At 54.1% G+C, this 68,162-nt stretch overlaps 2 protein-coding genes across 2 annotated transcripts; both read left to right on the top strand.

Annotated features, from left to right (window-relative positions):
• The first annotated feature begins 7,662 nt into the window (after nucleotides 1–7,662).
• On the top strand, nucleotides 7,663–26,300 carry LOC144728549 (A disintegrin and metalloproteinase with thrombospondin motifs 4-like). The gene is made up of 8 exons (XM_078608055.1): nucleotides 7,663–9,759; nucleotides 11,993–12,125; nucleotides 14,547–14,714; nucleotides 17,275–17,558; nucleotides 18,928–19,117; nucleotides 21,799–21,977; nucleotides 22,590–22,765; nucleotides 23,757–26,300. Exons 1-8 carry the CDS (start codon nucleotides 8,881–8,883, stop codon nucleotides 24,652–24,654), a joined length of 2,907 nt encoding a protein of 968 aa, XP_078464181.1. The 5' UTR covers nucleotides 7,663–8,880; the 3' UTR covers nucleotides 24,655–26,300.
• Nucleotides 26,301–34,627: 8,327 nt separating this feature from the next.
• Nucleotides 34,628–53,463, top strand: LOC144728548 (A disintegrin and metalloproteinase with thrombospondin motifs 15-like). Its single transcript, XM_078608054.1, has 8 exons — nucleotides 34,628–37,099; nucleotides 40,588–40,720; nucleotides 41,784–41,951; nucleotides 44,018–44,301; nucleotides 45,125–45,311; nucleotides 45,963–46,141; nucleotides 46,957–47,132; nucleotides 48,038–53,463. The coding sequence occupies exons 1-8, from the start codon at nucleotides 35,894–35,896 to the stop codon at nucleotides 48,966–48,968; spliced, it is 3,264 nt and encodes a 1,087-aa protein (XP_078464180.1). The 5' UTR covers nucleotides 34,628–35,893; the 3' UTR covers nucleotides 48,969–53,463.
• Nucleotides 53,464–68,162: the final 14,699 nt, after the last annotated feature.

Here is a 68,162-nt window from a genome sequence, read left to right as displayed (position 1 = left end):
CACCTCGTGTCGGCTGGCATCTCATCTGGTCTCTCCTCATCTCACCTCGTCTCATCTGTTCTCTCCTCATCTCACCTCGTGTCGGCTGGCATCTCATCTGGTCTCTCCTCATCTCACCTCGTCTCATCTGTTCTCTCCTCATCTCACCTCGTGTCGGCTGGCATCTCATCTGGTCTCTCCTCATCTCACCTCGTCTCATCTGTTCTCTCCTCATCTCACCTCGTGTCGGCTGGCATCTCATCTGGTCTCTCCTCATCTCACCTCGTCTCATCTGTTCTCTCCTCATCTCACCTCGTGTCGGCTGGCATCTCATCTGGTCTCTCCTCATCTCACCTCGTCTCATCTGTTCTCTCCTCATCTCACCTCGTGTCGGCTGGCATCTCATCTGTTCTCTCCTCATCTCACCTCGTGTCGGCTGGCATCTCATCTGGTCTCTCCTCATCTCACTTCGTCTCATCTGTTCTCTCCTCATCTCACCTCGTGTCGGCTGGCATCTCATCTGGTCTCTCCTCATCTCACTTCGTCTCATCTGTTCTCTCCTCATCTCACCTCGTGTCGGCTGGCATCTCATCTGGTCTCTCCTCATCTCACCTCGTCTCATCTGTTCTCTCCTCATCTCACCTCGTGTCGGCTGGCATCTCATCTGTTCTCTCATCATCTCACCTCGTGTCGGCTGGCATCTCATCTGGTCTCTCCTCATCTCACTTCGTCTCATCTTCTCAGGTTTTTTCGGTAAAGTCACGTAGGTAAAAACATTAAAATTAATGAAAGTAAAATAAAACAAAGCAAAATAACATTCACGACGTTTCGGAGGCATCACAAGTCTCCGTCATCAGGTGGGACCGTCACAGCCGAATTAGCTGCATCAAGTGAAGCAATGATTCAAGATGTAATCCCTTATAAGCAAGTTGAAGGGAGGTGGAGAGGGGGGAGAGCTTATCAGGCTGTGGTAGCCAATGAATGGAAACGTATCGGGAGGGAGGAGGAGCGGCGATCAAAGACTGCACGCACGATCATTGCTACAACTCGGCGGGCTCTCATGAAATTGTCTTTTCCGAGACCAAGGTTCTCTGCAAACCTCCGGCTACCATCAAAGGTTTGTACACGAAGCCATACAAATATACAAACACAGACATAATTTCAACCGTGATGATGGGTACAAACTCAGTAATCACTGGAAAGATGTTATTAACCACGCAAAAAAGACTTAATTACACTTTTTGTACCATCTTATCTGACAGGCACTATTTTAATTTACTTCACCGAGTGTTAACATCCACAGTGTTTAACAGTAATCTCTTCATTGTTCTTTGATCACCGCTCGCCACGTTTCCATTCATTGTGTTGAGCACTACGTGATGTCTTTGATCACCGCTCGCCCTCCGTCCCGGCGCGTCTCCATTCATTGTGTTGAGCACTGCGTGCAGTCTTTGATCGCCGCTCGCCCTCCGTCCCGACACGTCTCCATTCATTGTGTTGAACACTGCGTGCAGTCTTTGATCACCGCTCCTCCTCCCTCCCGATACGTTTCCATTCATTGGCTACCACAGCCTGATAAGCTCTCCCCCCTCTCCACCTCCCTTCAACTTGCTTATAAGGGATTACATCTTGAATCATTGCTTCACTTGATGCAGCTAATTCGGCTGTGACGGTCCCACCTGATGACGGAGACTTGTGTTGCCTCCGAAACGTCGTGAATTTTATTTTGTTTTATTTTACTTTCATTAATTTTAATGTTTTTACCTACGTGACTTTACCGAAAAAACCTGAGAATATGAATCATTGCAGTCACGAAAGCTTCAAATCTAGAATTAATTCGTCTCATCTGTTCTCTCCTCATCTCACCTCGTGTCGGCTGGCATCTCATCTGGTCTCTCCTCATCTCACTTCGTCTCATCTGTTCTCTCCTCATCTCACCTCGTGTCGGCTGGCATCTCATCTGGTCTCTCCTCATCTCACCTCGTCTCATCTGTTCTCTCCTCATCTCACCTCGTGTCGGCTGGCATCTCATCTGGTCTCTCCTCATCTCACCTCGTCTCATCTGTTCTCTCCTCATCTCACCTCGTGTCGGCTGGCATCTCATCTGGTCTCTCCTCATCGCGAGTCAACCATCACCGCCATCGTCGTAATTTAATTGACCAATCTCTCATCCCTAATCTCATTTCAACATTGCAGCTGTCACCTCTTCTCACCTCGTTCCTATCGATGTATCTTAATCACCTCACCCCATCTCCACTCTTCTCCATCGCACGTCATGTCCCCTCAAGTATCCCCTCACCTCTTCACCCTTTCCACCTCACTGCCTCTTCTCTTAGTTCGTGTCTACCCTCACCTCCCCTCGTTATACGTGACCTCACCCCATCCGCCCTCACCTCACGTCACCTCACCTACACTTCACCAACCGCCAATTCCCATCCTCTCACATAACGTCCCCTCGGCTGACGTCAACTCACCCTCACCTCATCTCCCCTCTTTCTCATCTCACCGTATCTCCGCCTCGCCTCGCATCTCCTCACCGCACATCATCTCCCTCCCCCCCCACCCCCCATTTATTCTTCCTTCCCACAACCTCATCCCATCTTCCCCTCACCTCACCTCCCCTCACCTCCCCTCCCCTCACCTCCCATCCCCTCACCTCTCCTCGCGTCGTCTTCCCAGCCCTCAACACCTCTCCCCCTGCCCGTGCCGCGTCTCCCGCCTCCTCTGCACGCACGCGCGCGCGCGCCTCACGCACGCGCGAGGCTCACGCACGCGCGCCGCTCGTGACGTCCGCGAGGGACGACACCGCGACCCCGGCGGGAAAGATTTATGAGCCTCACCCCCCTGCGTCTCTCCCTCCCCTTCTCCCCGACTCTACCACGATTCCTGCCTGAGTCTCCCTCTCACTGTGCCTCTCCGTTCCTCTCCCCGTGTCTCTCTCTCTCTCCTCTTCTCTCGTGTAGGTCTCCCCGTGTTTCTCTCCCCTCTCCCTACGTCTCTCTGCTTGTGTCTCTCTCTCAATGTCTCTGTCTCTCTCCCTGTGTGTGTCTCTCTCTCCCTCGTGTGTCTCTAAAATCCGTCTCGCCGTGTCTCCTCTCCTCCCCCTTCCTGCGCCTCTCTCCTTTGCCTCTAGCTTCCTCTCTACGTGTGTGTCTCTCCCCTCCTCTCCGTGTCTCTCTCCTTACATTTCCATCGTGTCTCTCTCACCCCACCCCCCTTCCGCCTCTTTTTCTCTCTCCCTCCGAACATCCCCGACATGCCAATAAACCACCAGCTTTGTTTGTTCTCTGCCATGCAAAGTGACGCATTTTATTCCAAACGCATGCGTCCCGAACTCCCAGGAAAAACAAACACATCGCCCCGTTTGTTTTGCTCGTTTCGCGTGTCGCGGGCTACAAGGTAATCACGGCCACTGGCGCTGATTCTCCACCACCACCATCACCACCACCACCACGCACCGACGGACTAGAGTTCGCCATCGCCGCCTTGCTGCTGCCAACATTCCGCCGCCAGGCGCTGCTCAGCAGCCCAAGATCGTTTCTTCCAAGGATGCTCTGCATCGCACTTCACCATCAGCCACGATCAATCCACTGCTGGATGAACCCCCTGCTTCCCCCCCCCCACTCCTCCACTAGCCCCCCTCCCCACCTCCCCACCACGCCGTCACCATCTTCCAAGATCCCGCGATGGAACAAACCACCGAGCATCTGCCCACGAGCTGATTTCATTGCTCCATCTCCTGGGAGAACGTACTCTTCTTTGGCTTCCATTCCGTCATTATTCTTAACCGATACGCAATCGGTTATGCAACTACTGCCACGCTATGCTGTTTCTATGACCGAATAGAAACGGATGGAAAGGTGGGGCAGTGGTTAGCGCACTCCACCGTGGAACCGCTGCGTTGGAATCCGATTCCGGGGCCTGACTAACATCAGTGGAGAATGAAATCTGAAACACTCATGCCACCTCCTTACATCCTCACCGATCTACATAAACACCTCGTATTGACCAGCGTGGTGAAGTATGGTCAAGCCCCCCTCGTGACCCACTCAGCGCGTGGTCGTGGGGGCATCGTCATAGAAAACAAGTTGAGATTCAAGAGGAGCAGCCAAATCTGTCTCCAATCGCGTCTGGTTACACTCAGTCGCTTTGACATTACATCTCGAGGGAGCTTGCCGCTTTACACAACTTTCTTCTTGTTATGTATATCACTTGTTACAAAGAGATGTGTCATCGTTTAGATTCTGATTCGTTCCTTCCTCGGCCACTGGTGCTCATTCCAAACACCGCGAACTCCACATTCGTAGGAAACAGACTCAAAATATTCGTGAAAGACATCGGCGTTTTGGGAAATGGCCCTTCTTCATAGCACGTAAAACTTGTCGTGGACGGATGGGTGCGTAGATGTGTTGTTGTTGTTGTTGTGGTGATGGTGGTGTGTGCGTGTGCACCACTGCTAACGCAGCAGCAGCAGCATCGCCGAACGAGTAGTTACAGGTGAACACAATCGTCGCACATTGTTGCGGTTTCTTGGTAGTTCTACATCGCCCCACGTCGTTCGTGCAAATTACATCTTGCTATCGCCAGACAAGCTGGGAAGGCAGCCAGACAGTGAACTGGTTCCGCCAAGATTTACCCAAGCTCTGCCGCCCTATACATATGTTGAGACGTCATTCTCTACATATATGAGGATGTGGGAGAAAAGCAAAGTCCCACGTGTGCGCGAGGGCCAACGCTCGATCACCATTCAGAAGGGACCCACGATGATTATGAGAATACAAACAATCATTGACATTTGTAAGGCGCACTTAATCCGTCGATCCCAACGCACTTTGCTGCACTGCGGTCACCTGGCGAGCCTGGGGGTATGGCAACTTCCTCGACGGGAGACGGGAGTTTCGCAACGTGCGTGTGATCTACCAATCCCTCGTTGATTTCAGGCCACGTGCGCGGCCACCAGGGCCCCCCCCCGCCCCGCCCGAGAAGCGAAGCAGACGGAGGTGCAGAGGAAAGAAACGGCAGCGGCAGCGGCGGTGGCCTGCAGCAGCAGCAGCAGCAGCAGCTGCAGCAGCTGCAGCAGCAGCAGCTGCAGCAGCAGCAGCAGCAGCTGCAGCAGCTGCAGCAGCAGCAGCAGCAGCTGCAGCAGCTGCAGCAGCTGCAGCAGCAGCAGCAGCAGCTGCAGCTGCAGCAGCTGCAGCAGCAGCAGCAGCAGCTGCAGCTGCAGCAGCTGCAGCAGCAGCAGCAGCGGCAGCGGCGGTGGCCTGCAGCAGCAGCAGCAGCAGCAGCTGCAGCAGCAGCAGCAGTAGCAGCAGCAGCAGCAGCTGCAGCAGCTGCAGCAGCAGCAGCAGCAGCAGCTGCAGCAGCAGCAGCAGCTGCAGCGAGATGAAATCAAATAATTCGGAAGTTTAGGGATGGAATGAATGAGTTTAGGAATTGAAATAATGAGTTTAAGAATGGAAGACATGAGTTTAGAAATGGAAGGAATAAGTTTAGGGATGGAAGGAATGAGTTTAGAAATGGAAGGAATGAGCTTAGTGATGAAAACGAATTGAGTTTAGGGATGGAATGAATGAGTTTAGGAATTGAAAGAATGAGTTTAAGAATGGAAGAAATGAGTTTAAGAATGGAAAAAATGAGTTTAGGGATGGAAGGAATGAGTTTAGGAATGGAAGGAATGAGCTTAGGGATGAAAACGGATTGAGTTTAGGGATGGAATGAATGAGTTTAGGAATGGAAAGAATGAGTTTAAGAATGGAAGAAATTAGTTTAAGAATGGAAGGAATGAGTTTAGGGATGGAAGGAATGAGTTTAGGAATGGAAGGAATGAGCTTAGGGATGAAAACGGATTTAGTTTAGGGATGGAACGAATGAGTTTAGGAATGGAAAGAATGAGTTTAAGAATGGAAGAAATTAGTTTAAGAATGGAAAAAATGAGTTTAGGGATGGAAGAAATGAGTTTAGGAATGGAAGGAACGAGCTTAGGGGTGAAAACGGATTTAGTTTAGGGATGGAATGAATGAGTTTAGGAATGGAAAGAATGAGTTTAAGAATGGAAGAAATGAGTTTAAGAATGGAAGGAATGAGTTTAGGGATGGAAGGAGGAATGCGCTTAGGGATGAAAACGGATTTAGATTAGGGATGGAACGAATGAGTTTAGGAATGGAAAGAATGAGTTTAAGAATGGAAGAAATTAGTTTAAGAATGGAAAAAATGAGTTTAGGGATGGAAGAAATGAGTTTAGGAATGGAAGGAATGAGCTTAGGGGTGAAAACGGATTTAGTTTAGGGATGGAATGAATGAGTTTAGGAATGGAAAGAATGAGTTTAAGAATGGAAGAAATGAGTTTAAGAATGGAAGGAATGAGTTTAGGGATGGAAGGAGGAATGCGCTTAGGGATGAAAACGGATTGAGTTTAGGGATGGAACGAATGAGTTTAGGGATGGAAAGAATGAGTTTAAGAATGGAAGAAACTAGTTCAGGAATGGAAGGCATAAGTTTAGGGATGGAAGGAATTGAGTTTAGGGAGGGAAATAATGCCATTGCCCAGCAGTGGGAAGTTGTCTCTACAAAAAAACAACAACAGCAAAGTAGAAAGGAAAAAAACCCATCGTGAAAACGCAAGCGAAAGTATGTGAGACAAAGTCTTGAGCGAGTTTTCACAGTTGTATGTTCAAGACGAGAGACATTCGGCTGCGGCGGAATAACCTACTTTCTGGGGATGGGGAATGTGTGATTTGAAATGTTTTTGTGTGTTTTATTATTTATATAAATGCGCTCATAACTTGTTATCCAGATGTCCGCTCGTACCGGGAGATGATTTACTGCACAGGAAGGGGGCCAGCTGATGAGATGCCTGTACTCCAATCCGCGGTATTTGGCAGCTCCACTCCCCGCAGGCCCTTATCCAAACTACCAGGGCTGGGATCATTCCGTCGATTAAGCCCAGCGATTCGATTAATCGACGAAACAATAACATCGACTCATTGTTTGCGGTCGATGTATCGAACCCCCTCCAATCCTGCCTGCCACCTGAACGTAGGTGACCTCCCTCCACCCCCCCAAACCTCTACAAGCTACCACACCCATCACATCCCGTACAGCGGCACAATTGGGGTACAGAGGCGAGTTATTTTGTTCCAACCGAATGGATAATTGGCAAAGAAATCGGAGAGCTGAGCTCTAAAGACTACCACAGACATATATATATACAAGCCGTAACCCCCCCTGTACTCACCACTTCCATTACTTTTATTGCCCGTGGCCTTTCTTAGGTAGCACCCTCTTCATCCCAACACCCCATCACCGCCCCCCAAATCCACCTCACCCCCCATCGTCATCACCTCCCAACCCCTCGCTACGACTCCGCCTCCTCGTCACTCATAGCCTCACACAAAGTAAAACATCTCTCAGCGTTCCGGGAAATAATAGGCGTGCGCGCGCGTGAGTGTGTGTGCGTATACGCGGGAGTCGATGTGAGTGTGTTTGTATAATGTGGGTGCATCTACGCGGAGCGGTGGAGCAGTGGTTAGCGCACTCTGCTACGGACCGTACAGATTGTGGTGCTCGCTAAAATACCTTTACCCAACAGTCTGTGCAGGCAATGCGGGGGGGGGGGGTCCTTGTCTTTGTGTGTGACTGTGTGCGTGTGTGACTGTGTGCGTGTGTGACTGTGTGCGTGTGTGACTGTGTGCGTGTGTGACTGTGTGCGTGTGTGGCTGTGTGCGTGGGAGCCGAGTATCCGTTCACAACCAGCAACAGTGGCAATTCTCTGAACCGGTACTGGGCCTCCCCTAGGTCGACTCAGCCTCAAATGAGTACCTGGTGCGGTGTGTAAACATCGCCACTCGGCAGACAAAGGTGGCCGGGCGTGGTGATGGCCACCCACCCCCTCGTGTGTGCCGTAGCGGCCTTCATAGGTGCTGCTCTTTGAACTGCACTTGCACCTACAGTCGACTAAGACCAAACGGATGATCTTCGTCGTTCTATGTCTGAACCCCAAGTTCAAATCCCGCTCACAGCTAACATCGGTCACGGATTTCTGAACAGAAAATTGAGCCTCCCCTAGGTCGGCTCAGCCTGAAATTAGTACCTCGTGCGATGTGTAATCCGTCAGCACTGGGGAGACAAAGGCGACCGGGCGTAGTGCTCGCCGCACCACCCCCTCGTGCGCCGTGCAGTCCTTCATCGGTGCTCGCTAACGGCACTTGCCCCCAACAGTCTGTGAAAGGCTACACGGGGGATCTTTGCCTTTGTGCTCATTATGCGTGTGCGCGTGCGTCTCGAGTGTTTGTATGGGCGTGGGAGTGTGCGTCTCGAGTGTTTGTGTGCATGAGCGAGCGAGTGCGCGCGCGTGCTGAGACGTGCGTATGTGAGTGCGCGCGTGCGCGTCTGTCCGTGAGCCAATAAAAGGACGCAATATCCGACGAACGTCAGAAGTTCGGACGCAGCCCAGACAGATATATATACACGGGCGCGCGGCGTGTAACGCGAGTGCGCCCTCGCTCAGACCAGCTTAGCTGACTCAGCGAGATATCCTCTCCTCCTTCTGCTCCTCTGCTCCTACGGCTCCTTCTCGCTGTGTGCACGAGAGTTTGCGTGGTATTTTTTTTGTTTCCCTTGTTTTTTATATTTATTTCAGAGAACAAGAGAGAGAGAGGGAGAGAATAGAAACCTCACTTATTCCCCCCACTTCGACCACAGTCTCACAAACGCATCGACGCCGCCGCTGCCGCTGCTGCTGCTGCTATTGCTGCTGCCTAAGGGACCAAGAGTCTAGGAAGCCTTTGTAAGCAGAGCAAAGATCGTGCCGCGCTTCTCTGTGTGAAGTCGTTTGAAACGTCGCCGTGCGTCGCTGCCGCCGGGTGCACGTGTTGTTGCAAGGATACGTGCAGGGAGGCGACGATGATGATAACAATGCTCATCGTCTATGCGCTGGGCGCGATCTCACAACGCGCCGCCGCCCATTCCACATTCCCGGACGGCGCCACGGACACCTTCACGCCGGACGTGAAAAACGGCCCCGGCAACCGCGTGCTGGTCTCGTTCCGCGCCTTCGGCAGGGAATTCTCGCTCGATCTGGCGCCCGGCGACATCGGCGATCGCGAGCAGCAGACGAGTCGAGGCGCGGAGGTTCGCCTCTCCCAGCTGCGCTCGTGCGTGCGTCGCGGCGTCGTGGACTCGAGGCCGGACTCCCTCGCCGTGCTCAGCCTCTGCGGCGGAGGCGGCCTGAGGGGTCTCTTCGCCGTGGGGGGAGAACACTTCGAGGTGGCTCCAGTTGAGGGCGGACGAGCAAGCAACGGCAGCGTGCGTCCGCACTCCATCACCAGGACACACGCGTCATTCCAGCTCGCTCCCCACGGCATTCCTCCTCCTGCTGCTGCTGCTACCGTTGCCGCTACCACCGTGAAGACCACAGCCAGAGCCGCGAGGTCCAAGCGCTTCGTGTCGAGGCCACGCTACGTGCAAGTGCTGGCCGTGGCCGACGACACGATGGTGGCCGCGTACGGGGACCGCCTCGAAGAGCACCTCCTCACGGTGCTCAGCGCCGCGGACGGACTGCTGAGGCGCGCCAGCCTCGGCAGCCCCGTGCGTCTCACCTTGGCCAGGGTCGTGGTGGCCTCGGGAGACAAGGCCGGCTCCGGCGACGGACAGACCCGGCTGGAGGTGTCCTCAAACGCGGCGATGGCGCTGCGCGACTTCTGCAAGTGGCAGCTGCAGCTGAACCGCCGCGGGGAGGACCACCCGGAGCGGCACGACACAGCCGTGCTCTTCACGCGCAAGGTGAGGGTGTGAGTCCCGGCCCAGGTGGTGCTCCCCTCTCTCCCTCCCTCCCTCCCTACTCCCCGCCACCTCGGAGTAATGCCCCCATTTAATGATTAGTCTTATCATCATCATCATCATCATCATCGGTAGTCATGGTCAATCCACTGCTGGATGAAGGCCTTCCAAATCAGCCGCTACCTTCTCACGGTTCTGTGATGTCGATGGGTGACATCCCGAAGGCGTCCTGTTTTTTTAATTATCTTTACGTGTTTTGGGGGAAAACCCGCATTGACATTCGTGGGGAAGTATGGTCAACGACTCCGTCCCCCTCCGCCCCCCTGTTGAGTGCGGGTGGCCCCAGTTCGTAAAATAAAACAACGCCCGCTTCGGTGGACGGAGGTGGAGGTGGCTTGTGATGGATGGGACGAGTTCTGCTGGATGGAGGAGGGCAGCTGACCGAGACGGCCGTTGAAGTTGCAGCCAGAGGTCACCGTGGGGGCTTTACCCACCCAGCAGGGACGACACGGCTGAGTCGAGCTTTGACCGGGAATTTTAACTCTTAGCCTTTGTTGCTTGCGAGTCACGGGTCATTCCCTCGACTGCCTCCTTGCGCAGGCTCAGCCTCGAGTTCCACACTGCTGCTGCTGCTGCTCTAAGCCTCGCGCAAAACAAAGACAAAGATACCCCCCCCCCTATAATCTTAACAGGCTCTTTGGGAAAGTGATGTTACTGAGCACCTATGAAGGCGGACATGGCACACGAGGCAGTGGGTGGCCAACACTATGCCCGGCGCCTTTGTCTCCCCGGTGCTAATCGTTACACACGGCACCAGGTGCTCGTTTACAGCCGATTCGAATTTAGGCGACGCCCAGGACCTGCTTCAGATACTCGCCACCGATCGTTGCACCGTGAGCGGGAATCGATCTTCGGGTCGCAGGGTTCAGCGATCACCAATGCGCTACCACTCGCGCACAAAGAGACCCCCCCCCCACGTCGTCAGTGAACCGAGTAATCTGCCTCCGGCGGAGGGTGACGCTCGAGCCCATGGAGAGCAGGTGAAGGGGTGCTGCAAGTGACGACGACGACGACGAGAATAACGCGAGTGATTTACACCCCTCTCGCCCATCCGCTGCTGGAGAAAAGTCGTCGTGGGCCCTCGCTTGACCGCACATCACCAGGCTGCTCAGTGCCTATTTGAGACGGGCTCGGCGGAGGTGGCAGGGTGGGGAGGGGGGGGGGCAGATCCCGTTCAGATATAACTTACCACTGATGTCAGCTGCGGCCGAGAATAGGGGCAGTGCGCTAACCACTGCGCCACCGCTCCACCTCGCCAGTATAATACACCCCATAGTACCTGCAGTGTCAACGTCTAATAATCTCGGGTGCTGTGCGATTACGCCGCGCCAGGCAAACTCCGAGCCTCCAGCGGTCTACGGGTCAAGACACTCCGTAGTGGAATTAATTACTGGTCCAATTAGCGTTGTGCTGTTCTCGGAAGCTAAGCAAGAATTGAACCTGGTTCAGCGCTTGGAGGGGCTTGGAACGGGTTGTGCGAGTCGGCTGCGGGGTGAGTGGGGGCAGCGTTGGAGGCCACAACATCCATCGTTGTACTGCACTTCTCTGTTACAAACGTTTACGATTTCTCCTCCTTATCAACCCGCACTGATTGGCGTACGGATTGGGGAACAAATCACCACACGGACCCGCATGGCGTGAGGTGGGGGAAGGGTTTTGGGCCTCATCATCACCATCATCATCCAGCAGTGGATTGACCAAGGAGCTGAGAGCACGTGTCACGTGCACTCTGACAGGGAGGGCTGATCTGTGGCGATGGTTTGACTGCGGCGTGACTGGTTGGTATATGTTAATGAGCGAACGAATGAATCAATGGGTGCTTTTATGAATGAATGAATAAATAGGAGACAGAACAAAGGTTACTGAATAAATGAAGAAATAAGAGTGTGAAGCGTGCAGTATACACGAACGACTCAACGAACTATAATGAACGAACGAACGATAAAACGAGCAAACGATCTCGTGGGCATATCAATGAATACACCCGAATAATTGAATGAAAGTAATTGAAAATAAAAATTTAAAGTAATGAAAATAATGAATGAAAGTAATGTTAAGGAACGCACCCGCGAGCGATTTGACGGCCGAATTAAACACATTCCCGCACGAATAACACGCGGGGCGAAGGAAATAAAGGAGTGAGTGAAGGAATGACGGAAGGAACGTGCCCTTGCAGGATCTGTGCGGCGCGCAGGGCTGCGAGACGCTGGGCATGGCGGACGTGGGCACCGTGTGCGACCCGGAGCGCAGCTGCGCTGTCGTCGAAGACGACGGCCTTCAGTCGGCCTTCACAGTGACCCACGAACTGGGTTAGACTCCCACCCCTGTCCCCCCTCTCTCTCTCGCTCTTCCTCTCTCTCTCGCTGGCTCGCTCGCTCTCTCGCTACATCTCTTCAACCACCGCCGCAGCTGTGATATCTCCATACCCCCCAGTACGGCTGCTCCATTCTCCACGCACAAAGACCACGATCCCCGTATCATGTTGAACAGACTGTTAGGAGCGAGTGCTGTGAGCGAGCGCCTATGAAGGCCGGCACGTCGCCAGAAGCAGCACATTTGAAGGCCGCTACGGCACACACGAGGGGGTGGGTGGCCAACAGCACGCCCGGTCGCCTTTGTCTCCCCAGTGGCGATGTTTACACACCGCACCAGGTACTCATTTGTGACTGAGTCGACCTCGGGGATGCCCAGTACCGTCTAAGATGATCGTCACCGGTGTTGGCCGTTAGTAGGAATCGAACTCGGTTCGCCGGGTTCGTAGCCCGGCGCGCTAACCGCAACACGACCACTCCCCCACGCACAGACACCAAAGACCAAGGCACACACACACACACACCCCGTAGCTAATCCATCTCCCCCAACCATCCCTCCCTCCCCCCACCCTAACCTCCACACTGACCCTGACTCCCACCGCCCTCTCCCACCGAAAATCACCCGCCCCTCCCCTACTTCAACCCCCACCCCACCACCCCTTCCTTCACCCGGACCCCCCACCCTGACCATGACCCCCAACTCACCCCCGCCCCCCCCCCCCACAATTTAGACGCATTTCCCTTTTGGTGCAAACTTAGATGTTTGATAATCGTCATCAGCCACGACCTGTCCACTGCTGGATGAAGTTCTTCCCAAAGCTGTTGGCAACTCTCACGCTCCTGAGGTGCAACACATCTGTCCGACTCAGGGGTCGGCGACCTGCAGCTCCTGAGCTGCATGCGGCTCTGTGAGGACAGCAGTTTACCATGGGAGTCCAGTTTACCATGAAAGTCCAGTTTACCATGGGAGTCCAGTTTACCATGGGAGTCCAGTTTACCATGGAAGTCTAGTTCACCATGGGATTCCAGTTTACCTTGCGAGTCCAGTTTACCATGAAAGTCCAGTTTACAATGGGAGTCCAGTTCACCATGGGAGTCCAGTTTACCATGGGTTTCCAGTTTACCATGGGAGTCCAGTTTACCATGAAAGTCCAGTTTACCATGGGAGTCCAGTTTACCATGGGAGTCCAGTTTACCATGGAAGTCTAGTTCACCATGGGATTCCAGTTTACCTTGCGAGTCCAGTTTACCATGAAAGTCCAGTTTACAATGGGAGTCCAGTTCACCATGGGAGTCCAGTTTACCATGGGTTTCCAGTTTACCATGGGAGTCCAGTTTTAACCATGAAAGTCCAGTTCACCATGGGCAGGGCTCGGTAACCTGTGTCTTCAGAGCCCCATGTGGCTCATTGAGGACTGTTTGGTGACGTTATTTATTAAGGACCACCTGTCTCGCGCATCGCGGCTCGTGAAATATTGAGGTTTTAATATTTGTTTTTACCAAATTCGAAAAAAATATTGGTGACCCCCCCCCCGCCCTCCTGCTCTGGCTCTTGCACATGTGCCGAGCTCATTTCATCATCTGGTCCATCTCTGCGGTGCCACATCCTGCCGTGCGTGTTCTGTCCTTTGGCTGCCACGCCGTCTTGGGTCTTGGCCGCAGGCTGTCATCCCTTCTGGGGGACGCGCTCCTGATCCGTGTGCTCGCTCGCTCTTCCTGTCTCTCGGTGTAAAGTCCACGCTCGCCTGCCCCCTCTCCCCGCTGTTAATTTCACTTTTCATCTTTCGTTCCATTTTGTTCGTAAATGGCCATCTCCTTACGTCACAAGAGAGAGTTTGGCGTTGATGAGAGAGAGAGAGAGAGAGAAAAAAAGGTCGGTTTATTTATCACGTGTATATTTTCATGGCTTGGTCTCTGATGATATTGGACGCATTCCGAACAATTTGGTCATACGCAAAGTAACATCATGGCACACGGAATAATCCAACCTTCTCCTCCGCTCCACCCCTTCACCCCTTCACCAAAAACTCCCACAGCCCACGCCTCTGCCAAAACTGCATCAGAGCGTTAAAATAAAAAAAAACTGCAAAGAGCATTAATTCTCACATCTTTCTCTCTCCACCACCACCCTGGCTCCCACCTTCCCTTTCCTGTCCACCCACCCACCCCACACCCTTTCCTTCCCCCTTGCCCCACCATTCAATGCCCCACCCCCCACCACACCCCCCCCCCATTACATCGCTCCCTTCCTCCCAGCCTCCAAACTCCATCCGACCTGACCTGGCCAACCGACCCGGGCCACGTCACAGCACCCATTCTGCATTCGGTGCGAGCGACGGTCGCGACAATGAATGTTGACGAGCGGTTTTCTCTCTCTCTCTGCCACCACCAACACCACCACCACCCACCCACCCACAGGTCACGTGCTCGGCATGCCCCACGATGACGCGGCCGCGTGCACCGACAAGTTCGGCCCGGCGCGTGCCAGGCACCTCATGGCGTCCGTGCTCAGCGGCCTCGACTTCGGCTCGCTGTGGTCGCAGTGCAGCGCCGCGTCGCTCATGGACTTCCTGGACGACGGGCAAGGTGAGGCATCCCCCGACCACCCTGTAAACCCCATCTACCCCCCCCCCTTCCCCCACCACTACCAACTCGGCACTGCTGCTGGCCCATTGGAGGCTCTGAGCAGAAATTATTTTTAGTGGACGTTGGCTCACCCATCCGCCCACCCATCCGCACGCTCTTTCAATTGACCGATGCACTCCTCGTGAGATAACAGGCGAAGCGATGGAGACGGATGTAGAGATTTAGTGAGACGATAGAAGAGACGCAAACAAGAGTGAGTTGAACAAGGTTCCACGACTGGAAATTGATGTTAGCCATGACCGGGGAATGAATTCAGGTGGCTGGGTTGGTCGTGCACTTTTCATTCACCAGTCCCCACGGCGTGGGGAGGCCTTCATCCAGCAGTGGAGTGGCGTAAGCGCTGTAGATGTACAATGCATCATCACAATCATAATCGATGAAAGAAATATCCTCATTTTTTATGTATACCACCAGCAGCATCAGCATTATCATCAGTGGCTTCTGTGAAAACTACTGGACGTCTATGAAAAAAGAGCTTTATTGCTCATCGAATTCCTCCAGTCTCAATACAGATTCTGATCAGAAGCATCATCGTCGTGAGTGTGAAGGTTAAAGGAAGGTGTCAATGGGGGATTAAAGGGGGGTGGGGGGGGGTCACTGTGGGATGAGGAGGGAGGGGGCGTTATCAGGGGATGATTGTGGGGGGTGTAGCGGTCAGTGGGAAATTATAATTTTTTCTTGTTTTGCCGCTTTAGCCAGGAGCGCATCACCGAGTGTCTCGACTCTACTCAACTCTCTTCCAGGAGGGCTCTGGCCCAGCTCTCCCAGTAGGGGGCAATGTTGCTGCTCTGTGTTATCCCAATTGCGTAATTTGCGGTCTAATCTTTCAGCATTCGGGTGTTTAGGGCCGATACGAATGCATGTGTGTTGCTTTTTATTCGTGTGATTAGGGGGGGGGGGAGTCCGTGGGGGGATCTAGGGGAGGGGTCATTGTGGGATGACTGGGGAGGGGTTGTGAGGTATGAGGGGAGGGGTTGTGGGATCTGGACTATTGCTTGTCCATGGGCCTTAGCCAAAAGCGCTTCTTGGCAGGACTAGCAGAGCTCCTGCCAACACAGACGCGACGCGGTGTTTACGGAGTAATTTCTTTACCCCAATTTTTTTTTATATATGTGCAGAACATTAGCGAGCCTCGCTCGATTCTTCATTGTATTTATATTTATTTTGCTTGCCAAATGAATGATTGTCCCCTTGGAGAGCTTTAAAGGAGGTTTTTATTTTTCCTCTTCGCGTCTATTATGTCACGCCGCCTTCATGTTCATGACCTATTTTGTTGAAATCTTGAACCTACACCGACTGTACATTGCAACGTGCGCAGGGCCTTGTCTCGATCCACTGCTGGATGAGTGCCTCCCCGATGCCGACCAGTGCCAGTTGGATGAAGGCAGGTAGCATAGATTGTTGAAGCATAGTACAGTACAACAGTGGATTTTGCTGCACTTTTGCCCTCTGCTGGGAGGTTGCCACTTATCTGTCTGGACTCGACCTGACTCAGCTCCGGGAATTCTTGGCGTCTGGGTTCGGTTGGCCATCAAATTGATTTGTACCGAGTTCTGGCGGTGGCATTGTGATGAGTTGTATTGCAGTGGGATGCACAGCTTTGTAAATGGCACCGAGTACTGACCGCGACATATGTCCGGGTTTGGACTACAGCGGAAAAGGTGGCAGCCCTGCACTTCAGAGTGAGAATAAGTATTCATAGAGGAGGAATCCGATGAGCTATGAAGCTATTTTTCAAAGATGTCCAGTAGGGGCAGGTCAAAACGTTACAAGAACAAACAGTACAGAAACATGATTGCAGTGCAAAGTATAGGAAAGATAAGCAAATAACTTCAATATATACAAATACAACTGCACTAGTTTATCTTACCAGCTAAAGCCAACTGAGCCATTCGCTTCTTTTTCAGAAGCGCCACAAATGATCGCTCAACAAAGTGGCTTATAATGTGGAAATGTATCGCAGCAACATCATCCAAATCATCTCAACGCATCTCAAACCTGCCAACCCGAGGCCGCTCCACCGATTCCAACGGCCCAGACGTCAATTCGAAGACCTGACCACACACGCAGCGTCGTGCTGGACTTCCATTACGGTCAACTGCACAGTTTGGGTAGCAGACGTCAAGCTTCCCGCTTCTACGTCTCGTCTTAGGCTCGCCTGGTATGCAGGAGGTCGTGGTTTCGGTCTCGACCCTGACGCCTGCTGTATATTTGGAGTTTGCACGTTCTCTCTCTCCGCGGTCACGTTCATTTTTCTCCGACCCCTCCCTTTCCCCCCACCCCCCTCCACATTTAGAATGAACGTGCGTTTAGATTACTTGACTGCCACGATACATTCCCACACGACGACAAGTCACTTCGTCGAACCATCATTTGTTATATCCGGGTCTCCTTCTGAAATAAAAAGAGCTAGATAGCCCCGTAGGATTTTTGTGTCACCTGGTAACACAAAATTTGTAAACAAACCACCAAAAATGTCTCCTTTGCTCCCACGCCACAGGCGACTGCCTCCTCAACAAACCCCACGCGAGCCAGCGTCTGCCGTCCGTCGCTCCGGGCTCAGTGTACGGCGCGGACCGGGAGTGCCAGCTAGCGTTCGGGCCCCGCTCCCTCGCCTGCCCTGGCATGGACGTGTGCCAGCGGCTGTGGTGCACGGAGGAGCGTGCCGGGCGCTTCGTGTGCCTCACCAAGAACCTGCCCGCGGCCGAGGGCACGCCCTGCGGGCACGCCAGCCAGTGCTTGGAGGGCGCATGCGTGCCCAGCGTCAAGGTCAAGGCCCTTAAGGTGAGGCGCGGGTTCTGCTGCTGGGTTACGAGGAGGCGTGGGAAGGACGCTACAGTGGCTGGGAGATGTGAACTTACTCGCCTGGTATACAGGTTGTGGGTTCAATCCCGACCCTGACGCCTGCTGCTGTATATTTGGAATTTGTATATTCTCTCTCTCCCCGTGGTCACGTGGATTTTTCTCCGGATCCTCCGGTTTTCCCTCCACATTTAGAATCAACATCCACGCTTTCAGAGTATTTGGCTGCTATATATTTCCACGTGATAAGCCACTTCGTTGAGCTATCATTTGTGGCCAGGTCGCATCTGAAAAAGAGCTACATAGCTCAGTGGGCCTTACCTGATAAAATATAAAAACATTTTGTTGAGTTTACAGGTTAGTTTCGACTGGAGTCGCTTTGTTGTCGATTTTTTTCATTTTCCCGTTCTCGGCACGCTGCTAGTCAGGGTGGTCTCCTATCCTAAAGTAAGTAAATACCGCTAAATTAGTCCTTATTAAACAATGTAAGTCCTTAATGGTAGGTTTTTACCCTTTTAACTGTTACAAAACTGACACCTTTATTCAAGGCATCATGTTTGCAATGACCACAACACAAGTAGTCAATAAAGCAAACAAAAAGAAGCAACTCTGATAAGGATAATAATATGCACTGTCCTTGAAGTTGATTGGATTGATCAACTTCAAGGACAGTGCATATTATTATCCTTATCAGAGTTGCTTCTTTTTGTTTGCTTTATTGACTACTTGTGTTGTGGTCATTGCAAACATGATGCCTTGAATAAAGGTGTCAGTTTTGTACCAGTTAAAAGGGTAAAAACCTACCATTATATTTTGCCACTGGTAAAAGAGATCTCATAGTGTAAATGTAAGTCCTTATTAAATAACTTTCACTAACAATAGCAACCTTCCCTACTGCTACTGCATCTGCTGTACAAACATGCACACTGCTAATCGCCACCCCCTGTTGACATCACGTACACGTGACGTGCAGCCACAGCCACGGGGAGAGGGAAACTGGATGTGGTGTGCCGGGCGCGTGAATATTGTGTGGGTCGCCAAGGCGGACAGAGCAGAGGGGATAGGACACGAGGAGGCTCAGTTTGACTGTGGAGGAGCTGTAGCGGAGGGGATGGAACCATACATTCCATCCTGCATCTGTCTGACTGCCTGTCTGTCTGCGTGTGATGATGACGAAGATGGAGATGATGATGATACTGCACTATCCAGGCACACATTCTGTTGATCATCTGAGACGCGGTGCAAAGTGTACACAGTGACACGTGGTGTGACGACGACGACGATGATGACGAACGTCGACGGCGCAGTCGGTCACTGATCGCGACGACGTCTCCCTCTCGTCTCATCGCAGAAGGTGGACGGCCAGTGGGGCGAGTGGGGCGCGTGGAGCGAGTGCTCGCGCTCCTGCGGCGGCGGGGTGCAGCTCTCCTCCAGGGGCTGCGACGCGCCCCAGCCCCGGCACGGCGGCGCCTACTGCGTGGGGCAGCGCGTGCAGTACCGCTCCTGCAGCACCCTCGCCTGCGGGGACGCGCACTCCTCCGGTGAGCCGGGCTACGAGCGGGCGCGCGTGGGAGTGCGTGGGTCATCGAGCGCGCGTGGGAGTGCGTGAGCGACTGAGTACGTGAGTGAGCGATGACGCGTGTGAGTGTCTGTGTGTAGGATTGAGTGCGTGTCCGAGCGCGTGAGCAGTGTGCGCTACGAACTCAGCGAGCCGGGTTCGATTCCCGCTCACGGACAACACCAGTGATAATTATCTGAACCGATCCTGGGGTTCCCCTAGGTCGACTCAGTCACAAATGAGTACTTGGTACGGTGTGTAAACATCGCCACTGGGGAGACAAAGACGGCCGGGCGTGATGTTGGCCACCCACCCCCTCGTGTGCCGTGCCGGCCTTCATAGGTGCTCACTAACAGCCACTGCCCCAACAGTCTGTTAAGGCTATACGGGGGATCTTTGTTGATCTTTGTCTTTGTGTGTGATTGATTGCGTGTGTGAGCGCTACATGACCCAGCTGGGTCACTTATCCCGCATGCCCAGCCACCGCATGCTTAAACAACTTTTGTTCGGCTGGATAGAGGGGGCTCAGCGGGCACGGCATGGGCTAGAGAAGATATGTAGTGATGTGGTATAAGAGGACGTGGAGCGGAGTGGACTTGCCGATGACCGGTCCCAGCGGTGTCAGGATGGGCCTCTATGGAAGAGGCTCGTGAAGGACGCTGCTGGCCAGTTGGAGGCAGTCGCCCTCCAGCAACAACGGACGGCAGACGAGCGACGCTCACAACAATGAGCGGAGCGCCAGGTGGATAAAACACAGCAGTAGGGGGCACAGGTGATGCATAGGCCAATCGTCTCAGTCAGTTGACCCATGGCACCTGGGTCTCTCCCGTGACCTGCCAGCGGGCGTTCGACACTTCGCGTGACCTCAACGTGCGCACAGCCTGGCACAGGCGTCGTGGTGACGTCACCGCCCCTTCGTGGCGAATGGCGGTCGTTGTTGTTGTTGTGTGAGCGAGTGTGCGTGTGGGAGTGCGTGAGTGTGGGTGAGCGAGCGAGTGATTGGGGAGCAGTCGCGTTGTGCTTTGCGCACCGCGATACGAACCCGGCGACACGCGTTCGATTCCCGCTCACAACAAATAACAGTGGCGAATATTTGAACCGGGTTCCGTGGTGTCGCCTCGGTCGACTCAGGCTTAATCGAGTCACCTGGTGCGCTGTGTTAAACATCGGTACTGTGGAGAGAAAGGAGGCCGGGCTTGGTGCTGGCCACCCTTCATAGGTGCTTGCAAACAGCTCTCGTCCCAACCGTCTTTAAGAGGCTCCAGAGGTGATCTTTGCGTTTGTCAGTGAGAGCGTGAAATTACACATTATGACGGGAGGACGGAGAACCGGTGCTCACAACAACGAGCAGGCGGGTAAAACGCAGCGTGGTGGCACATTGGGGGAGCACAGGCAGTCATCTCAATCAATGGACCCACAAAACACCTGGGTCTGTCCCGTGATCTACCTAGCGATGTCACTACCGCTGAGTGTTGAATGTCAGCTGTCGTTGCGTTCATCCATACATAACGCGGCACGGGAAGCTGTGGCCTCATTCGTGTGCATGCACGTTGATCGGAGGCGCGTGCGTGGATACAAAACGAGGCGAGTTGACGCCACATCCGCTACAACTTGGCGACGTGGCCACGCGTCGCCCCGGCAGCCACTGCAGCTTCCAAAAGCGAATTATTGAGTCGAAATGTAACCCCCCCCACACCCCCCCCCCTCCCGCGCAGAGTCAATCATTTATCCCGGCTGCAGCATCGACCTGCGAAGGAGGCGGCCCTGACAATAGTTGGGATTTCAGGGCCGCTCGCTCGCAGCGGCTTTAACAGCGCCACAGCTTCTGGCTCGGTTCCACCCTCCCCCCCCGCGACTCCAGGAGCCCAAACCTCGTTGCACGCTCGTGCCCCCTTCGTCGATTTCGAATTGGCGAGTGGTGACGTTTGCGCGTTACTCTGCGGCAGGAAGGGGCCTGAGGTTTGATTCCCGGCGCTTTTGCAGCAAGGGTCCGGTGCACCACGCAGAGATTTGTGAAACTCCCAAATCCCCACCCCTCACCCCCCCGATAGAGCGTCGAGGATGTGGCCAGGAGACGGCGGTAGAGCAAAGCGGGGGCGGTGAATCCGTCCGAGTGGAGCTTTGACAGGTGGAGAGTCGAAATCAGCTCGTGAGCTGCGGCGAGACGGTTCCTGGCACCGCGAGTCTGCAAGCCATCGCGCCGCCTTGGGGGGGGGGGGGGGTGGGAGTGGCGTCCTTTATCCAGCGGTAGATAGATAACAGCTGACGATCATGCTGATGTGCAGAAGATGAACTTGCGACAGTTTCTAACAACCTCCCTCCCCTACCTCCCTCCCTCCCCTCCCTACCTTCCTCCCTCGCTCCCTACCTCCCTACCTCCCTCGCTCCCTCCCTCGCTCTCTACCTCCCTCCCTCCCTCCCCTCCCTACCTTCCTCCCTCGCTCCCTACCTCCCTCCCCTCTCTCCCTCGCTCCCTACCTCCCTCCCTCCCTCCCCTCCCTACCTTCCTCCCTCGCTCCCTACCTCCCTACCTCCCTCGCTCCCTCCCTCGCTCCCCTCCCTCCCTCGCTCCCTACCTCCCTACCTCCCTCCCTCCCTCCCCTCCCTCCCTCCCCTCCCTCCCTCGCTCCCTACCTCCCTCGCTCCCTCCCCTCCCTCCCACAGCGCTGCGCTATCGCGAAGAGCAGTGCGCGGCCCACAACGCGCGGCACCTGGGCCTGCCGGGCCTGGGCGACGGCGGCGCGGAGTGGCTGCCCAAGTACGCGGGCGTGGCCGCCAAGGACCGCTGCAAGCTCACGTGCCGGGCGCGCTCCTCCGCCTTCTACGCAGTGCTGGCGCACAGGGTACGGGGCACGATGGTTACCCTGGCACACCGCTGGTTATCCTGGTTACCCTGACACACCACTGGTTACCCTGGTTACCCCGGCACACCGCTGGTTGGTTACCCCGGCACAGCGCTGGTTACCATGGCACACCGCTGGTTACCATGGCACACCGCTGGTTACCCTGTCACACCGCTGGTTACCATGGCACACCACTGGTTACCCTGGCACACCGCTGGTTGGTTACCCTGGCACAGCGCTGGTTGGTTACCCTGGCACAGCGCTGGTTACCCTGGCACAGCGCTGGTTGGTTACCCTGGCACAGCGCTGGTTACCCTGGCACAGCGCTGGTGAGTTACCCTGGTACACCACTGGTTACCCTGGTTCACCACTGGTTACCCTGTCACACGCTGGTTACCCTGGCACACCGCTGGTTAGTTAACCTGGCATGCTGGCTACCCTGGCACCGCCGCTGCCGTATCTGCTGATGATAATGAAAACGATGCCGCTGGTGCGGTTCACGTGGCCCGACGACGCCGCCGATGAAAACGTCGGCGACGCCGATTTTGCCGACTGCTGACTGACGCTGGTCCCCCCCCGCCCCCCCCCCCCTTCACTGTGGTCGCCGTGCAGGTGGCGGACGGCACGGAGTGCGGGCCGGGCGTGCAGGGGGTTTGCGTGCGCGGGCGCTGCGTGCCCACCGGCTGCGACCGCGTCATCGGGTCGCGCTTGCGCTTCGATCGGTGTGCCCGCTGCGGAGGGGACGGCTCCACGTGCCGTCGCGTCTCCGGATCCTTCTCCCCGAAACGGTAACCTGGGGGCAGGGGAGGGGGTGGGGATTGGTGGGGCTGGAGGGGGAGGGGTGCGGAGGGGCGAGCATGGTAGTGGTGGAGGGGGGGGGGGCAGCCGTCAAGTCGTGATGAACAGTGACGGAATCATCATCATAGTTGTCAACAGCGATATCGATATTTTCAGCTTGAGCAGCTCCTGCAGCATTAGCAGCAGCAACATTGTCGAACTCATTATCCTAATAATGATCAATAACATCATTGTGACAATTATCAATTGCACCATCATCATTAACAGCGGCAGTATGATCACCGACATCATCAGGTAAACTTGAATCACCGTCATCAGCGACAGCGTCATCCACACCACATTGTCACTGGGCACACTTCGCACCACGTGAACACGTCACCCAGCGTCCGCCCGACGTCGCACAATCGCATCTCAGATGCTCAACATAATTTGAGCGTGGATAGTGCAGTGTCATCATCATCTCCATCATCATCAGCAGCAGCAGCAGCACGATTTACAAAAATTGTCACAGAGTCACGAGCACCTCCACTCTATTCCCATCTCTACCCTGCACACCACCTCGACCGCATCGCCTGACCCTTCACATCTAACGCCCCACCAACTCTCGTGCCTCACAGCCAGAAAGGGTCTCAGTTTGATTCCCCACTTGGGCCCCTGTGTGGAGCTTGTCTATCCCTCTCTGTGTCCTCTGGAATCTCTCTCTCTCCTCCAGTATCTTAAAAAAATTTCAAAACATCCTCAGAATGTCACAAAAATTAACCAAAATGACCCAAAGTAAGGCCCTCCTGTAGAATGAGCGCTACGACTCAGTGTGGCTTCCCAATACCAAAATCCAATTATTATATCTACATATTATTTTAATTTTATCAAACGTTCAAATTGTTCACGCGTACAGTGCTTAGTGATCTTTCAACGAAAGCTTCCTCGTAAGTAAAACAAAAACTGAACGCGCGTGTAAACACGTTTGTAATTGCCGCACAGGTTTGGCTACACGGACGTGCTGACGGTGCCGGCCGGCACCACGAGCCTCAAGGTTTGGCGCAAGGCGGAGCGCGACGCGCGCGCCTACCTGGCGCTGCGCGACTCCCGCGGCGAGCCGCTGCTCAACGGCGCCTTCACCGTGGCTCCGAGCCGCACGCTCGTGCAGGCCGGCGGCGGCGTCGCGCTGCTCTACAGCGGCTGGGCGGCGCGCGGCGAGAACCTGCGGCTGATGGAGCCCGGCGCCGCCTTGCGCGAGCCGCTCACCGTGCAGGTGCTGCTCACGAACCCCGGCGCGTCGGTGCGCGTCCGCTACGAGTACCACGTGCCCAAGGCGGCGGCGTCTTCGGCGTCGTCGTCGCGAGGGCGGGCGCCGAGCAGCGACGACGATGGGGAGGAACAGAGCAACGAGATCGACGCCGCGCCGCGGGCGACGTTTGGGGCGGCCGCCAATGCCAAGCGCGGCGACGACGCCGACGCGGCGCGAGCGGCCAAGGCGAAGACCCTGAAGCAGCAGGGTGCCACGCTGGTGCGGCACGCCAAGAGCCGCTCAGAGACGGCGCCGGCAGTCGCGGCCGACGCCGGAAGCTCGAACCGCGTGGCGGAGCCGAGAGACGGGGCGAGGCCCGCGGACGCCGAAGCTCGCGACCCCCGGGCCCGCGGGGACCGCGACGCCGAGAGGCCACGCCGCGCCGGAGCGGAAGAAGCCGTCGCCGAATCGTCCGGCCGATGGGTGGCCGGGCCGTGGCGCTCGTGCACGCGGCAGTGCGGCGGGTGGCAGAGGAGGGACGTGCGGTGCGTGGGGGCGGGCGGGGTGGGGGCGGCCCAGGGGCTCTGTTCCCCCAGGGTGCGCCCCTCGGCGTTCCGGGCCTGCTTGACGCAGTCCTGCCCCTCCGTGTAGGCCGCCGGGCGCCGTTCGGCCACGGGGTCGTTGGCGTTACCGGAGCGGTGGCGGCCGTGGCGATGGCAGATTGGCGAGCGGCGGTGTGAGACCTGCAGAGTGGAGCAGTATCACCGCAGTCCCCTAAGGCTGCTGCTGCTGCTGTTGATGATGATTAATAATGATACCACGAGGCTGTGAATCCTAAAGCGACGCACACACGCACGTCGCACGTGCGTCGTGTTTACTAGGTGATTGGGGGGGGGGGGGGTGTTTAATGGGTTACCAGACAACAGGCAGGGCCCTGGCTCTAATTTTGTTTCGGGGAGAAGCGAGGGGCACCTTTCTGGATTCGAGTTCACGTTCTGCCAACACTGATCATAGGTCAAAGTTGACGACGCCGACGATGATGTTGATGATGCTGCTTCATACGATGCAACTACACAACGAGAGCAATTATGTCGACTGCGCGCGCCTGTGTGATGGCCACATCTGTCAGACTGCCGCAACACGAAGATGTGAGGGGCGCAGATTAATTTCTCGATGGATATTTTCCGTGTCGCTGGTAGACTGGAGTCGGTTACACGTGGCTGAGTTAGCCACAGCTATTGGCAAGAAGATGGGATACTGGACATGCTGTGCCTATGACGGAAACGAAGCCCTGTGCACGAGTGGTCACGCTTATTTTGTTTTCTGCTCAACACGACAACGCCCAACGGCGGCATATTGGACGCGTGGCCACGACGACCGATGGGTGACGACAAACGGCGCTCGTACCACGTGGTGCTCGCCGAGCTCCGCGTGCCGGGAGCTCCCTCAGGTAAAAGAAGCTCCCGGGCGCCTGGAGCGAAACGTCGGACGTCGTGCCGAAGAACGCCGCGGCACGACCCCCCTGCGCGGTGGGGTTGGAGGCCGTCACGGTTGAGAGATGCGACGATGGCAAGAGAGCAGTGGAGAGAGACTGCGAGGAGATACGGTGAAGGAAACAGCCATGACCCAACGGCCCACGAGGCCAAGGGACTCGAAGACGTCACGTGCGCGTGCGTGCGTGTTGACATTATTTCGCACAGTACGTAGCCAGCCGTGCTTCAACACGAGGTGCGGGGGGTAAAGAGTGAAACCAGGACAATGCACAAGCGGTAAACGCAACGCAGAGCGACTCGTCGCCTCGCGTGGAGGCTCGGGACCCACGCGGCGAACACAACAACAATCCGCTCCGGACCTCTCCTGGACCACCGGTGATCTGGAAGTCTCCGGACGAGCCAGCACTGGCTCCTCCAGCGCACTTTTATTTTTTTTTGCTAATCGTGTGTCTGTTGTTAGTTGTTGTTGTTGTTGTTTTCGTGGAGCAAATGAATGAATAATTATTAAGAATATTTTTTGCAATTAATAATAATGTTATTTTTTTATTATTTCGCCACAGCTATGCTAGGATGCGCTGCGCGCATGCGAGTTTGGCGTGTGCTTGTTACGCGGAACGCGCAGGAAGTGTGGACGCGCAGAGCGGCTGACGAGGTGCAGGGTCACGCGATGACGAAGGGCGGGGGGGGGTATGATGACTACGAAGACGACGACGATGATGACGACGATGACGATGCTTCGGCGTGTAATGATGCGTTGTTGGTTCGTCGATTAAAAAAAAATCACTCGCAACACCTTTTCACGGAGCCCCGCGTGTAAGGATCGATCGTTTTTCACTTATTTGTTTGTGTGCGGGGCATGCGATGGGTTCACATGAAAGCCCGGGGCGACTGGAGGTGCCTCATTCGTCGCGATGTGAAACACGGGAATTGATTCTTGAATCGGATTTGCGATAATCCAATAACGGGGGAAGGTGAATCATCACGCGCTTGACGGCGGCGACGTTGATAACCAGAGGCAAGATCAACCAATGTCTGCTCTGGCCCACGGACTCTATAGGAATAGGAACCACTCTAAAAAGTGCCGGTCATATCTTTTCTTAGACTGCAGGAGGAATCCGATGAGCCATGAAGCTCTTTGTGCACACGTGTCCAGTCGGGGCGGACGAGTAAGTAACAGATTGGTGTTTCATACACACCGCCTGCCATTCCCACCACACCGCTTGCCACTGCTGTTAGCCGGAGGGGTGGGCAATGGGAATTCAGGTCGCCGGGTTCAGAGTGGAGCGCGCCAACCGCCGTGCCACCGCTCCTCTCTTACCCCGAGCGCACCGTGTGTTGTATTATTATCGTCGCTATCGGGCTCCGCCAGCAGGCGTGCTCGCGAATCGACAAGGGGATGGATAAGAGGCGCTGTGGAGACGTGGGGGGGGGAGGGGGGATGTAGTACGAGCGACGTCACGGAATGGGCTGACGCTTGACTCGTATTCACTGGCCATCGATAGCTCAACTCCTCAACCTGCAGGGAGTTTTACATATCGTCGTGGTGATGCTCATCATCATCATCATCGACCGTGATCAATCTACTGCTGGATGATAACCTCCGCAAGCTTTCGCCGTCGCTTACAGTCCTGCAAATTGCAAACAATCCACTCACGGCTGACACCATCGCTCCATCTCCACGGTGGGGGAGGTGCTCCTCTGCGAGTTTTCTCTCCTTTGGCTGACACTCCATCATTAGTCTCGGCCACCGGCAATCAAGCACACACACACATGCCTGTCTCAACAGTCAACAAGATCTCTCTCAACTTCCCTACTCTCTCGAATCCACGTGCTCCTCTGCGGGTCTATTTAGTGCAACTCCCCAAGCGGGCAACATCCTCTTTTCAACGCACCAAGTTGACGGGCACGCTACAAAGTTACCTTCAAACTGTACGCAGGGAAGCCTCACCGAGTCTCAAGACTTGCTTTAGGAGGGTCCTGCTACCTTGACATGTTTGGCCAACTCCTTTTTTTATTAATTAAAGGGCAGTGGATTGCCCCGGGGAACTCCACCACGCATATGATGAGATGAATACTGAAACGACCCACCACACAGATGAGGTCACCAACCCTCTTGCTTTACTTGCCATCCACTGGCCACCTCGCAAACCCAGCAGGTTGGGAAGCTTTGGAAATCTCTGTGTGATCCACGAACCCCCCCCCCCCGCCTCCAGAGCGCTGCTGGATCACAGGTGTATGCCGTCATGCCCGGCATCAATGCAGACATCTGGTTAAGACATCCCAACATACGTCTTGCCTAGATATGTATTGATGTGCCTCTTGACAAGTCCCATGCGGAGCATAACATTACATTAGGCTCACTTCTGTGAGTTCACAGGACCAATTGCAATACCACTTAGGGGGTGTCACGCTCTCTGCGCTGGGGCAAGGCACCGGACGCTGTCTTCACGGGTCTGAGTTCATCCCTTTGATTCTGAGTCTTCTCCGTGTAGGTGAATCGCCGTCTAACCCCGGGCCACTCCAGGCTTTGGCTGCGTGCGAGATGCGGGGTGTTGATCCCTGCGTCTCGTCTCCTCTGCGGGTTTTTCCTGCCAGACGAGTCCCCCCTCTGCAACGCGATACACCAGAGTGAATGCTGAGACAAGGGTCCACCACTATCGTCGGCTCTGCATCTTATCATCCAACTTTCTGGGTGAACAATTCTCCACCACGCCGATGCCATCTCTCGCGGTCCCTACGACGACGCAGTCCGACTCGCTCCTGCACACCGGCTGATCTCATAGGGCGCTGCGGTGGCCAGATGTTAACTACCTCGCCTGGTGTACAGGACGTCGTGGGTTCGAGTCCTGCCCTGACGCCTGTGTATTTGGAGTTTGCATGTGTCTCTTACCGTGTTCGTGCGGGTTTTTCTCCGGGTCCTCCGGTTTTCCACTCTACATTTAGAAACACGCGTTTAGAGTATTTGGCTGCTATAAATGATAAGCCATTTCGTTGATCTATCAATTGTGGCCAGGTCGCTTCTGAAAAAGAGCTACATAGCTCAGTGGGCCTTACCTGGTAAAGTGTTCATTGCTCCATCAAACCGGCGTGGTCGTATCTTCAGTTGCCACTCCATCACCGGTCTCATCCATTGTTGGCACGTCCTGCCCAAGCCCATGACTTCATCTTAGCAGTCAATATCAGGCCTATAGTTTGCATTTGTTCGCTGATACATTAATTCCCCTTTCTGTTCCTCAGTGGAATCCCCACTGCCAGGCATACGTAAACAAATTGGCACCTCTGATTCGCACGGTTGGCTACGTACGGTGCGAAAGAAGTTCAACATACGTACAAAACATGCATTAACCTTGATTGTAATCAACCGATCAGCATTCTCGACCAAATATTTCCAGCAGCGCTTGCTCAAGCATCACAATGTGCGGTGGTTTTGACTTCTCTGAGTCTCATCAGCAGGCTGCAGACTGATGCACAAAAGGGCCGCTGCTGGGTCAACCTGATGTTATTGGCAGGAACACAACATGCACGTCATGGGGCCCCGTTCAATGCAGTACAGCAACCCGGTACAAAATAAGACGTGGGATGTGCTGTTAGGATCGATTGTGGTTCAAGAGTGAATTTATTTACAAAGACACATATCCCCCCATATAGCCTTAACGGACGGTTAAGGCAAGTGCTATACATTTCCATACGATAGGCACCTATGAAGGACGACACGGCAAACGAGGGGGTGGTTGGCCAGCACCACGCCTGACCGCTTTTGTCTCCCTAGCGGCGATTTTTAAATACTGCACTAGGTACTCATTTTAGTGGCCGGGTTTGTAGCGCGAACCGCAGTGAGACTCAACCCAAACGCGTCCACCGGGGGAGACGGAGCGATGCAGTCACCGCGTAGCATCGTGGGATCGTGAGCAAAGGTGGCCACGGCTGGAGGGGCAGGAGGAAGAGGAGACCTTGGTGCAGCGGCGGGGTGACCAAGGCGGATGCGAGTATTGTGCTGCTCCACATTTAGACACGATAGGCCGCTCCGTTGAGTGATCATTTATGGACAGCTCACCGCTGGGCCTTAGCCAAGTGGGCCTTAGCTGGTATAATTATATTTATATTTTTGTAGTTTATAATTGTGCGATTGATCACGATGAGGTCCACACAGACGGGCTCATTGGTGCTATCGATGAAGGTTGGCGAGCGATTTACTCGCCCACGAGCGCGTTCACCACAATCCCAACAGGTTGTTTTTCCGGTTTGCAATTCGAAAACTGTAGCCGCTGCAAATGTCAGACTCTCTTTGATTTTTGAAGAGGGGTCGGGGCGAGGAGGGGGGGGGGGGCGCACGGAGACCCCCTGGGACCCCCCCCCCCCGGCCTCCTGGAGCAGGTGGAGGGGGAATGGCGACGAGCCTCCTGGCCACAGCAGACTGACAGCTGCTGTCGAGAGAGGAGCAGAGACGTGGGGGAGGGAGGCGCTCGAGGGAGCCGCTCGAGGTAGGGGCTCGTGCCAAGAAGGGGACTCCCTTGAGTTGACGTTGGAATGTGGATACTGATACTTGATGTCGAGGCATGTACGCGCGCGCGTGCGTGAGTTTCAGTGAATTCGGAGGGAGCGGTATTGGACACCCATCCCCACGTGCGCCGTGCCGGCCTTCATAGGTGCTGCTACTTGCTAACAGCACTTGCCACAACAGTCTGCTCGGGACATACTGGGGATCTTTGTCTTTGTATGTGGGGAGCGGTGGTGCAATGATGAGCGCGCTGTGCCATGAATCCGGCGACCCGAGTTCGATTCCCGCTCACGGCCAACACCAGTGACGAATATCTAAATCTAAGCTGGACCTCCCCTAGGTCAACTCAGCGGTGTGTAAACATCGCCACTCGGGAGACAAAGGTGGCCGGGCGTGGTGCTGGCCACCCACCCCCTCGTGTGCCGTGCCCGCCTTCATAGGTGCTCGCAAACAGCACTTGGCCAAACAGTCTATCAAGGCTACACGCACTGCGCGACAAACCTGGCAAGCCGAGTTCAATTATAAATTAAATGTTTGTATAAAGTTGCGTTTGCTACCAGAGACTTTATAATAAAAAGAAAACCGGCCACATTGATCAAGCGGTTGCCCCCCAAAAAAGTTGGCGATCAAAAACCAGCGCCAAAAGGTGTTATCTTCGGTGGCCAAGGCAAATGACGTCGTTCCGTGTGAAATCATTTCTCTAAATCACATCAGGGCGTGTGCCTCCCTTCCGATGACGTCAACACATCTTGGAATTTCACGGTTCACACGTATCCTTGTGGCGATGTCTCATTGTTCGACTTGGAACGTAACGCTGATATCGCGAAATAAAAACTCTGAGAAAACACACACGATGGAAAGTGTTGCACCAAGTCCATTGATCTCGTCCATGACATTCATTCAAGAACTTTGCACCCACCATCGCATATTCGATTGTTCAAATTGCTTCCGTAAGTTAATTCGCTCAACCCACGGGCGTACGAATTAGATTCCCATTCCTATTGTTTTTGTTGTTGTTGTCGTCGCCCCGGGGAAAAACGAGGGGCTCTTCCCCGTCACCGTCCCCGCTCGCGCTGCGTCCCGGGCCACACCGGGAGCCGCAACTCGCCCCAGCTGCGTCGCGTTCGCCGACCCGTGCACAGTGTTTCAGCCGCGGCAAAAACGGCTTCCCTTTGAGCTCCGCTCCACTGCTGGCCCGTGGTTCTGCCCCGTGAACACAACACTTTAACAGCCGCACACCTAAGTTGGAGGAGGGGGGGGGGGCGTATTGTAATAGCGCCACGGTGGCGAGATGTTAACTACCTCGCCTGGTATACAGGAGGTCGTGGTGTTCGATCCCGACCCTGTCGCCTGTATATGTGGAGTTTGCGTGTTCTCCCCGTGGTCGCGTGGATTTGTCTCCGGATTTCCTTCCACGTTGATAAACGTGCGTTTAGAGTGCTGCATGTGGCTGCTATGCATGTCCACGTGATCAGCCTCTTCCTTGAGCTATCATTTGTGATAGCCAGGTCGCTTCTGAAAATTAGATATGAAGCTCAATCGACCATACCTGGGGGGAGACATACTAATATTGGAGAGTGAGTGCGGGGAGACGGTGGACCGTTTTCTCCCATCGCTTCGGTTTCTTCCCACGTGTGTAAACACTCATTAATATGGAGAGGATGGCAGAGCTCGGGAAATTGTTGGCATCGGTTTCCCGCCTGGCTGCCTTCCAGGTTGTCTGCGGTTCCTCCTTGTGCCTCCGAGTCATGATCTGTCTTCAAGATCGAGCGAACATTATGCGGTGTGTTACAAGTTGGCATTATTATAAAAAACACACATTAATTACATTTGGTTTTGCAATTAAATTGGCTAAATTCCAGTTCTGAAAAAAAAGATTGGTTTGACTGTCGTGCGATAAAACATTACTCCTTAACTGTGTGGATGATAGCTCACTTGACCAATAAATCTCAGAAGTAGTGATGTGATGTCCGCTTCTGTGGGCTAGGCGCTAGCACGGAGGGCTGCACTGCTCTGTTAGAGATCCGAATGGATTTTCCCACTGACGCTGATAGCACAGGAGCAAAGAACTGGAACAAAAATTTCAAATCCCTTTTTATGTTGTTGAATTGCATTCAGGATGCAGTGATTGAATTTAAAGTCAAAATAATCCGCGTGAAATTAGCTCCAGGATGCCACAATTATAACCAGGATGCCACTAAAACTACAGCGCATAACAATTGTTTCATAACAATTCCTTATTTATCATGGGAAGTCAAACTGAGTCCAACAACTGTTTTTCAGAAGGGTCCTGCATTGTATTTTTTTCTTCATATTTTACGAGGTGTTCAGCCAATTCATGATGACTGTCTTTCCACGCGGGGTGAAAACCAGAGCACCTGGAGAAAACTCACACGTGCCTTGGGGCAGCACTCTCCCGTACAGATGGGAACAGATGGCGATCAGTCTACATTCTGCTGTACCGCCTTCATCCTGGCAAGCGAGGGAATGGAACCTCGACTCCCGCGGGGAGTTTCGCAACGGTTGTGCACACCCCGAGTTTGTGCTGTGGTTGTCCAAACAATTGTTATTGGAATATTGTGTTACTGGAGGCGGGTAAAAAAAAAACATTCGAAGACGCCCTTGTTCGAGTGCAACACATTATTTGGTGATGCCTGCTGCTGCTGATGCTGCTGCGTTTGGCAGTCATTGCAACAAGCGGGCGTGACAAATACAAACACAACTCAACACAAAAACACTTTTTGTGCGCTATAAAAAAAATGGCCATTGCCCGAAGCTACTCCCATTTGATATTTTTTCCTTTTAAGGCCACGGTGTTTATTGACGAATGCGTTGAGTGTTTGTAGGTGACAGCGGCCTTTATTCACAGCACAAACAAACATCAGCGTCGTTTCTGATGCGCGTGTTGAGTGTTTTTTTTTTCATATTCGTTGTGCTCGTGCACCACTGTCAACGCAGCAGCCGCAGCAGCAGCATCACCAAACAATGCGTTAAACTTTTTAGACTTTGGAATAATATGAAAAAAAAGGACGACGACGATGATGATGATGTTACATGACTGATTGTATTGGCTCAGGAGCCAGGTAGAGGCATCTGATTGGAGCTGCAGAAGCTGCGATTGGCTCTGCTCCAGATGCGATCCCGGGGCTGCTGATGAAGAGAGCCTGGAGCCGGAGCCACTCCAGAGCCAGGAAACGCACGGAGAGCGTTGCCACCCCCCCAACGCAAATCCCATGACGCTTGCATCTGTTCCCCCTTTCCTAGCCCTCCCTCCTCCTCATCCTGCCACGACTAAGACCGCAACCACGGAACAGTGACAACGATCCCCAGTGTAGCCTTGAGTGCGCACATCTATTAAAGCTGGCGCGGCAAATTACGGGATGGTCTGGCCAACAACACCACGCCCGGGCCGCCTGTGTCTCTTCGAAGTGGCGATGTTTATAGATCGGCACCAGGCTGTCATTTGTGGCTGAGTTGATTTAGAGACGGGGGAGGGGGGTACATGATTCAGATATTCGTCACATGTTGGCCGAGAGCTGGAATCGAAGTCGGGTCGCACAGCGACGAAGTTCGAAATACAGCGCGCTAACCACTACGCCACCGCTCCAACAACAATCGACGTTCGCTACGAAGTGGCGGCGACGTCACCACGGGACTTGTGCCATGCTAGGTGCACTCCCGCTCCCCACACCAACACACAAAGACCAAGATCCCCCGCATAGCCTTGAACAGACTGTTGGGGGAAAGTGCCGGTAGCGAGCAGCTATGAAGGCCGGCACGGCACGTGGCGATGTTTACACACCATAAAAGATACTCATTTGAGGCTGAGTCGACCTAAGGGAGGCCCACAACCGGGTCAGATAATCGTCACTGGGTGTTGGTCGTGAGCGTGAATCGAACCCGGATCGCCGGGATAGTAGCGCAGCGCGCTAACCACTACACTGCCGCTCCCCACACATTCACTCACACACACACTCGCACACACTCACCCACACACACACTCGCACACACTCATCCACACTCACCCACACACTCACACTCGCACACACTCACACACTCGCACACACTCACCCACACACTCACACTCGCACACACTCACACACTCGCACACACTCACCCACACACACACTCGCACACACTCACCACACTCGTACACACTCACCCACACACACACTCGCACACACTCACACACTCGCACACACTCACCCACACACACACTCGCACACACTCACACACTCGCACACACTCACCCACACACACACACGCACACACTCACACACTCGCACACACTCACCCACACACACACTCGCACACACTCGCACACACTCACCCACACACTCACACTCGCACACACTCACACACTCGCACACACTCACCCACACACACACTCGCACACACTCACCACACTCGTACACACTCACCCACACACACACTCGCGCACACTCGCAACACACAATAACGCGCACACAAACTCTCCATCAAATCGAGTCCAGGGATCTTCCCCCTCCTCCTCCCCCACTCCCAGCTATAACATCCAACGGGGCGGTGTGGTTAGGGTGGTGGGGGTAAGTCGAGGAGGAAGGGGGGGGGGAGTCTGAGGGACGGTGTCCCTTTAAGAGGCGGCTCCTTGCAGCGCGAGGCGTCCGGTGCGCCTTTAAGTGCGAACGAGGCGCGATTGGGTGGACGAGAGGGTCGGAGCAGCGCGGGCGCACGTGCGTCGCGTCGCCCCGCCGGTATAAGAGCGGCCTCGCTGTCAGCAAGCGGCGAGCGAGCCGAGTCGAGTGAGTGGACAAATGAATGAGAGAGCCTGCTTCGGAGCAAACTCACGGAGTCGTGCAGCCTGCTACGACCCTGCCGGCAGCGGCAGGCGCAAGCAGCAACGACGGCTGTAGCAGCAGCAGCGGCAGCAGCGGCAGTGACGGTTGTCGATTAAACAGCTCTGCTCGCATTTCATCGGCAAAGCAAAGCATCAGCCGGTAGCGTTATCTATTTGAATGCATGCACGTATGTATGCACCGTATATATGTGTGTGTGGCTATTGTGCGAGCATCGTCGTCAGAAGTGCTGCGGTGGTAGAAGGCAGCGGTGCAGATTGAACGGTTAGCGTGAGCGGCGTTGTCATCTGTGGAGTTCTGTATACTTGTTTTTGTGGATGTAGTATTATTATTATCAGCAGCATAGGATGCAGGTGCAGGTTGAACATTACCAGCAGCAGCAGTAGCATCATAATCAGCTTGAATGTAAGTTGTGTGCAGCAGCAGCAGCAGCAGCAGCCGCAGCAGGGGTAACACTTTCTGTAGCAACAGCACTATCAGTCGCCTTACCAACGTCAGCATCATCATCTGCAGAAGCAGCAGCAGCATCAGAATCTGCAGCCGCAGTAGCGGCGCAATAGCAATCATCTCTAGCATCAGGAGCACCACCATCATCATCATTATCAGCAGCAGCAAGCGGCACTATCTTCTTCATCATCAGCAGCAGCTTTCAGCAGCGGCATTGTACAGCAATGGCGAGGCGCGGGTCGCACAACAGCAGCGCGCGGCGGAGCCAGCGTGAGCAGCAGCTGAGTCAGCAGCAGCTGTAGCGGCAACAGCTGTAGCGGCAGCAGCTGTAGCAGCAGCAGCTGTAAGCAAGTAGCTGTAGCGGAAGCAAGCTGTAAGCAAGTAGCTGTAGCGGCAGCAGCTGTAGCAGCAGCAGCTGTAAGCAAGCAGCTGTAGCGGAAGCAAGCTGTAAGCAAGTAGCTGTAGCGGCAGCAGCTGTAGCAGCAGCAGCTGTAAGCAAGCAGCTGTAGCGGGTTTAGTTGCAGCACCAGTCAGCCAACTTGCCCCACCTCCTCCTCCGCTTGCACCGCGGAGTCCGCGCGTTAGAGCCCCGTGCGCGCCCTCGCACGGCACGAGCGATGCTGCTGCTGCTGCTGATGATGATGCCATCGATCCTCCTCTGGTTCGCGTCCTGCGCCGCTCCCGCCGGCGCGGCCAAGTCGCGCACGGAGCGCGACGTGACGGTGCCCGTCCGCGTCGATGGCCACCAGGGACCCTTTCCTACAACAACAATTACAACAACAACGCGAGAAGGAGACTACAGCAACAACAACAACGACGATGGTGGTGGCGGCGTTCCAATGTCGGAGTCGGCCTCTTACGCGCTGCGCGCTTTCGGCCAAAGTTTCCGCCTGGACATGGTGCGCGACCACAGCTTCATCTCGCCCGCATTCACCGTGGCGCACGTGGGCGCGCCCCAGCGAGGCGGCGGCGGCGGGGCGGACGAGCTCGCGCGCGCCGTGCGGGAGTCGGGGGCGAACCTGAGCCACTGCTTCTTCGCGGGCCGCGTCAACGGAGACGCGAGCGCGACGGTGGCGCTCAGCGCGTGCGGGGGACTGCGCGGCGCGTTCCGTCACGGGCGGCACCAGTATTTCATCCGGCCCGAGACACCGGGGGAGGAGGAGGAGAGTCGGGGTGCTGCTGCTGCTACTGCTGGCGCTGGTGACGGCGACGACGACGATGGAAGACTTGGTGGGTTGAACTCTTCGAGCGCTGACTCGGCGCGACGTCGACACGTCATCACGCGCAGAGGAGTCTCGCAGATGTTCGCCGATAGCGACGGCGAGGACGACGGCGACGACGTGCAACGATGTGGCGTCAACAGCACCGCGTTCGTCGGCCCCTCGCGCGAATTCCTGGAGCGCCTCGGTCGCTCGGGCAACGAGGCAACGGGAGCGGCAGCAGGAGGAGGAGGAGATGGTGGCGTCTTCAGGAACCCTTGGACCGCGGCGCGCTCCAAGCGCTTCGTGTCTCTGCCGCGCTACGTGGAGACGCTGGTGGTGGCCGACGAGGCGATGGCCTCGTACCACGGCGCGGACCTCAAGCACTACCTGCTCACGCTCATGGCCATCGCGGCGAGACTTTACAGGCACCCGAGCATCCGCAACGCCGTGCACCTGGTGGTGGTGAAGCTGCTCGTCATCAGCAACGAGGAGAAGGGCCCCAAGATCTCGAGCCACGCGGCGCTCACGCTCAGAAACTTCTGCGCCTGGCAAAAGAAATTCAACAAGGGCAGCGACAAGCATCCAGAGTACTACGACACGGCTATCCTCTTCACCAAACAGGTACCACCCCCCCCTCGCTGACCCCCCCCCCCCACTGACTGCCCTGCCAACCCTCCCGCTCCCCACCACACAAAGTCGAGGCGCCATCCCTGCAATGTGTTGCTCACGCCACTGCTGTTCAAGGTCGGCTTCGACTCGGAAGAAGATGCGGAAGGTCTGGATAGCGCCTCGCTCCGATGCTGTTGGTTGTGCAGCAGTCGAGGGACGTGTGGGTGGTGGGGTGTGCTGGTGTGCTGGTGGTTTAATGAAGTGCCCATTGCTTCAGCTGTCGCGCCCGGAGATCGAAACTGCGAATCGAACTTGAAATATCCGGGTTAATTACGCAGTGTGCTAACTGCTGCACCACCGCTTCTGTAAATCATAACATTTATATTATTCACTCAGGGCGCGCTGCAGTGCCAGTACTGGTTAGCATCACCACTGGGGAGACAAAGACGACCGGGCGTGGTGCTGGCTACCCACCTTCTCGTGTGCCGTGCCGGCCTTCATAGGTGCTCGCTAACAGCACTTGTCTCAACAGTCTGTTCAGTCTACGTGGGGAGTCTTAGTCTTGTCGTGCTGGTGAGCTGCACTAGCGGGCAAATCTACCTCCAGCGCGGCAGGTTAACAATGGGCACGTTTATTATTATTATTAAATTCCACCCCCCCCTTCTCCACCGTGTGTGTCCAGGCAGCAGTATAAACGTGTCCCGCCACAGTTAGTCCATCGGCAGGTTGCTCGTGGTGGGGTCAAGTGTGGGCACTGCCACCTCTTCCTAGACGTATAGCCAGGCGCGGGAGAGGTCAGATGCCCTCTCTGCAGGAAACTGGCCACGGCTCTTTCTATTGCGGTGATCACTGCGCCACCGCTCCGCCCCTCAGTTGCGGTTATCATTATTTCATTAATCATCATTAATCAAGACTCGCTTTTTTGACAGGATCCTAAACCCGCTTGCCGTCCTGTAATGTCTTGGGGCTCTCACACCGCGTCACTCCCATCTCTGCGCGGCCCACCAACCCGTTCCTCAGGCGCTGGATTCACAGGCGCGTGCCGCTGACGCGCTCGGCATATTTGCCCTTCGCGTTGAATCGGAGCACTGTGGGTTTCGATGGAGAGCGCTTGCCAAGAGCACGTCTGGCAAAGTCAGCTGCGTTGACTTTGACAAGCATCGCTCTGCTGATGAGACCCTCAAGGACTGAACCGGTCCAGAGGTTCGCTTCGTTAAATTAGCTGCTGGATGATATTGGTCTGGAAAGCCAACAGGCCGATGACTGATACACGGAGACACAGAACGGGCATTTGCTTGTTCTGTATATTGCAGTATGTTTTTTTTTTTCTCAAAATCTCCGCCATGAACTGAAATGATGGGATTCTCGATGACAACCCGCCATCAATCCCAGGACCGACCTGCGACTCTGGGACACGCGAACTTCGCGAAGGCTGAGAGTCCGTCCTTCAGACTTTGGACGCCTCAACCCCTGATATTGCAACAAAGACAAAGATCCGCCGTGTAGCCTTAACAGAATGTAGGGGCAAGTGCTGTTAGTGAGCACCTGCGAAGGCCGGCATGGCACACGATGGGGTGGGTGGCCAACACCACGCTCGGCCGCCTTTGTCTCCCCAGTGGCGATGTTTACACATAGCACCAGGTACTCATTTGAGGCTGAGTGGACCTAGGGGAGGCCCAGGACAGGTTCATATAATCGTGACTCGTGTCGGCTGTGAGCGGGAATCGAACCCGGGTAGCACGATTCACACACACACACACAGCATTTTAGCCCTGTCCCAAATCAAGGTGCCGGTTCTCGTCAAATCTCAGAGGCTAAGCAGGCGTTGAGCCTGGTTAGTGCTTTGGATGGGTGACCACTATCGCCGGGTGGGTCGGCGTGGTACCTCGATGCGGTGCTTTGTCTTGTTGTTTCCGGGTGCTCTGAAATCGTCCCCACGTGGAGTCGCAATCAAATTGTTAATGGTCGCAAGAGAGTTTTTTTTGGGTCAGATCGCGTAAATATGAATGTGTCGTTAAACCCGCCACCACCCGACACAGCCAACTCGTGAGTCTTGTCACGCAAACAGAACGTGCCAACTCGCTCCGAGTACAGCGCACGTGTCGCCAGCACTAGTGACGAGTTGGCACGCTCTGTTTGCGTGACAGGCCTTGCCAGCCTTACCCGTTGGCTGTGTCGGGTGGTGACGAGTCTAGCGACACATTTGTATTTACGCGATCTAACCCCCCCCAAAAAAAACCTGTGTTATGGATAATATTGTTCGCGAAAGACGATTGCGCGCTAAACTGAGTTATGAATGACATTGGCCGAACATCTCGATGTAGCGGGACCCTCTTCAAAAGGAGCCCTGAGACTCGGGACATCTTTCCTGGGTAATTAAAGGGAATTCTTATTATCTGGAGGAGTGGTGGCACCGTGGTTTGCTATGAACCTTGAGCTATGAACCAGCTGCCCTGATATCCGATTACAGACCACGGCTCAGCCGGTTTGAGTCCTCCACCCTGCACCAACCCGCACGAAGCAACGGGGTGAAGTATGGTCAAACGACTCCCACGACTAGCGGGGCATGGGGAGGCCTTCCTCCAGCAGTGGACTGCCAACTGTGAACAGTTATTCCACGATAATTATTCCCATAAACGAACACTTCAGACGGCCAAGCATGCCCGGTATGAGATGTAAAACCGCTTCTAAAGAAACAATATTGGCAACTCCCTTTCTCCCGCCTCACTCTCTCTCTCCTCCGAACCCTTCTCCGCTTCTCATCCTCTCCTCCCTCCTCCTCGCTCTTCATCTTTACCAGCGAGAGAGAGAGAGAAAGACGAATCTTGCCTCTGTGGCATCGCTGATCGGGGCTTGAAGCGGCCGTCTTCCCATTTGCTGACTGGCCAAGCGTCGTCTGACCACAGCTGCGGATTTGGAGTGATGGTGACGCATTGCAGTCGGCTAATAAACTACGTACGCCTCGCTACGGCGACCCTCGCAGGCTGTCAGGCAATTGGCTGATGAAACTCAGATAGTTGAAAGCCAGTCCGCAGCGTTTTGCCGGCTTAAACAAATGCAGCTGGATAACACTGGTATGCAATAGCCAATGAATGAGCCGTTGGACCATAACGCGTTAGGATGTTGGAAACTGCTTAAATATGCTACGGTTGCGTCCATCAGTCAAATCTCGTGTTACAAAATTGTCAGCGATGATCCATTTACCCAGCCAAGCCTATAGCCGAGTATAGCGGTGGGTCTTGCGATGAAACACGCCGCCTTGACTTAAAGAAGCTCCCAGCGTGCGGAAATAAACTTTAGACATCCAACACGAAGCAGTTAGCGCGACCGCGCAACTGAACCCAAAAGCGACTGGAACCTGGATTCCAACCCAGGCTCTCGGCGACGCCGATGCAAGCGCTTCCGGCCTGATTTGTTATCTATCGCTGGACACGTGTGGCAAAAAACCGCTTCACAGCTCATGGGACTGCTCCAGATTGTGACGCCTCCTCTCCCGGCAGGACATCTGCGGCGCGCAGACGTGCGACACCCTGGGCATGGCCGACGTCGGCACCATGTGCGACCCCAAGCGGAGCTGCTCCGTCATCGAGGACGATGGCCTCCCGTCAGCCTTCACCACGGCCCACGAGCTCGGTGAGGAGGAGGAAGTGTGGGGGAAGAGGAGGCAGAGGGCACGCACCACGCTGCTGATCGGTGGATCATCATCATTGTCGTCGTTGTCGTCCTCGTGTTTTTTTTGTAAAGATGACGATGATGCCATCATTGTGATGTCATCACGAACTGTCGTCGTCATCACCATCATCATCATTGCTGTCATTATGACGATCGAGAACAATATAATTATCATGCAGCAGCTTTGGCAACATGAAATTTGTCAACGGATATTGGTGGTTCGTCATGCCACGAACATTACTCGTGGTGGCAGAGCGGGTTCGGGGGGGGGCGATGCTCCCAATTGTGTGAGCCTTACGTCACTTGGGCTCAAATGTAGCTCCGTCATATCCACTTCAGCGGGCTGTGCTCGAACAGGAAGGGTCCCAACCGCTCTGCAAGATTGGATTCTTCGTCTCGTGCGTGACGCTGATAGCACAATCAGGTTGAAATTCGGGGAACAAAAGGTTAAACAAAATGCTGTTTTACTTTGACGAGAGCCGCTGATGAGACGATACTGAATTCTGGTAAAGTAACGCTGGGAAGCCGAGTGACATTGAAAATCTGGTGTCAAACACTCAAGCGTGCTGTTTGTGAGCACCTATTAAGTCGGATATGACACAAAAGCTTGCCGCGTGGCTATCACCACACCCACCCATGTCTCATCACACACTGCACCAAGCACTTATTGAAGCCTCAGTCAACATTGAGGAGGCCGCAGGACAGGTTCAGACACTGGACAGGTTCGGACAATGCGATAACTTGCTGTTGTTATGATGATGATGATGACGACACTGATTACATTGGTGATGCCAATACTGACAATGACGACGACGATAATGATGATGATGTCGACGATGATGATGACGACACTGATTACGTGCGTGCGTGACAATGAGGGGCGTGACGGTGACGACGACGATGACGACGACGACAATGATGATGATGAAGTCGATGATGATGATGAAGACACTGATGACGTTGATGTGTGACGTTGAGGGGCGTGACGATGACGACCGCGTGCGTGACGGTCTCCCCCCGGCAGGGCACGTGTTCAACATGCCGCACGACAACGTGAAGGCGTGCGAGCGCGTGGCCGGCAAGCAGGGCGAGCACCACATGATGTCGCCCACCATCACGCACGTGGACCGCGCGCAGCCCTGGTCGGCCTGCAGCGCAGCCATCATCACCGACTTCCTCGACAACAAGCACGGCGAGTGATATGGTGGGGGCGGTGGGGGCGGTAGGGAGGGGGGGAGATAAGGGGAGATGAAACCGAATTAAAAGTGAACAATTTTTATTTTATTTGAGCAGGTAAGGCCCGCTGAGCGATATGTATTTTTTGTTCACAAGCGACCTGGCCAAATGACGGTCACGTGGACGTTTGTCGCAGCCAAACGCTCCAAACGCGTGACGTTGATTCTAAATGTGAAGGCAAACAACGGAGGACCCAGAGAAGAATCCACACGACCACGGGGAGAGAGACAACGAAAACTCAACATATACAGCAGCAGGCGTCAGGGTTGGGATCGAACCCATGACCTCCCGTATACCAGGCGAGGTAGTTAACATATCATAGCCACCGTGGTGCCCTAGATTAGGGGAGACGCCCGAGAGATGCGGGTAAATAGTGAGGAGGTGCGGGGGAGACTTTAGGTGAGATACGGGGGATACTGGAGAGATATGGGAAGATACGGGGAGATATGGGGATTGCCAAAGAGACAGAGGAGACACCGTAGATACGGTGAGATACAGGGAAAGGGGAAACTGGCTCACACAGAGACCCCTAAACTCGGACAGAGACCCACAGACACGCAGAGACTCCAAGCCTCGCACAGAGATCCACAGACAAACAGAGAATACTATCCTCCCTACAGAGACCGACAGACACGCAGAGACTACTAGCCAGGCACAGACAGCCATAGCCTCACTTAGACACCTTATAGATTCACTGCCCTCCCTTGCCTCATGGAGCGATTGCCCACAACGACTGAGGGCTTAGCGTGAAGGGAAGGACATTGCGATGTCTGGCACAACGCTCTCTCTCTCTCACCTGGCCAAGCAGGCCCGTCACAGTCTCCCCTGGCGACATCCCAGCCACCCACTGTTAAAATTTACGGCAAATGGACAGTTTTACTGCTCTTACGTTTAATTTAAAACGCGGCGTGATGGCGCGGCCGGATGGCTCCTGTGGCTCAAAGCTTCCCATTGTTCTAGAAGTGCTGAGCCAGCTCAGCTGAGAACCTGGGTTCAACGCCGAGGGTAGGGTGTGCCTTTTTTTGTGTTTGGTTTTTCAGACAGCTCGTAATGAATGGCCACGTCAAAGTCACCGAGCCAGAACTGCTGACATCCCACTGGCTTCAAAGCCTTCGGGGGTTGAGGTCTTTCTAAGCGGGGCCACAGCTCTAAGCCAGAACGCCCGGGGAATCTGAGTTCAAGCTCTGTGACCGTGTCTCTTTGTGCCCCCCCCCCCACCGAGCATTCATGATGACGGTGCTGAAATACTTTCAGTTGCCCCCGAGTTGATCCACCTGCCTATGCCACTTGGATCAGTTCGGTGAAAGGGGTTCGGAAGGAGTGGAGTCCGATGGAAACAAAGTTCCGGAAATAAGAACGCTTGTTGATGATGCTGTGAGGATGGCTGATGATCATATTTGTGGTGGTGGTGGTGATGATGCTGATGATGATATGAGTGGTGGTGATGATGCTGATGATGATATGAGTGGTGGTGATGATGCTGATGATGGTATGGTTGGTGGTGATGATGCTGATGATGGTATGGGTTGTGGTGGTGATGATGCTGATGTGCTCGGTGATGCAATGCATGCGTGATTCCTGAGCATGCACATCGCAGTCTCTGGCTCACACATAAATACAAACATCCCCCATGAAGCCATTAACAGACTGTTGGGGCAAGTGCTGTTCACGAGCACCTATGAAGGCTGCTACGGCACACGAGGGTGGGTGGGTGGCCAGCACCATGCACGACCACCTTTGTCTCCCCAGTGGCGATGTTTACACACGGTACGAGGTACTCATTTGAGGCTAAGTTTACCTAGGTGAGGCCCAAGACCGGTTTAGATAATCCTCACCGGTGTTGGCCTTGAGTGGAAATCGAACTCGGGCCACCAGGTTTTCGTAGCGCAGCGGCGCTAACCGCTACACCACCGCTCCCCTCGTTACCACTGACGCAAGCACGCGCACAAACACGCGCGTAGATCCCCCTCCCCCAGCGCTCATCCCCTCGCTCTCCCCTCCACACTCCCCCCCCCCGTACAGGCGACTGCCTCCTGGACGAGCCGACGAACGCGCTGACCCCTCCGGGCGAGCTCCCCGGCGTCTCCTACCCGGCGGAGCGCCAGTGTGAGCTGGCGTTCGGGCGCGGCTCGCGCCTCTGCCCATACGCGGAGGCGTGCGCCAAGCTGTGGTGCACGGGCCGCGTGTCGGGACAGCTCGTGTGCCAGACGCGCCACTTCCCCTGGGCCGACGGCACGGCCTGCGCCTCGGGCCGCTGGTGCATGCGGGGCCAGTGCACCGAGAAGGGCGAGGGCAAGCGTGGCAAGGTGAGCGCGCTCGAATGAGACACGTTTTTGTTAGAATTTATGTTATTGCCGCGGGCTGGTTGCACGCGCCCTTGCGAACGTGCGCGGCGAATCGAGCCGACGGGCACACGGTGGCGGGAAATGAAGAAGGAAAGGAAAGCGGCGATCGCCTGATCCGCCCCATGCGAGTCGTTGTACCCGTCACAAAGAAATGCAACGCCGAAAAGCCGTGCTCGAACCCAATGTTCGAGTCCACAAACTGGGTTGGGGTTTGGGTTTTGGGCTAGACTGAGGAGCATGGATTCGAGCGTGAATTTCGACTTTGGTTTTGGCGCGCCAGGATCCACGCGGCACAGAGAAAGTGTGGACTAATCTCCATCCGTTCTGTCTGTGCGGGGATCGAGCGTTGCCCCCCTCGCGTGAGCGTGTGGGTCTTCTCCAGGCTCTCCGGTTTCCTCCCACGTCCGTGAACGCTCCTTAATTGGCTGACAGCATCTTAAAATGTGCAACTCCCACGAGAAAAGCGTCATTGTGGTTTTCCTGGAGACATAATCGTAACAGTAATTATTAAAGTGTTTGATCGCTTGCTGTCATTGTTATGATATCAGCATCATCATCATGGTGAGTGTTTTCATCATTGTCATCATTAGCAGCATCATAATCGCCATCGTTATCATTGTTGTCAGCATTGTTATCATAATCGTCACTATCAATGTCATCAGAAGCATCATTGTTGTCATAATTGTCATCATTAGTGGCATTATCATTCATCAGGGTTATTATAAAACGCTATATCCTAACCTGAACCCTCCCTCCGCCCCCCCTCCACCCCCCTGACCCCAAGGCGCCCGTGGACGGGAGCTGGGGTCGCTGGGCTCCGTACGGAGAGTGCTCGCGCACTTGCGGCGGCGGCGTGCACCTAGCCCGGCGCGAGTGCGACTCCCCGAGCCCGGCACACGCGGGCGCCTACTGCACGGGCCCACGTGTCAAGTACCGCTCGTGCGGCCTCGCGCTGTGCCCCAGCGGGCCCGGTACGCGCTGCTCACCCACACGCAATCAGCCACGCTCAGCCACGCTCACCCACGCTCAGCCACACTCAGCCACGCTCAGGTACACTCAGCCACACTCAACCGCCACTCACCCACACTCACCAACACTCGCCCACACTCACCCACACTCACCCTCACTCAGCCACACACTCACCCACACTCACCCACACTCAGGTACACTCACCCACACTCAATCACCACTCACCCACATTCACCCACACTCAACCACCACTCACCCACACTCACCCCCACTCACCCACACTCACCCCCACTCAGCCACACTCACCCACACTCAACCACCACCTCCCCCCCATCTCCTTCCACCATCACCTATTTTTTAAAATATGTTTCTTTTATTTTACCCGGTAAGGCCCACTTAGCTATATACGGCTCTTTTTCAGAAGCGCCCTGGCCACAAACGATTGCTCAACGAAGTGGCCTTATCGTGCGGACATTTAAAGCAGCCAAAATACTCTCAAACGCACGTTTCTAAATAGTAGAGGGAAAAACCGGAGGGCCCGGAGAAAAATCCACGCGACCACGAGGCGTCAGGGTCAGGACCAAAACCCACGACCTCCTGCGCACCAGGCGAGGTCGTTAACATCTCGCCACCACCTCCCCCCGTGTCGGCAGACACGAAGAGCTTCCGCGAGGAGCAGTGCGCCACGTTCGACGGGCAGCGCGTCCACTCCAACGGCCTGAGCCCCGGCGTGCGCTGGCTGCCCAAGTACTCGGGGATCAGCGCCAAGGACCGCTGCAAGCTGGTGTGCCGCGCCAACGGCACCGGCTACTACTTCGTGCTGGCACCCAAGGTGAGCGCGCGGGGTGGGAGGGGCGAGGGGTGCGGAGGGGCGAGGGCGGTGGGGGAGGCCAGCCGCCAAGTGATGATGAGCAGTGTCGGAATCATCATCATCATCGTGAAACAAATAAAGCCTTGATTCTTGACTTCAAGCTTTCGTGACTGTAGGGATTCATATTCTTTGGGTCTTTTGGTAAAGTCAAGTATATAGGTTCAGAATAATAAAACCGCTTGTGTTGCGATCGAAACGTCGTAGTTTTTGTTTATTTGATTATTCTGAACATATCTACGTAACGTTACCGAAGACCCAAAGAAAATAAAGCTTTGATTTTTATTTTACCACGTGTGAACTCCACTGAGCTGCTATGCACCTCGTTTGCAGAAGCGACCCGGCCATCGGCAAACGATAGCGCAAAGAAGTGGCCTATCATGGTCGTCATCACGTGGAAATTTATAGCAGCCAAATAGTCTGACGGTGTGATGTCGATTCTAAGTGTGTAGGGAAAACCCGTGGGGCCCAGAGAAAAATCCACGCGACCGCAGGTTGAGAGAGAACATACAAACTCCGAATTTACAGGCGCCAAGGTCGGGATCGGACCCACGACCTCCTGTATACCAGGCGATGTCGTTGACATGTCACCACTGTAGCCACAACCCGCAACGAGAACTCTACTGGACGTGGTGTGCCGGGTTGTGGAAATATTTCCTGGCTCACCGGTAGACTCGAGTAGGTGACACGTGACGGGGGGTGTGGGGGTGTGGGGGTCTTGGTCTTCGTCCCGTCTCACCGTTACCTGTCACGCGCGCGACGTCCCGCCCGTCACGCAGGTGGTGGACGGCACGAGGTGCGGCCCCGACACGTCGGACGTCTGCGTGCAGGGCCGCTGCGTGCGCGCCGGCTGTGACGGGCGGCTGGGCTCGCGCGCTCGCCTCGACGTGTGCGGAGTGTGCGGCGGGGACGCCTCGACCTGCCGCAGGGTCTCCGGCACCTTCACCAAGGCGCAGTGAGTGACGGTTGCCACGGCGGCAGAGACGGCATCATCATCATCGTCGTCGCAGTGTCGTCATCATCATCATCAGCAGCATCATCATCAGTGTCATCGTCAGCAGCACTAGCAGTGGCAGCAGCATCATCGTCGCAGTGTCGTCATCATCATCAGCAGCAGCAGCATCATCATCAGTGTCATCGTCAGCAGCACTAGCAGTGGCAGCAGCATCATTACCAGTGGCGTGATTGGCAGCAGCATCGGCCAAAATTATTGACGGCAGCGATATTAGCCGCATTAGTAGCAGGACTTTTCTCATGATGTTCATCGTCAGAAGTAGCATCACCAGCGTCAGCTTCTGTATCGGGGCCTGTGGCAGCATCTTCATCATCACCATCATCTAAGTGTGCTGGCTTCACAATCCAGTCGTCAATGAACTCGCACGCACGCTTCTCCCGTGAGACGCGAAGACCCGGGGCTGAGATCAGAATCCAGGGCTGGATCAAGGCACGGGGCTTTAGGGGCTGCATCCCAGGGGCCTCCGTCAGCTGAAGGGCCTCCAGAGATTAAGTGAAAAGTTATTTGAGTTGTGAATGCTGAATTTGATTTGTTGTTAGCCTTGTAAAAAGACATTATTTTTTGTTATTTAACTTTTTTTCCTTTGGAAAATATTACTGGGGGCCTCACAGTACCTGTAGCCCATGGGGCCTACAATATCTTACTCTGGCAGAATGATATTATTTATCTATAGCTGAGGAATCCGATGAGCTGTGAAGCTCTTTGTCACAAATGTCCAGACGATCGGCTCCTCACAGTCCATCATTGCCCCACACCGGAGGAGCAGCCATGGCGTGCCACGCGCCAGGGCCCACGCCCGGCACGCACCGCGCGCGTCTCACCCTGCCACTGCCTTGCCACCGCAGGTACGGCTACAACTACGTGGTGGCGGTACCGGCGGGCGCCACCAACCTGGACGTGCGCCAGCGCGGCTACCAAAGCCTCAAGAACGACGACAACTACCTCGCAGTGCGCTCGGGCCGCGACGGGCGCTACCTCCTCAACGGCCACTACGTCATCTCGACGTCGGAGCGCGAGGTGGCGCTGGGCCCCGGTGGCGGGCACGGGGGCCCCGCGGGGACGACGGCGGGCACCGGCAGCGTGCTCAGCTACAGCGGCACGGCCACGGCGTCGGAGCGGCTGCACGCGCCGGGCGCGCTCACCGAGCCGCTGGTGGTGGAGGTGCTGGCCGTGGGCCGCATGACGCCGCCCAGGGTGCGCTACTCCTTCCACGTCCCGCGCGGCTCCGCCGCCGCCTCCGCCGTCGCGCGCTCCAACGCGCTGCTGGGGGACGCGGGCGGCGAGGGCGGCGACTCCGTGGCGGACGAGGGCAAGAGGGAGAAGGAGGAGAGGAAGCGGGAGCAGGAGGAGGAGCTGGCCAAGAGCAAGCGGGACGACGGCGCCAGGAGCGGAGCGGGAGGAGCGGCCGTCCCGTCCAAGCGAAAGGCCGGCGGCGTCGGCGCGACGTGGGCCACGGGCGAGTGGGGCGCCTGCTCCCGCACGTGCGGCGGCGGCGGCTCGCAGCGCCGGCACGTGCGCTGCCCGCGCCCAACGGGCGCCTGCGCCGGCGCGAGGCCCGAGGCGACGCGGGCGTGCGGGGAGACGAGCTGCCCCGCGTGGCACGCCGGCGGCTGGTCGCCCTGCTCCAAGACGTGCGGGCGCGGGTTCCGGCGGCGCTCGCTGCGGTGCGAGGCTCGCGGCGCCGGCGTGGCGCCCAACGTGCTGATGCCGCGCGAGCGCTGCGACCGCGCCGGCAAGCCACAGGAGCTCGACATCTGCGTCGCGCGCGCGTGCTGATGGCGGCCGCTGGCGGGATACGCGGGGCGGAGAGCGAGCCGACCGGAGCGCCGGCGGTGGGGGCGATGTGGAGTTTCCAGGAGAGGACGCGAAGAAAACGTCGGAGGAAAACGCCCCCCGAGCGATCGTAGGGGAAGTTGCTGACGGGGCGCGAGCAGCGTGCGCGGACGGTTGCCGCGCGACGGTGACATGCGCACCGCTGCGGCGATCATCCGCTGCGGATGAATCGTCACGAGCGCCGCTGTCATCGCCTCAGTGAACGTCGCTCGTCGTCGCGGAGGTGACGGCATTCGGAGGCCACGCTCGCCTCGACAACGCCGCTCTGACATCCTTGGCGCGTTGAAAGGTGGCGCAATAATCTCTTGACTGTCCTCGCTGATGGAACAATGAAAACAAAAATGCATCTGAGTGGAACTTTCGGACACTTTGTCAGAAAAAAACACTACAGAAAAGAGGGGGGAACTCTTCAGCTGACTGTTCACCAACGCACACGAAGAGGCGTGGACACTGAGGCTGCCAGGACGACTTTCCCAGCATAAAACGTGGAGGTGCGGCTCTGCAATGTCTAGCTCACGCTGCTGCAGGCGGAAGGATGGGCCCCTGCTAGAATGAGCTCTTAGAGGGCCCCTCTAGGGATTATCTTGGCCTACTCTTCCATACTGGCCAGACGTCTTGGAAGAGGTGGGAGCACCCCACATTTGACTACACCGCTCACGGGCCAACAACACTTGCACCGCATTTCGCACAAACCACGGCAACAAATACAGATACTTGATGATGATGATGATGCACAAATGGAAAATGTAAAACTCTCCGGCAGTGTGCGGACACTGTGGCCACCACCCAGAACAGAGCCGTGGAGCAGAACACGACTCGATGTGCGACGGCTCAACGCGCCAATTCACGAATACGAAGGAGGCGTCGTCACGGCGACGCAATCGGCGACTCCTGACGCAAACATCCGGTTCGGCCACCTCGATGCCATTTCACATCGAGGCGGTCGAGCGAAGGCGATCGCACCGCTCGAAACCTGCCGATCGACTGACTGTGATGAACCCTTCTGGGTGCTGTGGCTGCGGGATGTTTAGGAAACCCGCACCGTTGCCTGCCGTGCTGGGAGGTGGAATCGAACCTGGACTTGCCTCCGTATTGCAAGTCCAGCGTGCTGACCTTCACGTGACGGCGACAGCAGTGTCTCTTTCACCGCGTGTACGATCACTTTATTTCACCGTAAGACGTTTTCAAACTGGCGGTTGTCACGAAGCTGTTTTGTCCGGTTTGTTTTGACGTTTTTTTTTGTTATAATTAACTTATTATTTTGTTATCGTTTCATTGCTGAAGATTACAAAGCACAGGTAATCTGGAGCGCTAGTCGCAGTGGGAGAGAGTAAGGCTTTCTCTGGAAAAACAACAACAACTTACAGACACGAAATTTAGCGCAAGATAGCAACGGCTAAAACTTGACCTTTTTGTTTTGTTTCTCTATTCGAATTGTGTTTACAACCTGCAAATCTTGAGGGTTTGAATTGGTTAGATTTTTGTTTGTAGTCGTTATCATCGCGAGGCAGCGATTCAACAACAACAACAAAATCTCCATTTCTTGATTCCGTCTCGTGATTTTGCCCTCCGACTTTCTCGGCTCCAGCCACGTGGTCCCGGGGTTCGGACCAGACTTTCCTTCCGCTCGGCTCAAACCCAAAGGTGGCACTGATCGACTTCACGTGGTCGATATAAATACGCGAGTGGCTGGCTTCCTCTGAGCTTCAGCGTCACAGTCCACGACTTAATGTTCCTTCGTTCACTGCTGGCGGCGATTGTTGTGGTTTTGTTCGTGCTCAGCCGGGGACTTAGATCAAGATGCAGGACGTTTAGGCTGATCTTGTCCTATGAGTTAAACCAATCAACCTCCAGACTGTCATTCTTTGGGAGGGTTGGGACGGGGTGGGACTAAATAATAAAAACAACTTTTGCTTGGATTTTCTACTTCGAAGCATCGACTCAAATATTAATTTAAAACAATAATTTGCAGAAATGTGTTAATCCGCTGAGGGATGAAGGCCTCAGCGCGCCATGTCAGCAATGAGCATACTTCACCACAACGGTTAGTGCGGCGTGGTCGAGGGATGTTGACCCATGCACCAGTTAAGATGTCATTCACCACTGATATTAGCCTTGGTCGGGAATTGAACTCGCAGCGATCGTGACTGCGCCCACGTTCCTCGCCAACTCAACAATAATTGGCAAGTTTCGGCTCTCCAGCTCTTCCAGAACACGGTCAACATACAGACAGTGGCCAACTCATACGGCCGGTGAGACAGCCATTTAAAATCCACGAAAACCCACTCGTGTCTGACCGTATGAACGTATCCGTAACGCAAAAAGTTTTTTTCTTCCACGGACGCACGTGCTGATTTGACGATCTCGCGCACGCGCAACCACCATGGTGGACTCGTCACAGCCCCTCGGGTTCGATCTGCAATCTTTACCACCTCCCCCCGCCTCATGGAATCCAACGGAAAGCAGTTGGGTCGATTTACAGATGATGCTGCCGAGCTTGCCGATTCGCCCGCTCGCTCGCTCTCTCGCTCCTCTCTCGCTCGCTCTCTCGCTCGCTCTCTCGCTCGCTCTCTCGCTCGCTCTCTCGCTCGCTCTCTCGCTCGCTCTCTCGCTCGCTCTCTCGCTCGCTCTCTCGCTCGCTCTCTCGCTCGCTCTCTCGCTCGCTCTCTCGCTCGCTCTCTCGCTCGCTCTCTCGCTCGCTCTTTCGCTCGCTCTCTCGCTCTCTCGCTCGCTCTCTCTCTCGCCACCATCAGGGACGCACACGCCGGCTCGGCTGGGATGCGCCAGTCGAAAAAACCGGGGGATGCGAGGTTAGTAGCGGGTGACGAGGGGTGGGGGGGGAGCCCAGCGGCCCAGCGGACGCGTGACACCGTTCGTTGGCGGTGCCCACCCTCGGTTGGCCGCTCGTCACGTGCCGGTGGGAGCATGCGGGGCAGTGGGGGTTTGTTGCACACTTCTGAGGGTTCAATTTGGTATTGGATATACCTCGAGTTGCAGAGCAGGTGAACAAAAAAAATTGCGATCTTTTTATGCCTTGTTTTGTCATTTACGTTACAGACTTCGGGAGCACGAGAGAGAGAGCGGAGACAACTACGAAACCAAAGTGTTAATAATGTAACGATTTTTTTTATTATTACATATACATAAACTTTTGTAAAGAAACTGCAGAGGATAAAAAAAAAAGTATAATTTTTTTTTGGTTTTCTGCTGGAAGCAGTTTCATGGGGTCCGTTGGTCGTGATCGTCGTGGTCGTGATGATTCGCCGGCGACGCCACCGGTCCAGCCCGCGTGTAAATACTGTACATGTCTTAGCGCCCCTTGGCACAGTGACTGCATTGGATATACAAATAATGATAATAAGCCTTCGTCTTGTGAATACGAATTGTATTTATGCACATGTTTGTCTCGGCGGTATCGCCGCAACGCCGCGCATCGATCTCACTCTTTTCATACGCTTAGTAAGCTGACGAGGTCGCCGTCGTGATCTGCGACCGGCTTGTCACGCTGCACCGACACCGGCCGCTTTCACCGCGAGACGCAAAGCGAGCGAGCGCTCACGCTCTGTCCGCGACCAAGGTCGGAGCTCGATGCGACGTTCATCTCCTTGTTTTCTCTTTCTAACGGCTTTAAAAAAAAACATTTGGGAAACGCAGAGCGATTTCAGATGGGGAGAGGAGGAGGGGGGGGTTACTTTTTGTTCGTCACAAGCAACACACACACACATTTCTTTTTTGGGTGTGTGTGTACGCAATGATAACATCGTTCCGTTAACTCGCCGAGCAGGCGAGGATGGGGTTCACGGGAAGGCTGCCAAATATTCTCGATTGGTCAGGACAAGTGCAGGCGGTTTCAAGAAAGTTGGCCTTGTGAAAAGGGTTTTTGGGGAAAATCGAGATCTTCTCTGGATTTTCAAGATTTGCCCTCCTCACGCTTGACTCATAACACAGGCAAAGGGGGGTGGGTGGGTGGGGTGCCTGAGTAGTGGGCGGAGTAAAATATTGGAAGTAACGGAAGAGGCCGCTGGCAGTGCTAGCGGCTGAGTGGGTGGGGCCGTGCAAAAGTGGGCGGGGCCCGATGCAGGGGAGGGGCTACCAGCCGCATCGCTGTGCGTGCTCGTGTCGTGGTTGAGCCTTCCAGAAGTTTTGGTAGCCTTTTGTTGTTCACTGTCTACACGTGTTTCTTTTGGGGGGGGGGGTCGTCTTCGTTTTTGTGTTGATTTTCGTTTCATTTTACAGCTACTATATTAACAAACAAAAAAAAGTCAACGCGCGGTGTTCGGTTTGTATGGAGCGGGGTGGAGAGGGCTGAGCGTGGAGAGGAAAGAGGTCTTGAACCGGCATAGCGGTGTGAGTGTGTGTGAGTGCCACGGCCTGTATACTGTGTATACTTGATAACACCCCAATGTACAATGCACAAATAAAGTCGCTCGACACCTTATCCGCTGTGCTGTCGATCTCTCTCTCTGTGCGCAGGGATGCGCGTGTGACCGGTACGTCTCTCTATCTTATATCTGTTTCAGTCAGCGAAATGAGCAGGGCAAGTGACAAGCACGTGCACAGCAGGGCACAGCAGGCCAGGGGGCAGACACTCACGTGCCCCTCCTCATTGTGCCGTATTCATTTAAATTGGGCGCTATCTTCGTAGGCGGTGTGGTCGGCCCCTATGGCAGCATTCTTGCAAGAGTTCACCAAGAGCTGCTCGATGGTAGTTCAGTTCCAGTGATAGGCAGAGGATAAGAGGACGGTCTAGAGTCTGGACTTTAAAGGAAACTAAACTTTATTTTATCAGGTAAGGGCCACTGAGTTTTGTAGTTCTTTTTCAGAAGCGACCTGGCTATCAAAAATAATTATAGTCCAACGATGACGTCGCTTATCACGTGGGAATGTATAGCCACCAGATACTCGAAACGCGCGTTTCTATATGTGTAGGGAAAACCGGAGAGATAAAAATCTACGCGACCACGGGGAGAGAGAGAGAGATACATGCAAACTACAAATATACAACAGGCTTCAGGCTCGGGATCGAACTCACGACCTCCTGTATAGCAGGCGAGGTAGTTAACATCTCCAAGCCACCGTGGTGCCACGTAATTTGCTGCTGCTCAGTTCCAGTGATAGGCAGAGGAGAAGAGGAAGGCCGAGATAGCACCTGGACTTGAGAGTCCAGGCGGCTGCTGGAAGGGAGTTCCAGACCATGGGAAGCACATATTCTTAGGTTTTTTTCGGTAAAGTCACGTAGGTAAAACATCAAAATTAATGAAGATAAAATAAAACAAAAATCACGACGTTTCGGAGGCACTTGATGCAGCTAATTCGGCTGTGACGGTTCCACCTGATGACGGAGACTTGTGTTGCCTCCGAAAGGTCGTGATTTTTGTTTTATTTTATTTTATTTTCATTAATTTTGATATTTTACCTACGTGACTTTACCGAAAAAACCTAAGAATATGATTCCTTGCAGTCACGAAAGCTTCAAATCATGGGAAGCACGTTGACTTGGCGCTTTGGCAGAACGCTTTGGTTGTTTTTAATGGAAAGCGTGGAGCGAGAAGTAGGATGAGACGAGAAGGGAGCAGTAGGCAGGGACGAGAGCCCGTGGATGCTCTTGAAGACAGTGAGGCGCCATCTTGAAACGGGTCCGGAATTGGATTGTGGAGCCGGTTGGAGGGATCGGAGTGGCGTGGTCTTGTTCACGTGCGCGCGGATGAGAAGCCTTATGCCAGCCAAACCACGCTGGGCATCAAACTAAATGCGTTCTGTCTCACCCCTTCGTCAGCCCACTCGTCATAGCCTCATGAAAATACCAACCCGGTCCTTTTGAGTGGCCACTTAATCCCGCAAACACTTGTAAACACAAACCACATGTTTTTGCAGGGACAGGGCACAATCCTGATGAATGAATCACAACTGCTCCACGTGACCCACACCTTAATCCTCTTGCCTACGGCTGGATGAGCAGCAGCAGCAGCAACTTACAAATCTACGTCGAGATGAGTTGAGCCGGGAAATGGCTTCGGTTGACATGCGGTGGTGGGCGGCTTCAGTGCCTCTCACTGAATTCCGAGTTCCACAGTGGGTCTGCTGCTGCTGTTGTCGTGGAGTTGACGGCCTGCTACAGCCTTTAGCAGTTGCACGCTGGGGCTTCCCTCATATTAGCCGTCATCTCACGGGGCAATGCGCGGGCTGGTTGAAAAGAAGAGCCCCGCACCCACAGCTCCAGGTTACCCTCGAAAATCAGACTCACCCTGGTCTCTTCAAAAGTCAACTTGACTGTCCGGGGTGCCCGTTACAATTAAAAAGCATTCTGTAATAAAACGTGATAGCCCACACAAGGATAGATCGATATCATCATCATCGTCATCGTCACGGACAGTATTTTCATTTAACGCACAACTCGCTTTGCTGGGCCACTTTACAATCCACTTTTAATGGACGTAATCGTCAACTTTTTTCCCATCCATTAATTTGCTTACTTGTTTAACAAAGGGCCGACTACTGTCTGGACATCGAGAATTTCTGCGTGTTTTTTTTCCCAGGGTGCCATCTGAATATGTGAGCGCGAGGCGGCCTGCCGGCCCCGCGCGGCTCCCTCTTGGAGCCACAGCAGCGGCGGCGGCGATGTGAAGTGAAGCCCTCGGCCCCCGGCGAGGGTCAGGCCTCTCTCAGGTCCCATAGATGTAACGTATCAACCCGAGCTAGACAAAGTTCAAAGTTCATTTATTAGGAATAGCCCTGTGAGCCATTCGGCTCTTGAATCGGGTGCAACCGCAACAAACAAAAAACAAAAACATTAACAAAAAAACATCTTAATGTGACTATGTGTAAACAGAAAATCCAAGAAAAGACAGCAACATATTGCAGAAAAATCACCGTAAGTACACCAACCCTGTGCAAATATCCCAGTGGGATGCAAGTCAAACAATAACAACAACCACAAGACAACTTAGATTAAAGCCATCAGTCTAACTCTGTACTACAACAAACAAACATGGCCAAACCAAAAAACTATTCGAAAATCACCAAAATAAAGCCATGCTCTGATACTCGCATTGGCTTCCTACACATCGCCTTTCGGCGTTCTCCGGTCTAACACTGGCGGTGAATCAAAAGGCCGTAAAGAAGTATGTCTCTGGTGGAGGCCAATCAGTTTCAAAGACAACGCGAATATTATCAGAGCGTGTTTGCACGATTCGCCACAAGTCCGTCTGCTTAATGCAGACTTGATTCCTTGAAATATGAATCTGTTTGGTGTTGGAAGATCTTAACACCTCCTGCATTATTGCCAGACAGAAAGAGCAAAGCCTATTCTTATATTTGTTTTTATCGTCAGGCCTCTCTCCCCTTAAGGCCCCGTACAGTCAACCAGGAGGCGACTCGCATGCCGCGCAGACAGCCAGCCCCCTCTGAGCCGAGTGCCCTTGATGGGATTTTCAAATTGTCGGTGAGGCGAGAGGTATAACGAGCAGGAGGAGGAAACGCAAGTTGCGCGGGGCGCGGAGGGGGCGGGCGAACGTTCATTAGAGAGCCGTGAGAATCCCGTGAATAAGCGTGGCCAGCGATGGACAACCACGAAGGGTAATGCTAACTCATTGAATCGGTGGATGTGGCTCCCCCCAGCCCCCCCCCCCCCAAGCACTTTCGTTGACAGCCAATTCGATGTCTCTCATAAGCGTTGGGTTCCCTCATCCACGGGTTCCTCTCTTGTTGACTCTCTCTGTTGTCATTACCAGGGTGCATACCTCGCCACGCTGCAACAAAAACAAACTTGGCTTAAAATGTATTTGCAAACTGTATTATTTGCGACTGCATGCTGACGTTGGTGCAACGGTCAGCACACTGGACTTGCGATCCAGAGGTCGGGTCAATCTCTGTGACACCCAGCAGTAAAAATGCGTCCACCGCAGTGAGTTGATCCGGCACACCGCTGGGGAAAAACGACCGGCCACTTCCACCTCCTCCAAGAGGTCCGACCAGGGTGACAGAGGAGGCCACAAATGCCCTGAGTATGCAATTTCCCGACTACACAGTTGCTTTAAATCTGTAATCGTTGTGTTTGATTTTTTTCTGTTCAGTGCCACAGCCCAGCTGATGTTAATTCCTGTTCCAGGACCAGCAGCAGGCCGCTGATGTCGCCCAGAGAGGTTCGGCTGCGAGGTCCTACGGCGGCGATCGGCAGGCCTCGGCACGGTGGCGAGATGTTAACTACCTCGCCAGGTATACAGGACGGTCGTGGGTTCGATCCAGATCCTAACGCCTCTTTGGAGTTTGTAGGTTTTTCCCGTGGTCGCGTGGATTTTTGTCCTCTGGGTTTTCCCTGCACATATAAAATCAACATGCGTTTAGATTATTTGGCTGCTCGGAATTCCCACATGATAATCCACTATCGATGAGTTATCGTTTGTGGCCGGGTCATTTATGAAAAAGAGCTGTATAGCTCAGTGGGCCTTACCTGGTAAAATAAAAATTGCTAATTTAAAATAGTTTAGGCGAGAAATGCCGGAATATCTGTGAGAGAGAGGACTATCTACGCGATTTGTTCTATCGGCACGAGGCTGAGCGAACGAGTGAATGTGCGTGTCCGTGCGAGTGAGTGAGTGTGCGTGTCCGTGCGAGCGAGTGAGTGAGTGTGACCGTGCGAGCGAGTGAGTGAGTGTCTGCACGCGCCGACAATCCACCGGTGGGAAATTCGCAGCGGAGAAGGCGATGACGAAATCAATGCAGCGTAATTCATTTTAAGATGTATCATAAGTGATTATGATAATAATATTTTAAAGTCACTTTTATCAATGCACCGCTGGATGAAAGCCTCTTCACGTTGATCGCATTGGTCCTGGTCAGTGTTGTGAATCGTCTTTTGTAACATACGCTGTGCATGAGTGATAACGATTTTTTACACCTGGGTTAGGTTTCATCTTGAACCCAAATTGCCATTTAACACAGAAAACGTCTATTCTGTGCTCATCGCTGCCTTTGTTAGCACACGCTCGGTTCAATCCACGACTCCAACTGTGGCTGTGATCACCAACGTGCATCAACGCGACTGCACGGTGATTTGTTTGAGTGTTTAATAATCATTGAATTATATGTTTTGTTTGTCGGGGGATATTGATGTTGAAAATATGTTAAATCGTTGTAAATAGATGTTAAATAGATGTTGCTGCCTTGGGGAGCAGTCGATTGACCATGGCTGCTGATGGTGGTGAAGTATATTAATATTTAAATATTTGTAGTACTGTATTTGACATCCAGGTCTATGTATTTTTTTAATTAAGTAAAGAAAATGTGATCTTTTGACATCCATGTGTGTGCGCGTGCATGCACGCGTGCCAGGACACGTTTTGTGGAAACGCGCTCAAGATGAGATTTCAAAAATCTCACAGAGGCCACGTTACCAAAATCGTCTCGGTTACATTTAAACTACAACCATTTCTGCTGCGCGTGTCTGTAACTTCAATCGTGACGATCGCTATGTTGTTCTAACAAAACGTATTGTGATACGAATAATTGTAATTTAAAACGCAGTGCTTATTAAATGCCACTGCTGGATGAATAATATATTTTCAGGCCTGACATTTAGCCAAATTAGGTGAAAAACTACATTTGCATTTGAACTCAACACTATCCTCATGAATACCGTGGACTTAAAGTATGTTACAGGCGACGTTTTGGGAAACGACCCTTCCTACATAGCACACCATAGCACACCATACCACATTGTGTACTATGTGGAGGAGCCATTGCCCCAAAACGTCACCGATGTTATAATACTAATTTTGAGGCCACACTGTCATTGATGAATGTGCTGAGCGATTGTTAACCGTGCGAGTGCACCGCTGCCAGCACATCAGCAGCAGCATCATCATCATCGCTCGCTGCCAATGTTTGAGTGTATGAACCTGATTCAATATACAGCGCGAGTCGCCTGCTGTGGCATACGGATCAGAAACCTGGACACTAACAAAGAGAATTGAACGAACACAATGAAAAAGAAGTTGAAGAAACAAAAAGAAGCGAAGGATCACGGAGAGTTGCACGCTCGGAATTACAGCGGCGAGTCGGAAAGAGGAACGCACGTGGCACGGCACAATTGTCACTGTTCACGAAGTACACGGCCTTGGGCAGGGTCACACGACTGGAAGGAACGAAGGGATGGATGGATGGTGGCCGCCGGACGACAACAATTACAGAACGGCTGCTAAGCGCGAGAATGCGCCCGAGAGGACCTTTTTGTTGTTGTTGTTGTTGTGCCACGGGTGTAGAGCAATTCGATCATGCGGCGTGAAGGTCGCTAGGGAGATCGTTCCGTGGCAAGACTGTGAGATATGAGCACCGGCTTGGAGATGCCGTCGCCCAGCAGTGGATCGATCAAGGGTGACGATGATGACGATCACGAACCCCACGATTTACTCCCAGGATCTCAGCGGTGCCAGCTCAACTTCTCTCAGTCACGTGTCTTTCGACACCCCGAGCTCCCCAGCCACCTGATCACCTCCTGGCCAATTCCTTTCTTAAGGAGCCCTCACTCAAATTCCCATGCCGTAACACCCCCCCCCCACCCCTCCCTCATCCTCCTCCCCACCCCTGCACAGAGGTGGCTCGGTTGTCTCGTCTCAGCAGGGCATCACGTGTTGTCTTCTCAAAATGCCGTGTGGCCAGCTAGAGCACCCCGCAATAAAAAGCCCCCCAGGGCCGCGCCGTGAGCGAGGGAGCCGCTCGCCCAACGCCCTTTCTCACATTCGCCCCAGCGCCTCCTCTGCCGCTCGGCCTGGGTGCATGGGGCGGTGTCCTCGTGCCTTGCGCGGCGGCTGCCCTTAGCCCCGGCGGCGCTGATTTATGTTCCGTGTGGCCGTGCGTGACTGCGTGCACGTGTACGGGTGAGTGGGGAGCATCTGCGTGTGCGCGACGACTGTTGGGAAAAGTTAAGTGGGCGTGGGCAGGACGCGTTGCTCGGAGGGATCGTGACGGCCGGCGGTCGAGGCTAACGACGGAGCGGCGGTCAAAGAAGGGAACGCGCCCGGGAGAACGAGCACCGTGGAGACGGAGATATTCAATCAGATGCCGCGCTGCTGCTCGGCACCGTGGGAGATGGTGACGGCTTGGGGCAGCTTTCATCCGGCATTGGATCGATGATGGCTGACGATGGTGAACAACACTTGCACCACAATCTAGCATTTCGCGTACGAATTTATTTAGGCCTTTTTTATTTTTATTTTTTGGTCGGGATCGAATCCAAGACCTCCTGCATAGCAGGCGAGGGAGTTACCATCTCGCCACCGCGGGTGGTGACAAACGCCACCAAATTCGCCAATCTGCGGTGGGGGCCGATGGGTGAATATTTTGGTGGAGCACGGAAGCCTTTTGGCGGATGGATTGTCCACAGTAGGGGGAAGGATATCGTCAGGATGTCGTTGTTATTGTACTCTGGCTCAGGGTGCTGATGGAGAATTTGAGGTGGAACCGCTGAGACACGGGGTTTAAACCTTGGCTTCATAATCATCATTGGCCACAATCAATCCACTGCTGGATGAAGGCCACCCCTAGCCGTCGCTATTTCTCACGATCCCGCGACTGAAACAATCAACCCACCGCGCCTGCACACGACATGATTTCATCGCTCCATCTCCTCCGTGGACGGTCCTCTCGGACGCGTCCCATCCCCTTCGCTGCCACTCCATCATCATCCCTTTCAGGAACGTGTCCTGCCCAAGCACACTGGCCCCTAGGAGCAGTTAGAATGATGCCATTAAGCTGCGAACCTTCTCGAACCCACGCGTGCCTCTTCCCGTCTCTCAACGCAATTCCGAGCACGCATCTCTCAATGCTCTTGTGTCACACGCTCTTTAGTTTTTTTTTGCGTGTTCAGTTTCCTGCACCAATGACCGTGTCTCTGATCCACATGTCACGGTGCTCACTGGCACGACTACTATTATTATTATTTACGTCTGTGAGTTTTAGTAACTGACGAGAGCAATTGACAGACGCGTCACGCAATGGGCCAAGGCTGGGCCATTCCCTGTCATTGCCTCCGGAAAATAATAAACGGAGCGACCTCAGCCTCACACTCAGGCGCGTGAACATCCCTCGGCGCGGTGTCAATCCCAGCAGATTCCTTTCACAGTGAGCGCTATGTCGGGGCCCAATTTGCAGCGGTTCTACGAAACGGCCGCCTTCACGAAACCCCTCGCTTCATCTCGTCCCGTAAACGTGCCTGTAATTTGCAGTTTGTGAACTTTCAAACGTGCCATTAAATATTGTTCCGTTTGTTTTAATACCATTATTATAATATTATTGTTGTTTATTCTTCTCTCGTGGGGACCAGAGGCCCTCCCACCGGGCTCTCATGAGCGGCCGCCACTGCCTCCTCTCTGCGACGTCTCTCTGCGACGTCCGCCTGGCTCCAGGGCCATCCTTACACAATGGGCCACATTGTGTCCTGTCATCGTTAGCTGCGACGGACACGCCGGCAATGGTGGTTTTAGCTCCGGGAGTTTGAGGGGGGGGCAGTGAGTGGATCTGGCGGGGGGTGGGGGGAGGTTTTGGGGTTGGGGATGAGGACCAGGTTTGGCAAGTGGCTCATCAATCAAACAATTAAACAATCCAGCAAAGTAGAGAGACACACACACACAGACGGAGAGACCAGCCTAACAAGGATAGCTTCAAACAACCGGTTTACGGGCGGACTGCAGTTTCCTGCCACACATAAAGCCAAAAGCTCGTGAACGCAAGCGGCCAAACAAGCTACTGTAGCAGGATGGAGCCCGGTGACAACTCATCTTGAGAGTCTGCGAGGCTCTCCTGGATAAACTAAAACTGAGAATGTTCACGTTGGCAAACTTCATACAAACCCGGCGAGAGCCAATCGACATCGAAAGTCTCAAGGGAGACCTGGGTCACAAAAGCAAACCGAGTAAACATGTAAACAATTGCTGAATGTACATTAGACGACAATGATACGTAACAATAACTAATAGATTGCATCACATGTATGGATGAACTTTACTACAAAACGATTTTGCGTGAGTGATATATGGATCAGAAACATGGCCATTAACAAATGAAAAAAAACGCAAATGTGCGAATAAGCACGGAGAGATGCATGCTTGGGATGACAATGCGAGACAGGCAAGGGAACGCACGGAATAAAGAACACGCGCATGTCGGTATGTGTATGTTTAAAACTTATTTCGCACCGTACGTAGCCAAACGTGCTTATCGGAGGTGCAGGAGAAGGACTACAAGCTAAACACTAAAAGTTATTGGGAAAAAAAACAAATGTTTTCAATCTAAATTTAAAAGTGCATAGCCCCAGGTGGCTTCCTAATATCGGAAGGATGTACGCAGGTGAAGGACATCGTCCAAACTGTTAAGAAAATAAAGTTGTCTTGGGCAGGACAACGTCACGGCTGGGCTGGACTCAAAATAACGCGTCCGAGAGCACGTCCACCGGGGAGATGGAGCGATGAAATAATCTTGGATGAGCACACTTCATCCAACAGTGGATTAAGCATGGCTGCTGCTGCTGACGATGATGGTGAACGTGAATGTTCAGTTGTCAAACTTTTCCAGCTGACCGCCAATTGGCAGTCCTTGCCAAGGCCCCCCCCTCCTCCTCCTCCTTCACGAGCCCCCGAGGCTTTCCGGATGATCCGTCAGATCACATTTTTTCGCGCAGAACTCATCGCGCTGGGGTAGTGTGAGGGTTAAATAAAGCTCGCCTCTGTCCTGCAGTGTGGCGCCACCAGAGGCATTCGCCTGACTTGTTTGCCGTTCATGCGGAATGCGCCGAACAAAAAAAAGTGCTTACGGTTTTTCTTAATTCCTGGTAAAAATAAAATAAAAAATATTACCCTTAAGAAGACCCCATCCAGTATACTTTTCACTACTCGTTACGTGCCACCTACTACAGTCTACCAGGTGAGCTGGAAATATTCCTCATCCGGCTCACCGCATCCAGTATTCCTCTACGCCTGTTGCTATTTGTCACGTGCCACCTACTACAGTTATATCAGCTACCCGAATAGAAATATGTCCGCACCCGGCACACCACATTCAGTACGTCTCTCACTATGACTGTGGCTGCTGCAAGAGTCAAGCGCCCGCTGCAGTCAACCAGTGACTTAGAAACGCATTTTGAGATGTATTCGGCCTTGGCGCCAGCCTGTTAAGGGTGACCACGGATTTTCCAAAAGAGGTCACCGGATTTGAAGGCGGGCCTCCTGATGCGCGACCCCCAGGTTCCACTTAAAGGATTCGTTGCGGAGCCAGTGAACACGGCGCGGGATTTACTCCGCAACCCCCCGAAGCAGCCATCTGGAACAGGCCCGCTTTCACGAGTGGCACACGCACCCAGCAAAAGCTCACCGCACTGTGTGCACTCTGGAAAATACTCATCATCATCATCATCGGCAGCAGCAGCAGCATCTGTAGAATCATCATCTCGCTATCATTGTGTCTTTGTTAATGTGCCAAGAGAGGGAATGGCTGTAAAGATGATTTACAAAGAAAGTCTGATGAGAAAGGAAGGTGGGACATTGTCGGGACACAACTTTAAAAGGTTCCAGCTAGAGATGACATAACGATGATTCTGCAAGGCAAGACTGGGAAGGGATGGAGGGGAAGAGAAAGACATTGAATCCGTTGGTGGGACAGTTGTGAGACAGTTGGTGGGAAAATGTGGAGAGACGTGGACAATCACAAAAGATGGCAAGCAGCCGTGATGGGCATCAGTGCCCAGTTACGAGGATGACACGAGATGGAGAATTCACAACAGCTTGCAAGCACCATTTTCAGACGGACCCGCTAAGAGCCACTGATGCGATTAACAAATTGCACCAAGTTGGAAAAACCACAGGAACTGCTGCAAAAGTAATTTTGCATACAAAGGGAATAACAAAGACAGTTAATATATTTTCTAAATGAAAAAAGAAATATGCATATTTCTGGATTCTGTAACGTAAATAAAACAAAAAATCTCGTCTGCCTTCGGGAGTGTTTGAACGAGTGAAGTTAACGACGGCGTTCGTGCCAGGCAATGAGACCGCTGAGTCTGATGAGACGTGGGGGGGGGGGCTCGCGTCGTGGCTCTGGTGGAGAGTGCGTGGGGAGCCCTGTGGTCAACGTGAGCCACCTGTCTCTACGCCCTCGAGTGCCGCAATAGCAACGCAACTTTACACTCAAGTCTCGGTCACATCGACTCGTCTTCGTGAGAGTCATCGTTACACCCCCCCCCGCACACACACATTACAGGCAGATGGGAAAATTAGATAGTGTGGGTGAGAGGGTGAGCGTGTGAGTGGGGAGCGGTAGCGTCGTGGTTAGTGTGCTGCGCTGCGAACCCGGACACCCGAGTTTGATGGCTGCTCACGGTCAACACCAGTGGTGGTTATTTGAACCGGACCTGGGCCTCTGCTAGGTCGACTCAGCCTTAAATGAGTACCTGCTGCAGTGTGTAGACATCGCCACTTGGGAGATAAAGGCGGCTGGGCGTAATGCTGTCCACCCATCCCCTCGTGTGCCGTGCCGGCCTTCATAGGTGCTCGCTAACAGCACTTGCCCTAAAACTCTATTAAGGCTATACGGGGGATCTTTGTCTTGTTGTGTGGGTGAGTGGTTGGGTGAGTGACCGTGGGTCCTCGTTTTCCTGATGGCAAGTCCATCGTAGCAACGCAGCCTTCGACTCAAGTTGTGTTTATATCGTTGCAGATGGCAAAATGCTTTAAAACTTGGTTCCAAAACATTACAAATATATAATTCGTGATCATGACATTTCCAATGAACGAATCCAATATTTATGACAAAATTAAAACATATATATTTGCTATATTTAAAGTATGCGCTATAAACCTCCATAAAGCTAAAGTTGTAATGCGCAGGCATGGAATCCACTCATTAACGAAAGCAAAAGGCCCGGGAAGAATCCATCATCCCACAACGAACCCTGGGAGCGAGAGCTGAGAGGGCTCCCGCGGGCCAAAGCACAGAGCACGGCAAAAAAACAGAAACAAGCAAACGCGTAGGAACCCAAGTAGCTCACGGGGTACATCATATTCTCAAATTCGAATCCGAACAAACACAAGAAGCCAATTGACGTAAAAATAAAATTAAAATAAACGTGACTTTGTGTTTCGCGTCCCAAGCATGGCCTGCATCGCTTCTGCTGCTCGTCTCAAGACGCGTCTCGATTATTGTCCCGGTCGCGCTCCATCTCTGCCTCTTGTCGATATCTCTTTTGCCATCTCGCGAGGATTTTATAAAAAAACTGAAAGCCCCCCCCCTCCTCCCCAACAAAAAAAAAACATTTCAGCTGAGTGCCCACCCACCCCCCAACGTGACATCAAAGACAAAGATCCCCCGTATAACCTTAACATGCTGTTGGGGCAAGTGCTGTTAGCAAGCACCTATTCAGGCCAGAACGGCACACGAGGGGGTGGGTGGCCAGCACCACGCCCGGGCACCTTTGTCTCCCTAGTCGCGATGTTTTCACACCGCACCATCTACTCATTTGAGGTTGAGTCGACCTAGGGGAGGCCGAGGACTGCGTTCAGACATTCATCGGTGTTTTGGTCATGAGTGGCAATGGAACTCGGGTAGCCGTGTTGGTTATCGCATTGCTAATAACTTCAACAACTGAACACACACACACACGCGCGCAAGCAGGCGCGCACGGCTTGCATCGGCGTGCAGCTGCTCGCGATGCACCACCGATGTGGCTGCACGAGCGAGAACTCTCAACTCTGCTGCACCATTCATCGCCAACGCAAAGAGACGGAGAGCTTCACACTTAGAGGGAGGAGGGGGGTGGATTCAACAACATCAAAACAAAAGCAGGCGACGCGGTGTGGGTAAGATGCGGGGATGGAGACGGGGAGGTTGGGCAGAATTGCGGAGAGTGACCAAGACCCCGGCAATAAGCCTGGGCATCTGAACCGAATTACCAACAACAACAAAAAATCTGGGGGGGGGGGGGGCCGAAACGGCATGTAGTTATGGATTTAAGTGAGCTACAACCCCGGGGCTGTGTTTCCCAGTCTCAGCCAAAACGCCTCTCCCCGCTCGCTCCCAACTCTTTCTCTCTCGCGCTTCGCTGTCCCAGCTGGCACCATGCCCAAGACTTACAGTAACCACGGGGGGGGGGTGGCGAGGAGACACACAGACACGGCTGCTCCCCCCCCCCAACCGAACATCGCTTGCGATTACAACACAAAAAATGTGTGTGGAGCGGTGTGTGTGTGTGGAGTGGTAGTGTAGTGGTTAGCGCGCTGCGCTACGAACCATGCGACCCGAGTTAGATTCCCGCTCACGGGAAACGCCAGTGACAATGATCTGAACCGGTCTCTGGGCCTCCCCTAGGTCGACTCAGCCTCAAATGAGTACTTGGTGCGGTGTGTAAACATCGCCACTAGAGAGACAAAGCCGGCCGGGCGTGGTGTTGGCCACCCACCCCCTCGTGTGCCGTGGCGGCCTTTATAAGTGCTCGCAAACAGCACTTGCCCCAACAGTCTGTTAAGGCTATAACGGGGGATCTTTGTCTTTGTATGTGGAGCAACGGGAGGAGACACTTTGTCGGTGCGTGGACGGCTGCCGAGGGAACGCGTCTCCTCCGCACCCGCGGGTCGCTCCGCGCAGCTCGATTCGAGTCATCACTTCGAGGCGTGTGCTCATCTCACTACACGTGCCTCATGATGATAATGATGATAGCCATTCACGCTCAAACGGCTCACGCACACAAGCCATCTGTGTCATCGTCGTCATCGTCGCCGCTATTTAAATCGAGATTTTTTCCCCTACTTCGGTAAAAAAAAAAGCCCACGTGGTTTGCAGCCTCATCATTTTCATGACAATTTGTTTCTGAGGGTGAATTATTAACCAGCGTATACAACGGCGATCGATATCACTGGTAATAAGCAAACTCGGTTGAACAAAACTGCCCGTGGAATTATTATCAGGAATAGATATATCTGTGCTTATTTTGCTTTCTGTTTTCCTTGGGTTTTTTAATTCCACGCCCAGTTTCTCTCTTTTGTGTGTGTGTGGCACAGCAGTCAGGGTCACCGACAGCCCCTCTCGGCCAATGCAGCTGTCGTGATGACACTGAGCAGAGCAAGCTTACAACGTCCTGCATGCGCCGGGCGTATCTCGGGTGATCATCGTCAGAGAGAGAGAGAGCGAGCGCGCTGGGCTCTGTGTGCGTCCGCTCGTCTTCTTCGTATGCCGTGTGTCACACGAATACAAACATACAGACTTCTATTACCAAGCATTTGTTATGGGAGAAGCCCGTGATCAAAGCGAGTTCGCTGTTACACTGTGCAAAGCCATGCTCATGTTCATGCCGCGTGTGCGTGTGTGTGAACGAATCTCTCGGTTGAGTTTTAGAAGGAAAAAAAAGCGAGAGAGAGAATCTCTCTCCTTGCTGTACAACCCGGGCAGCCGTGCCACACAGGGCACATGCGGGGGGCGGGGGGGAGATGTTCCAACTGAAATCTAAGAGCGACTGCGGTGCAACTGTGCGATACTATTCTCTGTTACGCCAACCGAAGAATCCCAATCTCCGAGGCGCTGCTGCCGCTGCCGCTGCTCTTGTCCAGATGCTCCACCTCCACCTGGCGAACCCTTTCCACGCTCAACTTTCCCATCGGCTGAGGGCCCATTGAAGCTTCGCGGGGGGGGGGGGGGTTGACATTCGCGGAGACAAGTCGAGCAATAAAGACGATCGCACAATCTGCGGCGGAGTGACGCGGTTGGCACGGGCCCTGCTGAAAGGGATGAATTGAGCCCCCCTCCCCACCCGCCTTGCCTATCCCCCCACCCCCCTCTTTGAAGCCCGGCCTGTGGGCCACCGTGCAGGTGCAGTTTCACCGCCTGCGCACTCGGTCTCCATGCCGCTGTGCACAACAAGTGAGGGTTCAACTCAAACAAGACTTCTCCAGCGGAGTCCAAACTTTATTTGTTTTGCTGACTTTGCTGTGGGCCAACGTGGCGCGATGCCGATGTTTAAGTTGGGCAGGAATTTAGCAATAATGATGTCGTGCTTGGTGATGTTCAAGTACCAATGTCGAGGTCTGCTAGCCACGACGTATGTGTGTGTGTATGTACGTACGTACGTTGACCTTTTTTCGCACCGTACATAGCCAACCGCTC

Source organism: Lampetra planeri, chromosome 29, assembly GCF_965212315.1.
Source record: "Lampetra planeri chromosome 29, kcLamPlan1.2.h2, whole genome shotgun sequence".
Taxonomy (NCBI): Eukaryota; Metazoa; Chordata; class Hyperoartia; order Petromyzontiformes; family Petromyzontidae; genus Lampetra; species Lampetra planeri.
Note: the sequence above shows the minus strand (reverse complement) of the source record. Positions and strands in the feature narration are given on the sequence as shown.

Coding starts and splice junctions, on each gene's coding strand:
- LOC144728549 (XM_078608055.1), top strand. CDS start 8,881: ATGATGATAACAATGCTCATCGTCTATGCGCTGGGCGCGATCTCACAA. Junction 9,760..11,992: donor CCGTGCTCTTCACGCGCAAG/GTGAGGGTGTGA, acceptor GTGCCCTTGCAG/GATCTGTGCGGCGCGCAGGG. Junction 19,118..21,798: donor CGGGGACGCGCACTCCTCCG/GTGAGCCGGGCT, acceptor TCCCTCCCACAG/CGCTGCGCTATCGCGAAGAG.
- LOC144728548 (XM_078608054.1), top strand. CDS start 35,894: ATGCTGCTGCTGCTGCTGATGATGATGCCATCGATCCTCCTCTGGTTC. Junction 37,100..40,587: donor CTATCCTCTTCACCAAACAG/GTACCACCCCCC, acceptor CTCTCCCGGCAG/GACATCTGCGGCGCGCAGAC. Junction 44,302..45,124: donor GCGAGGGCAAGCGTGGCAAG/GTGAGCGCGCTC, acceptor CCTGACCCCAAG/GCGCCCGTGGACGGGAGCTG.